The sequence below is a fragment of the Chiloscyllium punctatum genome, chromosome 15 (assembly GCF_047496795.1).
Source record: "Chiloscyllium punctatum isolate Juve2018m chromosome 15, sChiPun1.3, whole genome shotgun sequence".
NCBI classification, from domain to species: Eukaryota; Metazoa; Chordata; class Chondrichthyes; order Orectolobiformes; family Hemiscylliidae; genus Chiloscyllium; species Chiloscyllium punctatum.
In genome coordinates, this window is record NC_092753.1 from 80,485,253 (window position 1) to 80,557,341 (window position 72,089).

The window sequence follows — 72,089 nt, forward strand, 5'->3', positions numbered from 1 at the left end:
CACTACATTAGTTTTGCTCATGTTGGGTATCGGGTCCTTCGTTCTGCTGAGTTGTTGTCTGAGCGTGGCTGTTGGTTTGTGTGCTGTTATGAGTCCTAGTGGTCACAGTAGTCTGGCTGTCAGTTCAGAAATGCTCCTGATGTATGGTAGTGTGGCTAGTCCTTTGGGTTGCGGAATGTCCTCATTCCGTTGTCTCTCCCTTAGGCATCTGTTGATGAAATTGCGAGGGTATCCGTTTTTGGCGAATACTTTGTATAGGTGTTCCTCTTCCTCTTTTTGTAGTTCTGGTGTGCTGCAGTGTGTTGTGGCCCTTTTGAATAGTGTCTTGATGCAACTTCGTTTGTGTGTGTTGGGGTGGTTGCTTTCATAGTTTAGGACTTGGTCTGTGTGTGTGGCTTTCCTGTAAACCTTTGTGGTGAATTCTCCGTTCGGTGTTCTCTGTACCATCACATCTAGGAATGGGAGTTGGTTGTCCTTTTCTTCCTCTCTAGTGAATCGGATTCCTGTGAGTGTGGCATTGATGATCTGGTGTGTGTTCTCTATTTCTGTGTTTTTAATTATTACAAAGGTGTCATCCACGTATCTGACCCAGAGTTTGGGTTGAATTTGTGGTAAGACTGTTTGTTCTAACCTTTGCATTACTGCTTCTGCTATGAGTCCAGAGATCTGTAAGCCCATGGGTGTTCCGTTGATTTGTTCGTATATTTGGTTGTTGAATGCAAAGTGTGTTGTGAGGCACAAGTCCAGTAGTATGTAAGTATGCCGTCTTTGTTGATAGGTTCAACGTCCTGTTGTCTGTTATGTCTGTCCAGCAGGTTGGCTATTGTTTCTTTGGCTAGTGTTTTGTCGATGGAGGTTAACAGTGCCGTTACATCGAATGGGACCATAGTTTCTTCCTTGTCTATGTGTATATTTCTGATGATGTCCAAGAATTCCTGTGTCGATTGTATAGATTGTCTGGATCCGCTGATCAGGTGTTTCAGTTTCTGCTGTAGTTCTTTGGCCAGTTTGTGTGATGGTGTCCCTGGTAGTGATACTATGGGTCTGAGTGGGATGTCTGGTTTGTGCGCTTTGGGTAGTCCATAGATTCTGGGGGTGTTGTTGCTTTCAGGTTTCATTCTTTGTAGGTCAGACCTGGTTATCTGTCCGTTTTTTTGTAGATTCCTCAGTGTGTTGTTTATCCTATTGGTGAGCTGTGGGGTGGGGTCAAACTCCCTCTTTTGGTAGGTGTTGTTATCTGCAAGTAGTTGTTGTGCTTTTTGCATGTACTCTGCTTTGTCCAGGATGACCGTCATTCTGCCTTTGTCTGCTGGTAGTATAATTATGTTCTTATCGTTTCTTAGTGATTTTAGTGCTTCCCTCTCCTTGGTGTTGAGGTTATGTGTTTGTTTTTTTGAGAGGGAAGCACTAAAATCACTAAGAAACGATAAGAACATTATTATACTACCAGCAGACAAAGGCAGAATGACGGTCATCCTGGACAAAGCAGAGTACATGCAAAAAGCACAACAACTACTTGCAGATACCAACACCTACCAAAAGAGGGAGTTTGACCCCACCCCACAGCTCACCAATAGGATAAACAACACACTGAGGAATCTACAAAAAAACGGACAGATAACCAGGTCTGACCTACAAAGAATGAAACCTGAAAGCAACAACACCCCCAGAATCTATGGACTACCCAAAGCGCACAAACCAGACATCCCACTCAGACCCATAGTATCACTACCAGGGACACCTTCACACAAACTGGCCAAAGAACTACAGCAGAAACTGAAACACCTGATCAGCGGATCCAGACAATCTATACAATCGACACAGGAATTCTTGGACATCATCAGAAATATACACATAGACAAGGAAGAAACTATGGTCTCATTCGGTGTAACGGCACTGTTCACCTCCATCGACAAAACACTAGCCAAAGAAACAATAGCCAACCTGCTGGACAGACATAACAGACAACAGGACGTTGAACCTATCAACAAAGACGGCATACTTACATACTACTGGACTTGTGCCTCACAACACACTTCGCATTCAACAACCAAATATACGAACAAATCAACGGAACACCCATGGGCTTACCGATCTCTGGACTCATAGCAGAAGCAGTAATGCAAAGGTTAGAACAAACAGTCTTACCACAAATTCAACCCAAACTCTGGGTCAGATACGTGGATGACACCTTTGTAATAATTAAAAACACAGAAATAGAGAACACACACCAGATCATCAATGCCACACTCACAGGAATCCGATTCACTAGAGAGGAAGAAAAGGACAACCAACTCCTATTCCTAGACGTGATGATACAGAGAACACCGATCGGAGAATTCACCACAAAGGTTTACAGGAAAGCCACACACACAGACCAAATCCTAAACTATGAAAGCAACCACCCCAACACACACACACGAAGTTGCATCAGGACACTATTCAAAAGGGCCACAACACACTGCAGCACACCAGAACTACAAAAAGAGGAAGAGGAACACCTATACAAAGTATTCGCCAAAAACGGATGCCCTCGCAATTTCATCAACAGATGCCTAAGAGAGAGACAACGGAATGAGGACATTCCGCAACCCAAAGGACTAGCCACACTACCATACATCAGGAGCATTTCTGAACTGACAGCCAGACTACTGCGACCACTAGGACTCATTACAGCACACAAACCAACAGCCACGCTCAGACAACAACTCACCAGAACAAAGGACCCGATACCCAACATGAGCAAAACTAATGTAGTGTACAAAATCCCATGCAAGGACTGCACAAAACACTTCATCGGACAAACAGGAAGACAGTTAATGATCCGTATACACGAACACCAACTAGCCACGAAACGACACGACCAGCTATCCTTAGTAGCCACACACACAGACAACAAGCAACATGAATTCGACTGGGACAACACTACAATTATAGGGCAAGCCAAACAAAGAACAGCCAGGGAATTCCTGGAGGTATGGCACTCATCCACAGACTCTATCAACAAACACATCGACCTGGACCCAATATACCGGCCACTACAGCGGACAGCTCGAACTGACAACCGGAAGCGGCAGAGACAGGCCACTATAAATGCTGGAAGAAACAGCACAGAAGTGCTTCACAGGAGGCTCCCAAGCACTGACGATGTCACCTAGACAGGGGGCGAAATGTTTGCAAGACAAATTTCCAGCTCGGCGAACAGAACCACAACAACGAGCACCCGAGCTACAAATCTTCTCCCAAACTTTGAATTCTATGTTTTAAGAGAATAATTTAAGAGTTTCCCAAAGTTCAGTACTTCTGCCTGTCTGGTGAAACTGGAAGTCTTAGATTGTGATCTATTCTCAAAAACTCAAGTCCAAGTCAATTAGAATCAGAGGTGGACAATTGTCATGAAACTATACCTGTCTGCTTCGTCAACGGCAAATTTCAGTGGATGTGAGGAGTTATTACATTTTATCCAGTTCTGATGAATGGTTACAGAACCTGAAATGTTAACTCCATTTTTCTCTCCATAGACACTGCCAGATCTGCTGAGTTTCTCCAGCATTATTCTGGAACACATTTGGCCTTTTCTTTCTAGACTTTGATCATTGGGAGGTTTTTATTCCTCCCCTTTTCATTTATGTTTGTGTTAGGAAAAAAACAGGATCTATATAGAGATTTATCTTTCTGTGTTTGCATGAGTGTCTGTGCGTATGGAATTAAGGGGATATAGTTTGAACTGTGCCTCATAGTTTAGGTATATGTCAGTAGGTGCTCCTCACTTTAAAATAAGTTTTGTTCATAACAAACAGTTTATTCTTGATTTGTTTAAAGAAACCTAGTTGACATTTATTTTATTCTGGGTAATAAACAGTACAAAAAAGGACTGATTTCCTGTTTTGGTAATTGAATCAACATTAATTTGAATGGTGTGACCTTTAGAGTAGTGGGACTTGATTATCATTCCTCCTGGCACAGTGATAACATTGGGTTGGTGCATTTCCTCTCCTCTCATCCTACAAAGAGACCTAATTGACTGCTTGTGATGTCCTGTTTTGGAGATACCGGTGTTGGACTGGGGTGTACAAAGTTAAAAATTACACAACACCAGGTTATAGTCCAACAGGTTTAATTGGAAGCACACTAGCTTTCGGAGCAATGCTTCTTCATCAGGTGATTGTGGAGGGCTCGATCGTAACACAGAATTTATAGCAAAAATTTACAGTGTGATGTAACTGAAATTCTACATTGAAAAATTGATTGTTAAGCCTTTCATCTGTTAGAATACAGTGATAGTTTAACTTCTTTCATGTATAAATCACAAAACCCTTTTTTTAATGTTGCATTCTCGGGTTAGCTGTTAACAATGGTGATAGCTAGACAATATGTTGAAGGTGTTAGCCCCTTGTGTTCTCTGTCTATGATCTGATGTTTAGATTGATTCTAATCTAAAAAGTGAGATAACAGAGTTTTACATGAATTCATGCAGTTTTTGAGCTCAGAGTTCTACATGAATGTATGCAGTTTTTGAGCAAAGTGCAATGTAACCCTGAAAGTACAAATTCACCACACAAAATATATATGTGCGTGTGGGTCTTTGCCTGTCTATGTGTGTGTGTCTGTCTGGGATAGGGGTTGTGAGTGTGAGAAAGTGTGTGTGTGTGTGTAGTGAGTGCAGAGTGTCTTAAGTCTGTGAGGGGGTGCATGTGTGGGAGTGTGTGTGTCTATAAGGGTGTGTGTGGGTGTCTGTGTGCGTGTCTGTATGTACCTGTGTCCGTGTGTATGTGAGAGTGTGTCTGTGTAGGAATATCTGTGTGTGTGTGTGTGTGTAGTGTAATGGTGATCACCTGTAATGTGACATGAACCCAAGGTCCCGGTTGAGCCCCTCCCTATGGGTACCAAACTTAGCTATCAGCCTCTGTTCGACCACTTTCCTCTGCTGCCTGTCCCGAAGTCCACCTTGGAGGATGGTCACCCGATGGTCCGAGGCTGAATGTCGTGGACCACTGAAGTGTTCCCCAACTGGGAGGGAACCCTCCTGTCTGTTGATTGTTGTGCGGTGCCCATTTGTCTGTTGTCGTAACCTTTGCTCGGTTTCCCCAATGTACCATGCCTCCGGGCATCCTTGCCTGCAACGTATAAGATAGACAACGTTGGCTGAGTCACATGAGTACCTGCCATGTACAAGGTGGGAGGTGTTCCCACGCGTAATAGTGGTATCTATGTCCACAATCTGACTCGTCTTGCAGCAGCCACCATGACAGGGTTGTATGAAGCTGTCCTGAGAGCCGGGCAGTTTGTTACGAACAATGATCTGTTTGAGGTTTGGCGGTTGTTTAAAGGCCAGTAGTGGAGGTGTGGGGAAGGTCTTGGTGAGGTGCTCATCCTCATTGATAATGTGTTGCAGGTCACGAAGAACATGGCGTAATTTTTCAGCCCCTGGGAAGTATGTCCTGTGGTCATGAAAGGTACTACAGCAAGTCTCTATGTTTAAAATGTCAATATGCAATGAAGTGTTGATCTCATTCAATAGAATTGCAGTGGGTGGTGCATATGATGACTTATGTGTGATTGTGTTCCCTTGTAATTAAGCGGAGCTGGGCTATATCAAGGTGCAGAAAACAATTAGCAACAGGGGGGGCTCTTGAGTCCAGTGGTAGTGGCCCTAGCTTTGAGGCAGAGAGCCTGGGTTCAAGTCCCACCTATCCAGAGGTGTGTTGTAACAGCTCTGAACAGCTCGATTAGGAAGTATCTATATGGCAACAGAAGTGTGTGTTAGAGGAAAGCAATTTATGTCGACAAGTTAATTTGTTCCATACTGCAATATAAAATATGATATTTGCGATGCTAGAAACGTATGGGTCTTAATCCCAACCTACTCTTGAATCTGAAACAAGAAATGCATTGTGTAAGATCATTACCACGGCTGCATCTAGACTTTGTGTAGAATGTTTCTCTTTTCATCCATCCTTCATTTGTTTTTCCTGACCTAGCACCCAGGAATATTGTCCTTTCATTCAAAACCAAGGATGTACAAAGCAGTGAAAATTACTGGGAGGGTAAAAGATTGGGAATTTTTTAGGAATCAGCAGTGGTTGACTTAAAAGCGAAAAGGTGGAGAAAATTGTTAATAAAGAGAATTAAAAAGAAGTACTATATTGAAACAAATAGCAATACTTCCGATGGATATGTAAGAAGAGAGTGAGTAGGGAAAGTCACAGTCAGACCCTTGGAAGATGCAACTGGAGAATTGATTTTGTGAAGCAGAGAAATGACAGATAACTTAAGTCAATATTTTGCATTTGTCTTCATAGTGGAGGTTACTATAAACATCACAAAAGATAACAGAAGAGCAAGATTAAAGGATAAAAGATCATTTCTATCAGAAGGGACAAAGAATTTGAAAAACAATTGGGACGAAAGACAGATAAGTCATCAGGACGTGATGGCCTGCACCAAAAGATTTAAAAGAAAGTGGAGAAGGTGGTGGAGGCATTGGGCAAAATATTCCACATGTCACTGGGTATCAAGCTGAGTTTTTTTATTTATTGTGAGATGTAGGTCAGCATTCATTGCCCATCCCTAGTTGCCCTTAAGAAGGTGGTGGTGAGCTGCCTTCTTGAACCGCTACAGTCCATGTGCTGTGGGTTGACTCACAATGCCATTGGGGGTGGAGTTTCAGGATTTTTACCCAGCAACAGGTAAGGAATAGTGATATATTTCCAAGGTGGGATGGTGAGTGGCTTGGAGGGGAACTTGAAGATGGTAGTGTCCCCATGTATCTGCTACCCTTATCCTTCTAGATGGAAGTCATTGTGGGTTTGGAAAGTGCTGTCTAAGAATCTTCGGTGAATTTCCACAGTGTATCTTATAGATGATATACGTTGCTGCTACTGAGCGTTGGTGGTGGAGGGAGTGGGTGTTTGCGGACTGGGGTCAATCAGGCTGACCGCATTGCCCTGGATGGTGTCAAGCTTCTTGTGTGTTGTTGAGGCTGCACCCATCCAGGCAAGTGGGGAGTATTCCATCACACTCCTGACTTGTGCCTTGTAGACAGTGGACAGGCTTTGGAGAGTCTGGGAGTGAGTTACTCAGAAATGGGGACGTTTGCCAGGGATTGCACAATGTTCAGCACCATCCTTTAATGACACTTAATTAATATTGTGACGGGAAAGAACTTCTTCTTCTTCCAGAGAGGAGTGAATTCTGGAATTCTCATCTCAGAGAGTTACGGAGGCTCGGTCACTGAAAATATTTAGAGAGGAAATAGGTATTGTTTTGAACTATTAAGGAGATAATGGCTATGAGAAGCCAGAATGAAAGAAAAATTAAAGCTGGGACAGATTAGTCATGATCTTGTTGAAATGATGGGAGTGGGCAGTTTGAGGGGCTGAATGATCGATTTCTACCTCTATTTCTATTGTTCTTACGTTTCTCACAATTTAGAACCTAGTCGTTTCTCACACCAGTTCCTAGAAGGGAAGAAAGTAGGTAATGTAGGGATTGAAGGAGAACAATTAGTGGCAGAGAAAGCAATCCTGGAGGCCCTGGCAGCAACCTGCTTATTGAACCTGACTTTGAATTTCCTCTTCCTCCCAGGCACTGGCCTTCACAGCCTTAGGTAGTTCCCATAAATCACGACAGAGAGTTCAGATTCACCTACAGCGTCATCATTACCATCTTCTTCAATGCCAATTCTCTGCTGTGGTGAACCTATAGGAATGGGGAACTGATGCTGAAACTGGGTGAGCATTACACAAGAGACAGGGTGTAGGTGGTAACTTGGGTGGCTGCCACATTTCTCAAAAGGACGCTGAATTCCAATTGTGTAAGGGTTCACTCAGCAAGCCCATGAGGAAGAGCTGAGGAGAAGGGTTTCAGAGGTACATGATCCAGATCTCTTGGATCCTGGCCTAAAACAAAGCATGTTTATCAGTGAATCTCTGTGATCAATCTCAGAAAGTACAAAGTAATGGTCTCTTGATACTTGAGGTGCCAGATTGAGAAGGCAGTTTTAGGAGGTATTATTCTTCATTGCAGACACCATCAGAATGCATCTCACTGTAAAATGTGAACAGAAAGTATGGAAGCATATACTGTAGCACTAGTGATAATGGAGACAGAATCCAGAAAGACTTCCAAACCTGTCTGGCTCTGTCTTGTACAAAGGTGCGACAGAGAGTAGACTGTTTCCTTACTCTTTTTTTAAGGAGATTATGAGATATTGTGTTTTAGGTTATCTTTATTAACTCATTCAGCAGCTCACTATACAGAGGAATCTAGATTATCCAAATGACACGGGCAGGGAGTATTTTCTCGGATAAACAAATGTTTGGATAATTGAATGCCGGATAACACACTTTAGCTGAGCATCGGGACCTTGCGACCTGGCCAGATAATCCGAAATTTGGATAATCGAATGCCGATTAATCGAGGTTCCTCTGTATTCATTAATACCGGGCTCCTATTGATTCATTCGTAACTCTTTACTAACCTATTATTCATTCACTCATTCATAAAACCGTGGTTCTGTCATATATTTTACTATCTTAAGATAGACAAAATTAAAATACCCCTTTCTAATTAAAACATCCCTTTCAACCATTCCTACTTTTTCACACCTTCAATTCTTATCAGCTTTTGCTACAAGCAGACTTTAAGCCGATTTACCTCTGCATATTCAGAACAATACCATCTCTACCGTCATGTCTCCACAAAAGACTATAATATTAATCAGCCCTTACCAACTGCCTCTCAGAACTGAATAGATTACAGAATGCCAAACATTTTCCCCAATCAGCATATACTTGTTAAAGGCTGTTATCCCTTTAAGAAACTAACTATCAAAACAGTGCTTAAATGATCACAAATGAAATAAACTCACACCAGCAAGTAGTAAACAAGTCTCACAACCCCGATGCGGTAATCAGTTTAATATCCTTTATTCTTTCATTAAGAACAGGCACGATTCCTAACTTATTTAGAGCATACAGGCCTAGTATGTTTACTAACATTTACTAACTTAAAAGACAAAAGGACCAACACCTCTTAATCATGCAAGCAGACCGGACAGACACTCTTAATCCCATCTGCAGTAACAGCCAGCACGTAGCACATGTTTTAACCCATCTCCTGTCTCCAAGGACGGAAGGCCCTCAAACCTTTATGTACTACAGATAAAATAATAGTAATGGAATTTTAATATATGCAAGAACAGTGTACAAAGGGGCTCTTGTAAGAACTGTATTTCGAGATTCAATTGCCTCCTCCAACTTCTGCCACTTGTGGTTGTTGAATAAAAATGCTATTTTTGCCACTTACTGATTTCAGTCGTTATTTGAACACAATCCCACAAAGTATTGGCCTTCAGGTCTCACTTGAAAGAAACCTACTGTAACTATTTCACTTTACAGGATATTGGTCAACATTGTGTTAGTTTGTAGTCTTAAGATGATGATGCTAAAAATTGCACAACAACACCAGGTTTAATTGGAAACACTAGCATTCAGAGGAATGACAAGAAATGGAAATTGATATCATAAGCAACAGACATATCACAGATGTTACCCATAAAAGAGCAATTTTACTGTAATTTTAGCTTTGTTTCCTTTAAAAGTATCCAAATATTTTAAATGCTTTTAGAGAGTGGATGCCTTTGGCTGCTTCACCAAAATATTTGAACGTAATAACTGGGGGCAGTGCAGCATGGGTGTATATATACACATATACACACACAAACAGAGTCAGAGAATGGAGGGAGCAGGCACTATAAATAAGGAAATGCTTGTCTAAAATACACTGTAGCCAGCAGTTGCAATGAGTTAACTGTGATATAAATATGCCTTCAATTTGTTTGAGCTGAACAGCTGAATGAAAACTTCAATCCATTGATAAAAGAATTAAGCAGATCCCGAACAGTCTAGTAAATGAGAAGGGAATTTTTTAAAAAGGTGGGAGTCAATGTTAGCACTGTAGCCCATGTTTTCTGTAGCTCACTTACTGCTAAAGTGCCAGGGCATTTGAGACTAGGAAGCCAACCACACTAACTTTATAAACATGGGGAGAGGGAGTGGAATGGTGTTAGTATACAGGCTTGTGGATTGTCGGTTGAACTGATCCAGCTTTTACTTGAGAAAGAAATCTGCTGAAGGTAGGTGAGCTGCTTTTGATCTTGGAGCTCACACTGAGCACAAGGGTCATTTCACCCTAATAATCAGTGCAGGAAGGATAGATTACGGTGCAGTAACAGGTCAACATAGCAGCCCATCCAATGCAAGGCCTGTTTGAGACAATGTTAAAAATCACACAACACCAGGTTATAATCCAACAGGTTTAATTGGAAGCACTAGCTTTCAGAGCGCTGCTCCTTCATCAGGTAGTTGTAGAGCACACAATTGTAAGACACAGAATTTATAGCAAAAGGTTACACTGTGATGTAACTGAAATTATACATTGAAAAATACCTTGATTGTTAAGTCTCTCATCTGTTAGAATGATCATGTTAGTTTTACTTCTTTCATATGTAAATCACAAAGCCATTTTTTAAAAATTACATTCTCAATTTAACTTTACCAATTGGTGTCAGCCTAAATAATGTGTTGAAGGTGTTAGCCCCCTGTGTGCTGTTGTCTGTGCCATAATATTTAGACTGATTCTAATCTGAAAAATGAGTTAACAGAGTTTTACATGGATTCATGTAAGACTCCAAATCAAAAGAAGATGATGGCCTGTCCTCTGCTCCAAGGATTCCTGGAAAAATTTTCAATGCCACATTGGCCTTGAATGGTGCAGGTACCTCGCATGATGGACTTTAGACTCAACCATCTCATAAGGGGCAGAAGGTCTGAGAAACCGGGTTGGCCTGAGTGAGGTGGAAGCCATGTATATGGCCTTGAAAAGGCACAGGTAGTTCTGGGATAATGTGCGGTTCTCCAGAGGGATTTGACTATAACATTGCTGAAGAAGTAGGGAACGGTATTTTGGAGACCGCTCACCTCCATTAGCAATGGCATGATTCCAGCAGGGATTGGGTTGTGCACTTCATTCTGCGCATGCACCAATGTGCACGCCGAAATCTCTGCGCCAATCAGCATGTGTGCTAATTTTCTTGTTGTTCTGCGCATGCATGATTGCAGCTGCCAACAGAGCAGCTTCCTGTGGGAGGAACTGTACTGAGAGCAGCTTTCTTACATTTTTTAAGTGTGTTGTGTTACTTACTATTGTTTCATTGACAAATATGATTTCAACCTTCATTCAGGCTGTGCTATACTCTGCGCTAGACTTTTGGGTGATTTTTGAGCGATCGTGAGTGATATTTTCTGTTATTTTGCCCCTAGGCCCATTTTTCCCAAAGGCCCCATTATTTCTATGAAGTGATTTTCTATTAATCGAGGTTTCTCTGGAACATAACTACGGTGTTACAGGAGAACTGTCTGTACGTTGTAATTTATTTTTAAAACATAAACATTGAACAGTACAGCACACGAACAGGTCCTTCAGTCCACAATCTTTTGCCAAACATGACACCAAATTAAACTAATTCCTTCTGTATGCCATTGTCCATATCCCTCTATTCCTTGCATATTAATATGCTTATCTAAAAGTCCCTTAAATGCCCCCTAATGTATCTGCCTCTATCACCAGCTCTGGCAGCGTGTTCCACACTCCTACAACTCGCTGTGTAAAAAACTTGCCCTTCACATCTCCTTTGAATGCTCCCCCCTCACCTTAAATACTTGTTCCCTAGTTCTGGACACTTCAATTCTGGGAAAAAAATTCTGACCATCAACCCTACCTCATCATTTTATAGACTTCTATCAGCCTATGCTGCTCTAGAGAAAACAGCCTGAGTTTTTCTAGCCTCTCCTTATAGCTGATACTCTCTAATCCAAGCAGCATCCTGGTAAACCTCTTCTGCATTCTCTTCAAAACTTCTTCCTGCAATGGGGTGACCAGAATTGAACACAATACTCGAAGTGTGGCCTGACCAAGGTCTTATGAAACTCCAACATGACATCCTGACTCTTGTCCTCAATTCCTTGACCAATAAAGGCAAGTATGCCATATGCCTTCTTTACCACCCTATCTACTTGTGTGGCCACTTTCAGGGAGATATGGATTTGAACATGAAGATCCCTCTGCACATCAATACTGTTCAGGGTCCTGCCATTAACTATATACTTTTCCTTAACATTTGATCTCCCAAAGTGCAGCACCTCACACTTACTCGGATTAAACTCCATCTGCCATTTCTCTGCCCATATCTGCAACTGATGTTTATCCCGCTGTATCCTTTTACAACCTTGTACACTCTCCACAGCTCCACTGACCTTTCTGTTGTCTGCAAACTTACTAACCCAGCCATCTACATTTTCATCCATGTCATTGATATATCACAAACAGCAGAAGTCCCAGTGTGGATTCCTGTGGGACAACACTAATCACGGACCTCCAGCCAGAAAAGCATCCTTCCAGCACTACCGTCTCCTGTCTATGGGAAAACCATGTGGCCAAGTTACCTTGGATCCCGTGCAATTTAAATCGATGTTTAGTTTACTTTACAGTGTGGAAACAGGCCCTTCGGCCCAACAAGTCCACACCGCCCCGCCGAAGCGTAACCCACCCTTACCCCTACATCCATATCTACCCCTTACCTAACACTACGGGCAATTTAGCATGGCCAATTCACCTGACCTGCACATCTTTGGAGTGTGGGAGGAAACCGGAGCACCCGGAGGAAACCCACGCAGACACGGGGAGAACGTGCAAACTCCACACAGTCAGTCGCCTGAGGCGGGAATTGAACCCGGATCTCTGGCGCTGTGAGGCAGCAGTGCTAACCACTAGGAGCTGCCCATTGACCTTGCAGAGTTCCTGATTGATGGCTGCCAGCAGTTATGATCGCATTGACCCCTATCTCCTTCAGCAAACATTATCTGAGGACCGCTATGCCTCAGTCATTGAAAAGAGGTTTGAAATTGGGCCTGCAGAACGTCCATTTGTCAGTATCTCAGTTCAACTTGGTGCCAGTGATTTGGAAGTTTAAGGCGCTCTTCATATTTTGCAGACCCAACCCATTTTACCGGTGACACCCCCTCTCAGAAAAGATGCTCACATTTGTACGAACAAAGTGGCCAAAACAATGTGAAACTTCAGAATGAAAATGATTCCTGTTCTCAAATCAGAGGACACTAGGCTGGTTGCTTTTGTATACCGGTTACTGGGTCTGGATCCAAGCTAGACATTTGTTAGCAATGTAAAACAGTGGGTGGGTGTTTTCCTTTTCTTCCTAAAACCCCCCCTATTTTGGAGTTTTCTTACTCTTCCACCTTGTGGGTAGTTGGTGTTACTCATTCGGCATTGGTTTGCTGCATTTGTTCTTCCACCTTGTACAGCTAAGGCATATAAATGTATGAATTAGGAACAAGAATAGACCACTTGGCCCCTCAAGCCTGCTCCATCATTCAATGAGGTCATGGTTGATCTGATTACTCCACATTCTCACCTACCCCAATATAACCTTTCATTCTCTCATGTATTAAGAATTTTGCTGCTTTTAAAATATTCACAGTTTGCTTCTACTGTCTTTGTAGGAAGAGAGTTCCAAAGAGTTATGACCGTTTGTAAGAGCCATCTTCCCATCTTTGTCCTATATGGGGGATCCCTTGATTTTAAACAGAAATCCCCCTCGTTCTAGGTTCTCTCTTAAGAGGAAGTATCCTCTTGATATTGATCCTGTCCAACCTGCTCACAATCTTATATGTTTCAATCATGTTGCCTCTTACTTTTCCAAACTCCAATAGATTCAGGCCTCGCTTGTCCAACCTTTCCCCTGTGCCATTTTGGTCTAAGTACAAAGGTACAAAGGTACAAAGGAACTTGGGGTTACTTATGCACAAAACACAGAGAGCTAGCACACAGCTGCAGCTGGTAAGGAAGGAAGGCAGTTAGCAGGAAGGCTAATGGAATATTGGTGCTTGTGTTAAAATGTAAGATTTGGGAAGTCTTACTGCAACTGTACAAGGTGCTGGCAAGACCACATCTGAAGCAGATTTGATGCCCTTATTTAAGGAAAGGAATCATTTCATTCCAGGAAGTTAAGAGAAGATTCACAAAGATGCTTCCTGGTATGGAAGGATTGTCTATTGAGCAAAGACTGAACCGATTAGGACTCTACTCACTGGAGTTTGGAAAAATGAGAGATGATCTCATTGAAACAAAACGGATACTTAAGGGGGTTGACAGGGTAAATACTGAGAGGATATTTCCCCTCATGGGTGAGTCTAGGGCCAGAGGGCATAGTCTCAGAATAAAGGGGTGCTAATTTAAGACTAAGGTGAGGAGAAATTTCTTCCCTCAGAGAGTTGTCAGTCTTTGGAACTCTTTGTCTCAGAGACCGGAGAGAGCAATGTCCTTGTGTATAGTTAAGACAAAGATAGATAGATTCTAGGTCAGTTGGGAAATCAAGGGTTATGGGGAAGACACAGGAAAGTAGACGTTAGGAATATTGGTAGACAGCAGGACACTGGGAGAACACAGCAAGCCAGTCAACATCAGGAGGTAGAGAAGTCAAAGTTTTGGTTATAACCCTTCTGGAAAAGCAATGATCCTATTGAATGGCAGAGCAAGCTTGAGGACCCTAATGGCCTACTCCTGTCCCTATTTCTTACTGTCTCATGGTCTAAGTCTAGCAAATAGTCTAGAAAGTGATAAGAATCTTTTATACTACTGTCTCTCTGTAGAGGACTGTTGTCACATTGGGATGACTCTGCCATAAGTAAGTATGTCATTTGCTGGACAGTTGGTTTGCAAATCCAACAGCATGGGTTCAATTCCCGCACCATGAAGAAGTCTCCATCTCAGCCTCTCGCCACACCTGAGATTGGTGGCCGTCAGGTTAAGTCACCGCCACTTGTCTCTCTCTCTAATGAGAGAGTAGCCCTATGTTCTGGTAAGAATATGGTGACTTGAACTTGACATTCTTAGTCTTCTTGTTGCTCTGCAAGAGTAAGGATTTTGCTCTTCCCTTCAAAATTGCTGCAATCGCCTAGCCAATTGAAATTCATGAAAACCATTCTGGGCAGGCTCCAGAGATTTCTGCTGCCCAAGCATCTGTGTTGCTGCTGCAATGGGGAGCCACAAAGGCATATCAGGGACGTTAAAAGTGGCTCAAACCCAGGAACAGAGGAGTATGCTTTGGCAGATGCTGAACATAGGTAACAGACAGGTGACTGAATGTTACCAGGCCTTCTCTCTCTCTCTCTCTCTCTCTCTCTTTCTCTCTTCTCTTTTTCTCTCTCTCTCTCTCCCTCCAGTGCAGCACTTCCATTCCTACCAGGATTGGTAAGTGATAGGCCATTTACAATAGAGTTGAGGAGAAACTTCTTCACCCAGAGAGTAGTGGATATATGGAATGCTCTGCCCCAACAGGCAGTGGAGGCTAAGCCTCTGGATACTTTCAAGAAAGAGATGGATAGAGCTCTTAGAGATAGTGGAATCAAGGGTTATGGGGATAAGGCAGGAACAGGATACTGATTGTGGATGATCAGCCAGGATCATAATGAATAGTGGTGCTGGCTCGAAGGGCTGAATGGCTCACTCCTACACCTATTGTCTATTGTCCACTAGGCAATCCCAGAAAATGACAATGGCTGTGATTAATACAACAGACTTTGACTTAGAAGGTTCCTTGTGTCTTATAGTGCATGAGGCAGGCCCGACACCTGCTTATGTCTGTTTCTAAGAATTTCCTGGGACAAATGGCCAATCGGATACCAGAGGTTTTAGCATTGGTTAATTATGGCTGAGGCTTGGACTTGCCCACTTCACTCTTCATCTCCCACCATCGGCGTTTGGAAGAATTTGCAGAATTTGGAAGAATAAGCAACCTGTTTGTCCATGTTACAAATACCTCATTGACCATCAGATCCTTGGTTGAGACTCAAATCTTCTGACTCACTGGCACGAATACTGACCAGGGCACCCCCAGGCCTTGTCCACAGGAGAGACCTGGGGTGGAATTAGGCTCCACAATACTTAGCTGCAAGGCAAGCCTAACTGACAGATGTCCTGACTGGGGCTATACTTTGGGCTGGAAAACACCAGAGCACAGGAGTGGCAGTCAGCCTTTCTATCCCATTTTCCCACAATTTCTGCTATCACATCCCTCCTACCCACAACTCTCAGGAATTAACTGGAGTCTCAAACATGATTTGGAGATGCTGGTGTTGGACTGGGGTGTACTCACACACATTCCTACAGACACACACACACTCCCACACTCACTCATGCACCCTTTCATAGACTTAGACACCCCTTTACACTCACACACACACATATACACACTCTCTCACAGACACTCACAACCCCCCACCCCAGACACACACACAAACTCCTACAGACACACATACACACACACACACATACACACATACACACATGCACAGATATACATACACGTTTGTGGGGTGAATTTGTACTTGCAGAGTTACATTGTACATTGCTGAAAAACTGCATGAATCCATGTAAGATTCTGTTAACTCATTTTTTTTAGATTAGAATCAGTCTAAACATTATGACGCAGACAACAGCACACAGGGGGGCTAACACCTTCAACATACTGTTTGGCTGACATCAATTGTTAAAGTTAACCTGAGAACGTAACTTTTAAAAAATGTTTTGTGATTTACATATGAAAGAAGTGAAACTAACATGGTCATTCTAACAGATGAGAGACTTAGCAAACAATCAAGGTATTTTTCAATGTATAATTTCAGTTACATCACACTGTAAACTTTTGCTATAAATTGTGTCCTATGATCTTATACTCCACAACCACCTGATGAAGGAGCAGCGCTCCGAAAGCTAGTGCTTCCAATTAAACCTGTTGGATTATAACCTGGTGTTGTGTGATTTTTAACATTGTCTCAAACAGGCCTTGCATTGGATGGGCTGCAATGTTGACGTGTTACTGCACCGTAATCTATCCTTCCTGCACTGATTATTAGGGTGAAATGACCCTTGTGCTCAGTGTGAGCTCCAAGATCAAAAGCAGTTCGCCTACCTTCAGCAGATTTCTTTCTCAAGTAAAGCTGGATCAGTTCAATAGACAAGCCAGAAGCTTGTATACTAACACCATTCCACTCCCTCTCCCCATGTTTATGAATTTAGTGCGGTTGGCTTCCTAGTCTCAAATGCCCTGGCACTTTAGCAGTAAGTGGGCTACAGAAAACATGGGCTACAGTGCTAACGTTGACTCCCACTTTTAAAAAAAATCCCCTTCTCATTTACTAGCCTGTTCAGGATCTGCTTAATTCTTTTATCAATGGATTGAAGCTTTCATTCAGCTGTTCAGCTCAAACAAATTGAAGGCATATTTATATCACAGTTAACTCATTGCAACTGCTGGCTACAGTGTATTTTAGACAAGCATTTCCTTATTTATAGTGCCTGCTCCCTCCATTCTCTGACTCTGTTTGTGTGTGTATATGTGTATATATACACCCATGCTGCACTGCCCCCAGTTATTACGTTCAAATATTTTGGTAAAGCAGCCAAAGGTATCCACTCTCTAAAAGCAGTTAAAATATTTGGATGCTTTTAAAGGAAACAAAGCTAAATTTACAGTAAAATTGCTCTTTTATGGGTAACATCTGTGATGTGCCCATTGCTTATGATATCAATTTTCATTTCTTGTCATTCCTTTTAGGCTGTTCCTATGTTTGTAGAATTTCTCTGTTGATGAAGAGGCACCCTGGAGGTTATGTACTGGATGTGAAGAAATGGGCTGTGTTGCAATCATTTGAATTGTAAGGTAATAGACTTCTGACAAAGGGAAATAAATGCCAGCCAGCCAGTGACACCCATGTTCCATGGGTGAATTTAAAAAAGTTGCAATGAACTACATTTTCATTAAAAAAAAATGCAACTTTGATCTTAGAGTAGGATAAAAGGTCAGCACAGCATCAAGGGCTGAAGGGCCTGGTCTGTGCTGTACTGTTCTATCTATGTGCTTTGTGATGGTTTGAGTTTCCTTGTGCCTGGTGAAGGTTCAGTTACACAGATCAATTACAGGAAAAAAAATAGTTGGTCTATTGTTTACCTGTTGTTGCTGTGTAATAGCAAAATGTCTTAACCATTAGCTGAAGTTAAGTCTTTCATTCGCGTACATGGTATGAGTATGATGTAGTTAACAACTTTTTTAACTGACTTCAAAATTTATCAGAATATTCTCTGGAGTTATTTTTCATCTGGAAGCATGGACTCATGCTGGGGTTCCATTCCAGGGTGCTGACAACCCTTAATTACCTCTCATATTGTGACCTTTTCTCAACCTGCAGGTGTGATTTCTCAGCCAAGTCTGATACGGTCCTAACCCAGCATCCACGCTTTCACATTCAAGGCTCACTGAACATTAATAAATACTTGGAACCAGGCTAATGCTCCTCACTCATAAAATGATAGAGTCATTGAGATGTACAGCAAGGAAACCGACCCTTCCATTCAATTCATCGATGTTGGCCATATATCCTAGATAAATTTAGTCCCATTTGCCAATATTTGGCCCATATCCCTCTAAACATAGAGCATAGAACAGGACAGGCCCTTTGGCCCTCGATGTTGTGCTGGTCTTTTATCCTACTCTAAGGTCAAACTAACTCATATACCCTTCATTGTACTACTTTCCATGTGCCTATCCAAGAGTCGCTTAAATGTCCCAAATGCATCCGACTCTGCTACTACTCTCTGTGTAAAGAACCAATCTCTGACATCTCCCGTAAACCTTCCTCCAATTATTTAAAATTATGCTCCCTCATGATAGACATTTCTGTCGTGGGAAAACGTCTGTGGCTATCCACTCTATCTATGCCTCTCTTCATCTTGTACAACTCTATCAATTCATCTCTCATCCTTCTTCGCTCCAATGAGAAAAGCCCAAGCTCCCTCAACCTTTCTTCATAAGACATGCCCTCTAGTCCAGGCAGCATCCGAGTAAAACTCCTTTGCACCCTCCTTGAAGCTTCCACATCTTTCCTATACTGAGGCAACCAGAACTGAGGAAGAGTCATTCCTGAAGAAGGGCTCGTGCCCGAAACGTCGATTCTCCTGCTCCTTGGATGCTGCCTGACCTGCTGTGCTTTTCCAGCAACACATTTTCAGCAATCAGAACTGAACAAATATTCCAAGTGTGGTCAAGCCAGGGCTCTATACAGCTGCAGCATAACCTCACACCTCTTCAACTCAATTCACCTGCTAATGAAAGCCAACACACCATATGCCTTCTTGACAACCCTATCAACTTGGGTGGCAACTTTGAGGGATCTATGGACATAGACCCCAGGATCCCACTGTTCCTCCATGCTGCCAAGAATTTTGCCTTTAACCCTGTATTCTGCATTCAAATTCGACCTTCCAAAGTGAATCACTTCACATTTTTCCAGGTTGAATTCCATCTGCCACTTATCAGCCCAGCTCTGCATCCTGTCAATGTCCCTTTGCAACCTACAACAGCCCTCCACACTATCCACAACTCCACCAACCTTCGTGTCATTGGCAAACGTACTAACCCATCCTTCTACTTCATCATCCAAGTCATTTATAAAAATCACTAAGAGCAAAGGTCCCAGATCTGATTCCTGCAGAATACTATTGGTCACTGAGTTCCAGTCTGAATATTGTTCATCTACCACCACTCTCTGTCTTCTATGGGCCAACCAATTGTGTATCCAGACAGCTAGCTTTCCCTGTATCCCATGCCTCCTTACTTTCTGAATGAGCCTATCATGGGAAACCTTATCAAACACCTTGCTAAAATCCAGGTACACCACATCCACTGTTCTATCTTCATCAACATGTTTTGTCACATCCTCAAAGAGTTCAATAAGGTTTGTGAGGCATGACCTGCCCTTCACACAGCCATGCTGACTATCTCTAATCAAACTATAGTTTTCCAAGTAATCATAAATCCTATCTCTCAGAATCATCTCCAATACTTTGCCCACCACTGATGTAAGACTGACTGGTCTGTAATTCCCAGGATTATTCCTATTGTCTTTCTTGAACAAGGGAATAACATTTGTCACCCTCCAATCATCTGGTACTACTCCAGTGGACAATGAGGATGCAAAGATTATTGCCAAAGATGCAGCAATCTCTCCCCTTGCTTCCTGGAGTAACCTAGGATATATCCTGTCTGGCCCAGGGGATTTATCTAACCTTATGTTTTTCAAAATTTTCAGCACATCCTCTTTCCTAACATCAATCTGTTCTAGCATATCAATCTGTTTCACGCTGTTCTCAGAAACATCAAGGTCCTTCTCAGTTGTGAGTACTAAAGTAAAGTACTCTCCTACTTCCTCCCAATCCAGGCACAGGTTCCCTCCACTATCCTTGATTGACCCCACTCTGGCCATCCACTTTTTCCTCACGTAAATGTAGAACACCTTAGTGTTTTTCTTCACCCTATCCATTAAAGCTTTTTCATTTCCCCTTCTAGCTCTCTTCGGTCCATTCTTCAGTTCTTTTGTGGCTATTCTGTAACCCCCTAAAGCCCTATCTGATCCTTAAGTAAGCTTCCTTCTTCCTCTTGACTAGATTTCCATATCCCGTGTCACCCAAGATTCTTTCCTATTCATATACCCATCCAGATGCCTTTTAAATGTTGCAATTGTACCATTTCCACTGGCAGCTCATTCCATACATGCACCACCCTCTGTGAGAGAACGTTGCCCCTCAGGTCTCTTTTTTTATCTTTCCCCTCTCATCTAAAACCTCTGCCCTCTATTTTTGGACTCCCCTACCCTGGGGAAAAAGACCTTGGCAATTCACCCTATCCATGACCCACATGGTTTTATAACCCTCTGTAGGATCGTCCCTCAGCCTCTAACACTCCAAGGAAAGAAGCCCCGGCCTACTCAGCCTCTCCCTATAGCTCCAACCCTAACACCATCCTTGTAAATCTTTTCTGAATCCTTTCAAATTTAACAACATCTTTCCAGTAGTAGGGAGACCAGAACTGAATGCTGTATTCTAAAAGTGGCCTAACCAATGTCCTATACAGCCACAACATGACATATCTTAGCAGGAACCTCAAAGTACTGGAGAAATGCCACCACAGAATCACACAATCATAGAATTGCTCTCACCCCGTGAATTAATTTTTCAAAAAATTACAGTCACAAAAGGAAGATATTCAGCCTATTGTATTTGTCCCAGCTCCTCACATGAACAACTCAAAGCACTGACTCAATGCACCGACCAATAAAGGCAAGTGTACCAAAGGCCTTCTTCACCAGCATGTAGACCTGCTGTGCTAACCTCCTGGTCCAGGAATCATACATGAATTCTTCAACTAAATATTACTCAGTTCTAGAGAGAGTGACTTGCATTTTTGAATTATGCCTTTCATAACCTCAGGACATACGAAAGCAATGAAGCACTTTTGAATTGGAGTCACTGCATCACAACATGGGAAATGCAGGGGATAAATTTGAGGAAATCCCAAAAGTGTTTTCCTGGTCTTCCTGGGAGCCATTTGCTGCAGCTCAATTCAAACCAAAGCACTTATGTCAAGAGACTGGTCACAAGAATATAAACAACATATCCAACCCAGGAGAACTGGTTTTAAGTAGATACTGTCTGTGCCCTTTTCGCATGAGAGAAAAGAAGTCCAATAGAAAACGTACTTGAGATATTCAAAAATCCTGAGGGGTTTGGACAAGGAGAAGCTGTCCACACTTGCGAAAGCATCAAGAATGAGGAGGCACAGAGTTTAAAGTAACCCACCAAAGAAGCAACAATCAGATGAGGAAAACCATTTTTGATGCAATGTACTGCCTGAGAATGTGGTAGAGGCAGGTTCAATAGGGGCTTTCAAAAGGGAGCTAGACGGGTTATCTGTTAATGAAGCAGGGTTTATGGCAGTGGGTGAGTTGTTCATGTGAAGAGCTGGGACAAACATAATAGGTTGAATATCTTCCTTTTGCGACTCTAAATTTAAAAATAAATTCATTCACGGGGTGAGAGCAATTCTATGATTGCGTGATTCTATGGTGGCATTTCTTCAGTACTTTGAGGTTCCTGCTGTGATATGTTCAATCTCCCAAGCATTTGGGAACATGGGTCTCATTGTTGCCTGGAAAGCTATAACCTCAGTGGCACATTTGAGATCCTGCTCCTCAAAATCCTCATTTCCTCAGTTGACTAAAGGCTGAGCTGGTGCGTAGGAGACAATAATGACATTCAACATCACAGGGAGATGGGCCATATTTTCCAGGATCTCATCATTGATCTGATTTGATGGTGGGTAACATTGCATGAAGTTCTCAAACAACTTTAGTTATCTTAGTGTTTAGTGAAAGGTTGGTTTTCTCAATTACTTTGGGGAAAGAGTTTACCAAGTCACGGAGCCCAGCTTCCAAGTGAGTGCACACAACTATCAGCTGCAGCTTAATAGTGGAGCATGGTGTGATTATAGAATCCCCACAGTGTAAAAACAGGCCATTCAGCCCATACCAACCCTCCAAAGGACATCTCACCCAGAAATGGAAGCATGTTATTTGTACAGAAAAGCCAGTATCAAAGGCTAACCAGTAAACTCAGGTAAGTTTCTCCTTCAAAGAAAATGCCACATGGTTGTCAAGCAAACCTTCAGTGAAAGAAGTTATTATCATTTCCATTAAATGATTCATGCAAAAAGAGCTGGATAAGGGTCTGTTTTGGAATGTGATTGAGGTTTTGGGTAAGTCCAGAGAGGTGAGCAAACTCTGGGAATGCGGGTTTTGGCATGTAGTCTCGAAGTAAGAGAATACCCAATCCCTGCATTTACCATGGTTAACCTACTGTTATGGACAGGCGAGACCCCTTCAAAACATTTCAAGAAAGTGGCTCTGACCCTAACTTTGCAAGTTGTTTTAAGCAGATGCAATGTGAGTATTCCAGGAGGGTTGCAGTTGGTCAAACCACGGAGTTTTAAACAAAACAGAATTTATTGACAAGATTACTGAATGAAACATAAACAGAAGAGAACAGAATACTGAATAACTTAACCTATCCAAAAATCTAACAGATCATCCCATCTTAATGATGCTGTTCCAAATACTTGCAACAATCCCCATAAGCAACCCTTGGCACAAAAAGAAAAAAATCAAACCCAGGGTCTTACGGAGAGAAGTCAGAGAGAGAGTACCAGCTTGGACCTGCTTCTATGGGTCCAGCAGTTTTTCAACATTACTTTTAAAAACCAAACCAAACCAGAGAAAAGCTGAGCTGGGAGAACTGGCCACTCCACTTTCATTGTACATGTGTCTTTTTAAGACTTGAAAGCCTTTTGTCTGAGGCACAATCAGTTAGCTATAATCAAACTGGCCCAAAAATCCTTCAATTTAGATTTTGCGGAGTCTGTGTCTTTTATGACCTCTCTGACAAAAAATCCAAGGACACCATAACCTTGTTAAAGGAACAGCATCATCACACCCACACCTTCCTGGGCAATTAAGCACAGCCGATCCACCTAACACATTCCTGATGAAGGGCTTATGCCCGAAACATCGATTAGCCTACTCCTTGGATGCTATCTGACCTGATGTGCCTTTCCAGCACCAATCTTTTTACTTTTTCCTCAATCCACCTAACCTGCACATCCCTGGACTGTGTGAGGAGAACCAAGCAGATACAGGGAGAGTATACAAACTTCATGCAGTCACCTGATGCTGGAATTGAACCTGGGTCCCTGGCGTTGTGAGGCAGCAGTGCTAACCACTGAGCCACCATACTCCCCGTGGATTATGGATTGAAGTCAGCACAAGCTGACAGTTTTGTGGATCTTCCGTGATTGACCTCTTGGCCTGTGGATAATTCGCTGGTGGTCAGGTGCAGTTTGCGGTGAGGAAGGTGAAAGTGCCAGTCAGCCATCACAATAGCAGCTGTAACCCCAGGTTAAATCCCCAATGCAGTCTTTACTTTCTCAGCAAACCAGAAGTGATATTCTGTGTCTCACACCCTCTGTGTTGCACACCCTCACTTTATTTTCTGAAAGAACCTCATTTCAGTCCATGATTCCATCCAATTAGTACTATCATTACCAAGTGGAAGTGACTGTAGGTAATTGAAACCCATTCATTAGACCAAAGGAAAGATTATGGACTGAAAACCATGAAGTTAGCTGGCTCACTTGCTGCCACACTGCACTTGTTTCTGCCTCTTGCTTTGAGAATACATGCCAAAACCAGCATTCCCAGAGTTTGCTCACCTCTCTGGACTTAACCCAAACCTCCTTCACGTTCCAAAACAGACACTTATCCAGCTGTTTTTACATGAATGATTTAATGGAAACGATAATAACTTCTTTCACTGAAGGTTTGCTTGACAACCATGTGGCATTTTCTTTGAAGGAGAAATTTGCCTGAGTTTGCTGGTTAGCCTTTGACACTGGCTTTTCTGTACAAATATCATGCTTCCATTTCTCATATTTTAATAACATTAAACACAGAATCATCAAATATCAGAACACAGAAAGTCACCATTCAGAGTCTTGTTTCTGAGCTGATCTTTTGAAGAGCTATCCAATTAGTTCCACTTCTCTGTATTTTCTCCTTTCAAATGTACATCCAACTCCCCCTCGAATGGTAATATGAATAAATTGTCTTTTCTCTTTCAGGTAATGCAGTCCAGATCAGAACAATGTGCTCTGCATTCCTTCTCTATCACTGATTTTGATTTGCAAATTATTGTAAGTCTGTGCCCATTGGTCACTGATGCAGCTGTTTGGAACAGTTTCTCTGTGTTTTCTTTCCTTTGGTGAATTTTAGTTTTATTCATGCACAAGAAGTCAGCTTTGCTAGCTAGACCAGGATTCATTACCTATCTCTAGTTGCCTTCTCAAAACACCAGTCCATGTGATGTAGGTAGACCCACAATGCCCTTAGTGTGAGAATTCTAACAATTTGACACAAGGACAGTGAAGGAGCAGTGACATATTTCCAAAACAGGATGGTTACTGGATTTGGAGGGGTGTTGAGGGTGGTGATGTTCCCATGTATCTACTGCCCTTGTTCGTCTAGATGGTAGTGGTCGTGGGTTTGGAAGATACCGTCTAAGGTTCATTGGTGAAATTCTGCAGCGCATCTTATTCATAGTATACATGGCTGCGATTGAGGGTTTTTGATAATGGAATTGCTGAAAGTTTGTGTAAATGATGCCAATCAAGTGGTCTGCTTTTTCTGAATGGTGTTGTGTTGATACAATGGCTTTCAGAGGTGTATTTTGTCCTTTGTTTTATGAAGGAAGGTTGAGACAGAGGTAACAAACAGTCTACTCCAAAGTCAATAAAGTGAAATGCTTGTGAGGCCTTGGGGTTTTTTTAAAGTTGGAACATTAGAAGTAGCCTGACTGGGTGGGGTCAAACTCCCACAGAGCCAGGATTTTTAGTTTAAGCTTTCAGTAGCAGTTGTTGGGGTCTTGAAGCTGGATTGTGGGAGCTCTTATTCCTCTCTCTGGTACAGCTAAAAGATGCAGTTCTCTTCCTGCTGCTAGAATTGCATGTGAGACTATCTATTTTACTGAATTTGCCTTTGTGAAGAATGTGTTTATGGGATATTACAATATTGGAACACTTATTTATAGTAGTTAATATATATTATTTTGTTAAGCATTTCAATAGTGTTACAGTTAAGCCAATTGTTATGGACCCGACCAGACCCCCTCAAAACATTTCAAGAAGGTAGCCCAGACTCTAGCTTTTCTAGTTGTTTTAAGCTGGTGTAAGGTGGATATTCCAGGAGTGTTGCAGCTGGTCAAACCACTCAGTTTTAAACAAAACACAATTCATTTACAGACTACCTAATGAAACACAAGCAAAAGAAAACAGAATTTCGAATAATAACAATTTGAAAAATAGGCGAGGGCTATTTTCCCTGGAGTGTTAGAGGTTGACCATAAGACCATAAGACCATAAGACATAGGAGTGGAAGTAAGGCCATTCGGCCCATTGAGTCCACTCCGCCATTCAATCATGGTTGCTGGGCACTTCAACTCCACTTACCCGCATTCTCCCCGTGGCCCTTAATTCCCCGAGACAACAAGAATCTATCAATCTCTGCCTTGAAGACATTTAGTGTCCCGGCCTCCACTGCACTCTGCGGCAATGAATTCCACAGGCCCACCACTCTCTGGCTGAAGAAATGTCTCCGCATTTCTGTTCTGAATTTACCCCCTCTAATTCTAAGGCTGTGTCCACGGGTCCTAGTCTCCTCACCTAACGGAAACAATTTCCTAGCTTCCACCCTTTCCAAGCCATGTATTATCTTGTACGTCTCTATTAAGTCTCCCCTTAATCTTCTAAACTCTAATGAATACAATCCCAGGATCCTCAGCCGTTCCTCATATGTTAGACCTACCATTCCATGGATCATCCTTGTGAATCTCCGCTGGACATGTTCCAGTGCCAGTATGTCCTTCCTGAGGTGTGGGGACCAAAACTGGACACAGTACTCCAAATGGGGCCTAACCAGAGCTTTATAAAGTCTCAGTAGCACAATGGTGTTTTTATATTCCAACCATCTTGAGATAAGTGACAACATTGCATTCACTATCTTAATCACAGACTCAACCTGCATGTTGACCTTTAGAGAATCCTCGACTAGCACTCTCAGATCCCTTTGTACTTTGGCTTTATGAATTTTCTCACCGTTTAGAAAGTAGTCTATGCTTTTATTCTTTTTGCCAAAGTGCAAGACCTCGCATTTGTTCACGTTGAATTCCATCAGCCATTTCCTGGATCTCTCTCCCAAACTGTCTAGATCCTTCTGCAGCCTCCCCACTTCTTCAGTACTACCTGCCTGTCCACCTAACTTCATATCATCTGCAAACTTCGCTAGAATGCCCCCAGTCCCTTCATCCAGATCATTAATATATAATGCGAACAGCTGTGGCCCCAACACTGAACCCTGCGGGACACCGCTCGTCACCGGCTGCCATTCTGAAAAAGAACCTTTTATCCCAACTCTCTGCCTTCTGTCAGACAGCCAATCCTCAATCCATCCCAGAAGCTCACCTCGAACACCATGGGCCCTCACCTTACTCAGCAGCCTCCCATGTGGCACCTTATAAAAGGCCTTTTGGAAGTCTAGATCGACCACATCCACTGGGTTTCCCTGGTCTAACCTACTTGCCACCTCTTCAAATAATACCAACAGATTTGTCAGGCATGACCTCCCCTTAGTAAATCCATGTTGACTTGTTCTAATCAGACTCTGCTCTTCTAAGAATTTAGAAACCTCATCCTTAATGATGGATTTTAAAATTTTACCAACAACCGAAGTTAGGCTAATTGGCCTATAATTTTCCATCTTTTGTCTTGATCCTTTCTTGAACAATGGGGTTACAGCCGCGATCTTCCAATCATCCGGGACTTTCTGTGATTCCAGTGACTCTTGAAAGATCTCAACCAATGCCTCCGCTATTTCCTCAGCCACCTCTCTCAGAACTCTAGGATGTATCCCATCGGGGCCAGGAGATTTATCAATTTTAAGACTTTTTAGCTTTTCTAGCACTATCTCTTTTGTAATGACAACCATACTCAACTCAGCCTCCTGACTCCCTTTAATTGTTGGGATATTACTCCTGTCTTCCACTGTGAAAACTGATGCAAAGTACTTGTTAATTTCTCCTGCTATTTCCTTATCTCCCATCACTAGGCTTCCAGCATCAGTTTGAAGTGGCCCAATGTCTACTTTTGTCTGTCGTTTGTTTCTTATGTATTGAAAGAAACTTTTACTATCATTTCTAATATTACTGGCTAGCCTACCTTCATATTTGATCCTCTCCTTTCTTATTACTCTCTTTGTTATCCTCTGTTTGTTTTTGTAGCCTTCCCAATCTTCTGATTTCCCACTGCTCTTGGCCACTTTATAGGATCTCTCTTTTTCTTTAATACATTTCCTGACTTCCTTTGTCAGCCATGGCTGTCTAATCCCTCCCCAGATAATCTTTCTCTTCTTGGGGATGAACCTCTGTACAGTGTCCTTAATTATACCCACAAACTCCTGCCATTTTTGCTCTACTGTCTTCCCTGCAAGCCTCTGCTTCCAGTCTATTTTCATCAGTTCCTCTCTCATGCCCTCATAATTGCCTTTATTTAACCGTAACACCATTACATCCTATTTTGCCTTCTCTCTTTCAAACTCCAGACTGAACTCTACCATATTATGATCGCTGGTTCCTAAGGGTTCCCTTACTTTAAGATCTTTTATAAAGTCTGGTTCATTGCAAAGCACTAGGTCCAGAATAGCCTGCTCCCTTGTGGGCTCCACGACAAGCTGTTCCAAAGAACCATCCTGTAGGCATTCCATGAATTCCCTTTCTTTGGATCCACTGGCAACATTATTTACCCAGTCCACCTGCATATTGAAGTCTCCCATGATCACTGTGACCTTGCCTTTCTGACATGCCTTCTCTATTTCCCGGTACATGTTGCATCCCTGGTCCTGACCACTGTTAGGAGGTCTGTACACAACTCCAATTATGGTCTTTTTGCCTTTGTTGAGGAGTGACCTTATTGAGGTTTGTAAAATCATGAGGTGCATGGCCAGGGTAAGTAGACAAGGTCTTTTCCCTGGGGTGGAGGAGTCCAGAACTAGAGGGGCATAGGTTTAGGGTGAGAGGGGAAAAGAGACCTAATGGCAATCTTTTCACACAGAGTATGGTGTGTATGTGGAATGAGCTTCCAGAGAAAGTGGTGGAGGCTGGTACAATTACAACATTTAAAAGGCATTGGGATGGGTATATGAATAAGAAGGGCTTGGAGGGATATGGGCCAGGTGCTGGCAGGTGGGACTACATTGGGTTCGGCTATCTGGTTGGCATGGATGAGTTGGACCGAAGAGTCAGTTTTCATGTTGTACATCTCTGTGACTCCATGATTCTATATCCCCCACAACTTAAGAAAGAGCTGTTCTGATTCCCTGTAACATACACACACACACCCTTTGGCAAAAAAGTAAATTTGAACATGGCTTCTTACAGGAGAGAGAGATTGCAGAGAGGATTAGGCAGGAATCATTTGCTGAAACATGGAATCTCCTTTTCCCCAGCATCTTCTCGGGGTCCCAGCTAAAACTAAACCCAATCAGAAAAACCCCTGAACTGGCAGAACTGGTCACTCCCCTCTCCTCGTACAAGTATTTAAAAAAAAAATCTAAATGTCCTTTTCCCTGATTGTTGCCTCAGGCAGTATTGATTAGCCATAATCAAAGTGGCCTGATGCCAGACAAACCAGAACCTCTGCCTTTTACAACCTCTTTTGAACAAACCAAGTACAACATGATCTTGTTAAAGGAGCAGCATCACCACACCTCTCCCCTTAAAAAAAACCCATCAATATCCAAAGATGGCTTCATTTTAAAACTCATTAATCTTACATTGTTAGTACAATACAATACATATACTTCTCATTGACTATAAACATGCAAACATGCACTACTACATTCGATTTCAGTCCATTTACTCGTGTCACCGGCCACCTCCGTATCTCACCCCAGTCTCGAACAATGCATCGGCAATCATGTTTTCTCGTCCTGCTACATACACAATTTTCAAATTGAATGGTTCTAATAACACGCTCCACTTAAACAGTCTGGAATTTTTGTCCTTAAATTTCTCCAAAGACTTCAATGGGTTATGATTAATATATATGATTGTCTCAGATACATTACTGGTAACATAAATGTTGAAAATTGTAACGCTAATACCAAGCTCAAAGTCTCCTTCTCAACTGCTGAATATTTCTGCTGATGAATGTTTAATTTCCTGGAGAAATACCTGATAGATCTATCTATCTTTTCACTGCCTTCCTACAAGTGCACAGCACTGACAGCCATATCACTCATATCGATAGCCACCTTGAATGCCTTACTTAATTAGTTGTGGCTAATACTGGTGAACTGTTTAACACAGCTTTCAGGTTGTCAAATACTTTCTGACAGTCCGCCGTCCACTGAAACTTCTTGCCTTCCTGAGTAATTCAGTGAGTGGAGCAGCCAACCTGCTAAAATTTGGTATGTAATTCTGATAACACCCACTCAAGCCCAGGAATTGTGTTTTGTCGATGGTGTGGGAAACTCCCCAATAATGTTTGTTTTTATATTCCGTGGGGCCATTTGTCCATTTTCAATAACATGGCCCAGAAAGGTGACTTGGGCTTTGGCAAGTTCACTTTTAGCCAGGTTTATCACCAAGTCTGCATTCCGAAGTTGATTGAACAATTCTGATAAACATTACAAATGTTCCTTCTGTGTGTGACTAAGATCACCAGGTCACGAATATAAATTACACAATTGGGTAATCTAGAAATTATCTTATTGGTTAGTCTTTCAAATGTGGCTGGTGCATTTTTCACATGAAATGGCATGACTTTAAATTGATATATTCCATTCGGTATTACGAAAGCTGAAACTGTCCATGCTCTTTTGGACAAACATACCAGCCAGTACCCTAAGAGCAAGTCCAACTTAGAAATATAAGTTGTTTGTCCCACCTTTTTAACATAGGTTTCTAAACAAAGGATCATAAATGAATCAGATTTTGTAACTGCATCAACTTTGTGATAGTCTATACATAACCGTTGTGTACCATCTGGTTTTGGCCCGTTACTATGGGTGAGCTCCAGTCACTGTAACTCACTTTAATTATGTTGTTTTGGGCGCATGCGTTCAATCTCCTTTTGAACATGGGCCAATATTAGAGGGTTAAGCCTATAAGGATGTTGCTTAATTGCAACAGCATCTCCTATGTCCACACCATGCATAATTCTGTTAGTACTTCCCAGCTTATTTCCACATATCTCCCCATGTGATAGCAATAACTCTTTCAGGTCATTTCAATTTTCCTCTGGAAGGTAACTTAATTATTTATCCCAATTTTTGACAACTTCTTCATTGTCCAAGTTAATTTGAGCTATGCCTAATTCAGAACACTCTGAACTTGGTTCTTCACTCTGTGTTGCAACTAATAACAGAGTCCTCTCTTGCTTTCTTTCCCTATCAGAATACCTTTTGATTATATTCACATGACACTGTCTGTGTGATTTCTTTCAGTCTGGAGTCCTTGTCAAATAGTTCACCTCACTCAACTTCCTTTCGACTTGATGAGGTCCATTAAGCCTTGCTTTTTACGGTTCACTTATCACTGGAAGTAACACTAATACTTTATCTCTGATAGCAAAATCATGTATTTTTGATTTCTTCTCTGTTTCCTGTTTCATTGTATGCTGTGACACTTTTAAATGCTGTTTAGCCAACTCCCCCACTCTATTTAAGTGGTCCCTAAAATTTGACACACAGTCCAAATATGAGGTCTCTGAATTCTGACTCATCAATTTCTCCTTAATCAAGTTTCATGGTCCTCTCACTTCAGGCCCTAAAACTAATTCAAGTGGAAGGAAATTGTTTGATTCATTTGATGCATCTCTCATGGTAAAAAGTACAAAAGGAATTCCTTTATCCCAATCATCTGGAGATTCTTGACTATAAGCTCTTAACATGGTATTTAATGTCTAATGCCATTTTTCTAGCGTGCCCTGTGATTCTGGATGGTACGCAGTGGATTTGAATTATTTCATCCCTAAACAACCCTTAACTTCCTTGAATAATTTTGATGTAAAGTTTGACCCTTGATCTGATCGTATCACTGTGGGCAGTACGTATCTAGTAAATGATTTGAGTAACTCTTTGACAATCTTTTTAGCTGTGATATTGCATAATGGAATGGCTCTGGAAATCTAATGGACACATCCATTATTGTTAACAAATACTGATTCCCACTTTTTGTTTCAGGTAGGGGTCCTATGCGATCAGTTAAGACTCTTGCAAAAGGTTTCTCAAAGGCAAGAATTGGTATTAAAGGTGCAATTATTACTGTTTGCAGGTTTCCAATTACCTGACATGTATGAAATGTCTGGCAAAATTCAACTACATTCTTGTGCAGTTCATAGCATAAGAATGTAAGAACTGGAGCAGGAGTAGGCTGTCCCGCCTTTCAATAGGATTCAATAGGATCATGGCTGATCTTTTCATGGACTCAGATCCTCTTACGCATGCTCTCACTGTATCCATTAGTTCCCTTATTGTTAAAAAAAATCTACTTATCTTTAAAAACATTTTCTGAAGTAACATTAACTATTTCACTGGGCAAGGAATTCCGGAGATTAACAATCCTTTGGGTGAAGAAGTTCCTTCTCAATTCAGTCCTAAATCTGCTCCCTGTAATCTTGAGGCTATGCCCTCTTGTCCTGGTTTCATCTGCCAGTGGAAACATCCTCTCTACTTCTATCTTATCTACTCCCTTCATAATTTTATATGTTTCTATAAGCTTCCACCCTCATTCTTCTGAATTCCAATGAATATAATCCCAGTCTACTCAGTCCCTCCTCATAAACCAACCCCCTCAACTCCAGAATCAACCTAGTGAACCTCCTCTGAACCCACTCTAGTGCTAGTACATCCTTTCTCAAGTAAGGAGATCGAAACTGCACACAGTAAACCTGCACACAGTTTAGGCTAGTAAAAATGTTTTTGTATTTTAGCTTGAGTGTTTATTACCCATAAACCTCCTACTGCATCATGCACAACCTGCAACCCCTCCTTTCTATAATCCACTGGCAATACGACTTGATGAATTCCTGCCCATTTCTCTTCTGCCTGACTATGTGATGGTCTCCACTTCCTCATTAAGACATCAGTTCTGAGATAGTAGCATTCAGGGATACATCTGGATTCTTCTTTTGAGTATGCTTTTTGATACAATTGCTTCAAATTTTCATCTTTCTGCTGTAACCCAGTTAACTTCTCTGAGCTAAAGGTGACTACTTTGTCATCCATCTGCTCCTGGTTTGTCTCAACCATCTGATCAAACAGAGTGCCTGCTAATTCCACTTCAACTTTCTTATCTGTACTCTCTGATCTCTCCTGTTTCAACTGGTGACCTCGTTACCACACGGTCAGGAAAAGGTCCAGGCTTTCTACAATAGCTCAGTTGCCTGAGTTTCCACTGGCTTTTCAACGAGAGTAGACAGCACTCCTACCTGTGACCCAGCTGTATCATTCACAGAAATTGTATTCCTGGAGCTGAGAGTTGTTTTAATACTCCTACCGCCACTTCTCCACTTTTCGTTGGAGACTCTAACCTCACTCTACATAATTGAGCACTTCTTGTCTCACCGTAGATTCCACTTACTAGCACTTTTTCTGGCAATCATCCTTCAGAGGTACATATCTCCTCATCTTTCAACATCACAGATTGAGACGATCCTGGATTTCTTAATATTGCAACATCTTTATCTGCTGCTCCTGGCGTTCGCAACTTTACTATTGCACCAAGCACTGCTTAAACCAACCAAATTCAATACCCTGATCAAACGACACCAACACCTACCACTCACCGTCTTTGAGTCCAACAACCCTAATCTCAAATTTGAACTATAGAATAAATCCAACAAAGAACCCCTCAAAACATTTTAAGAAGATAACCCAGACCCTAGCATTTCTAGTTGTTTTAAGCAGGTATGAAGTGAATATTCCAGGAGGGATGCAGTGGGTCCAACCACTCAGTTTTAAACAAAACAGAATTTATTTACAGACTACTGAATGAAACACAAGCAAAAGAAAACAGAATCTAGAATAATAACTATTTGAAAACTCAGCCGATATGATATCCTCTGCAACTTAACAAAGAGCTGTTTCAATGTCCTGCAACATCCATAAACACACCCCTTGGCAAAAAGGTAAATTCAAACACAGGTTCTTACAGGAGAGAGAGATTGCAGAAAGGATCAGCCAGGGATCATTGATTGAAACATGGTACCTCTTTTTCCCAGCATCTTCTGGGGTTCCTAGCTAAAACTAAACCAAACCAGAAAAAACTGGCAGAACTGACCACTCCCCTTTCCTTGCAGAAGTATATTTTTAAAAAAAACCAAAAACCCTTTTCCCTGATTGTTGCCTTAGGCAATATCTGTTAGCCATAATCAAAGTGGCCTAATGCCAGACAAACCAGAACCTCCCTTCTGAAGAAAACAAGGACAACATAACCTTGCTAAAGGAGCAACACTGCTACAGAATTCTTTTCTTTTCTGTTTATTTTGTCTGTATTTTAACTGTCATATAAAAATAAATTGCATTTTGCTTAACTTGGAGTAGCTTGACTGATTGAATCTGGAATGCAATGCCTTACATTTACCTTTAAAATAAGAAAATGTTAGAGTCTAGACTATCTTCTTAATATATTTTGAGGGGATTGGTATGGTTTAGAACAAAGTCAAGCTTCTTGAGCCTTGTTGGAGGTGTGCCCATACAGGCAAGGGGGGGATATTCCATCACATTTCTGACTAGTGCCTTGTAGATGGTGGACAGGCTTCAGGGAGTCATCAGCATTCCTAGCCTCTGACCTGCTCTTGTAGTCACTGTATTTACATGGCAAATATAAATCAATTTCTGGTGAACAATAACCCCAGAATGTTGATAGTGGGGGATACAGTAATGGCAACACCATTGAATGTCGAAGGGTGCTGGTTAGGTTGTCACTTATGGGAAATGGTCATTGCCTGACAATTATGTGCCACAAATGTTACTTGCCACTTGTCAGCCCAAGGCTGGACATTGTCCAAATCTTGCTGCATTTAATCTTGGACTGATTCAGTGTCTGAGGAGTCACCAATGGTGCTGAACATTATGCATAATCTGGCAGATTCAGGGGGAAGATGTATCACGTAAAATTGAGGACAAAAACCAATAGTGTGCATTTTCTTTATAACCTTTTCAATTCTGTACCAAATACTTAAGTATCACACCTAGGTATCCTGTAGCTAAGATGGCAACATAAACAGTGACTTTTCACTGCTCTCATTCGAGTGCATGTGACAATAAAGCTATTTCTACGTTTAAAAACTGAAAGAACTGCAAATGCTGTAAATCAGAGAAAAAAATCAGAAATTACTGGAAAAGCTCAGCAGGCCTGGCAGCATCTGTGGAGAGAAATCAGAGTTAATGTTTTGGGTAGAGTGATCCTTCCTAAGAACTCAGGTTGTTTGTTTGCATGTTCTTTCTTCATGGCGAAAGTGAATACTGCAGATGCTGGAGATTAGAGTCAAGATTAGAGTGGTACTGGAAAAGTACAGCAGGTCAGGCAGCATCAGAGGATCAGGAAAATTAATGTTTCGAGCAAAAGCCCTTCATCAGGAAATCCTGATGATGAAATCCTGATGAAACCAAATCATCCGCCGACATTTCCGCCACCTCCAAAAAGACCCCACCACCTGGGATATATTTCCCTCCCCACCCCTTTCCGCCTTCCGCAAAGACCGTTCCCTCCATGACTACCTGGTCAGGTCCACACCCCCCTACGACCCACCCTCCCATTCTGGCACTTTCCCCTGCCACCGCAGGAACTGTAAAACCTGTGCCCACACCTCCTCCCTCACCTCTATCCAAGGCCCTAAAGGAGCCTTCCACATCCATCAAAGTTTTACCTGCACATCCACTAATATCATTTATTGTATCCGTTGCTCCCGATGTGGTCTCCTCTACATTGGGGAGACTGGGCACCTCCTAGCAGAGCGCTTTAGGGAACATCTCCGGGACACCCGCACCAATCAACCACACCGCCCCGTGGCTCAACATTTCAACTCCCCATCCCACTCTGCCGAGGACATGGAGATCCTGGGCCTCCTTCACCGCCGCTCCCCCACCACCAGACGCCTGGAGGAAGAACGCCTCATCTTCCGCCTCGAAACACTTCAACCCCAGGGCATCAATGTGGACTTCAACAGTTTCCTCATTTCCCCTTCCCCCACCTCACCCTAGTTCTAAACTTCCAGCTCAGCACTGTCCCCATGACTTGTCTGGACTTGTCCGACCTGCCTATCTCCTTTTCCACCTATCCACTCCACCCTCTCCTCCCTGACCTATCACCTTCATCTCCTCCCCCACTCACCCATTGTATTCTGTGCTACTCTCTCCCCACCCCCACCCTCCTCTAGTTTATCTCTCCACACTTCAGGCTCACTGCCTTTATTCCTGATGAAGGGCTTTTGCCCGAAACGCCGATTTCGCTGCTCGTTGGATGCTGCCTGAACTGCTGTGCTCTTCCAGCACCACTAATCCAGTATTTGGTTTTCAGCATCTGCAGTCATTGTTTTTACCTGATTGCTGAGTTAGCCTTTTGAGTGATTGGAAGTGAGCTCCTCTCAGTCATTAATATCAATACTGCTATACTTCAAGAACAGCTTCAGAGTGTGTTAGTAAGCATTGTCATTGTCCTCCCTGGAACATGGGGTGAAGGGTGTGGGATGGGGGTAACTTGAAAGCAACCTGAAATGGGTACTAGATGGCCCACTTCAATTCCTGTGGTGTTTAACCAACACAGGACCAGCTTCCTGAGCTTGACTGAACCATTCAACTATGACAATTTGGCATTAGATGTAAAAAGTAATTTCACAGTCAATGTTATTGCACTGAAATAAACTGGATCAGGAAAATCCATTTGGAAATGCTGGTTTGTCAACTGTTCAAAGTGCTACCGTGACCGATTGTAGAAATGTTAAGAGCGGTAAAAATGCTGGCAAAATGTATGAAAATACCCTGTAGATACTGATGTGCCTAAGAAGAATCTTAGTCAAGATCCTTCTTTTGACAACATGTACAACATCTGCAAAGTTTTAGTTTTGGAGAATGAGCCTTAAAGTTTTAAAAGATAACCTATTCTGTTTTATGATGCTGGTAAAAATAACAAAGCACCAGCAGTTTAAATTGTACAATTTAAACAGTGATGCCCTTTATGATAATTATCATTCCAAATATTTTCTTCAAGAATCAATGGCATTACCTGTGCAACGAAAAGGAAATTCACTCTGTTGGTTTAACATCCATATCAAATTAGCATTTGGTAGTGCAGAACTTGAGCATTTCTGAGAAAATGACACAGTTTGTCAAAGCTTTTTAGTTTGTACTCATCAGGACTATTCACAAGAAATAAAAATGCTGACAGTTAACTTTCAGTCATTATCTAACTAGTGTATTCGCCCTAGCAATAGCTCTACCTTTTCAGACTCCACTTGACAAACAATTAGCATTTTCTTCTCACACAGTATAAATGTTGTTTGCCTTTACATTTAAGATTGTAAGACCATAAGACATAGGAGTGGAAATAAGACTCGTCGACCTTACTTCTTGCGATTGTCCTGATGGACACTAGATGAAAACCTTTGACAAAATATGTCTATTTTCAACAAACCATGTCACATTATTATAAAAGTATTTAACTAATTGGCCTACATTGAAGAGTTGGCCTTTTAATCACATTACATGGAAAGAGGAGAGATGAAGGCTAATATTCCCTTTCTCTCAACTTTTCTTCAAACACATTAACTCTTTGAGTGTTGTTTAAGAAAAGACATAACCAGGCCTTACACAATGTCTGAAATGTAAATAAAATAAATACCCAGTCCTCATTTTCACCATACGCGCAACACACACACATGCGCACACGCACGCACACACAAACACACACACACTCACAGACACACCACCAACACCCCCCCCACCCCCAAAAAGGTGATTTCTAAAGCTGTAGCATGCACTTCATTACCTTAAAGAGTTTTAAAAAATCATTTCCAATCAGCCCAAATGCTGATAGTTGAAATATTTAAGACTCAAAAGATCTATTTTGATGCACTGAGCAAAAATGAAGGTCAGAGGTTTCCGGTAATGAATTCACACTCTGAAGTCCCCAAACAGCAGCAAGCTTTTGGCTTTCCAGTCAAAGTCAGCTGAATCCCTGATGTGAAGAACTATAATGTATAGCAAATAAAGCCTCTCTTCTCTGCCTAAAGTGATTTTTGAAGGAAGACCCTCCTTTGAACTGGGTTTCCCTCTAGTCTTCACATCCAGACTGACCTGCCCAAACTTGTCCTTGTGAATTAATAAGGTGTTTCCAGGTATTTCTGAGCACAAGCCAGCTTCTAACCTGACAATAGTATCACTGTTTTTCATTGTTTGAACAACAATTTGTTAGTAAGCAATTCAACACAGTGGAGGGTGTTTGATAATCCATCAACATTCCAACACTGGATAGCTTCCGACAATGTCGTTAGTTGTAATTTCATCTTCTTGACTCAGGAAATCTAACAGTCATTGTTACTACAAATTTCTTCATTAGAAGGTGCTGCAAGGTCATTTACATTTTTCTGCCTTTCTGGAAGCATGTCCAGACATGAAGTTAGTTCCTGTCTGTGCAAGACACCTGAATCTATGGAGTCCATTTTGTAAAAATAATTGTCCGTTTTTCAGACAGCCTTTTTGAGTAACACTCATTTTCATAGTGCGTTTTTTTGGGCTTACAATGTTACTGTGTCACACTTTACTCAGGATTTCAAATGGTCACTTTAAACAGTGAATTGATTTTGGGAATCTATCCACAGTATTTATCAGTGTTTTAGAAAGCTTCAAAGCGTCTCCTTAAATTCACACCTCAAGTGTTCAGATTTTACTAAATTTCTCCCTTGCACTGCCTTGAGCTGCCTGTGTTTTTGAATGCTTGTAGCTGTTTTCTTACTTCCATCATAATCTTTGTTTTCCACGCTGGATTACTATTGTCAAAGCAGACTTTTCAAAACCACCTCATACAAGCCAGAGATGTCTGCTTTGCACATACGATCTTAAAGGATTCCTTGGGCAGTGACAGGAACTAGCACCAAAACAATAGGCCGCAAAAGCCTCAGATTAAATACCTTTAACAACAGGTAGGTGGCAGCATTTTGTCTGGTACAGTCCTAAAGTCCTAACTGGTTTACATTTGATTTGATTTATTTATTGCTATGTGTATCTTGTTACAAAATAAAGTGAAAGGTGTTGTGCAGTGTCGCCACTCTCTGGCGCCATTTTAAAACAGACAAAAATAAATCAAAACACAGAATATAAAGGCAGACAAAAGAAAACAAGTGCCCAACGTTACAGTGCTGCTTGTTAACTGCTCCATCATGGCCCATGGGTCTGGAGGTCAGGCATGAATCCTATTCACTGTGCTGCCACTGGAACTTGACTCCACCGATGTCTTCACCATTATGAGTCCTTGCTGGACCTCACTAATGCAGATCCCATCGATGTTGCCGGGTACTGAATCGGCCCAAACTCAACTCATTGCTGCCATATGAGTTTGCTTTGGTTAGTGTAAAAAAAAACTGCAAATGCTGGAATCCCAGAGTTCTCCAATTTCAAATAAACTTCCCACCCATCCCCGGACTTCCTTTCCAGCCCCATGTCCTCCCCTCCATCCCTCCAACCGGCCCTTCCTCCCAGCAACCAACCAGATTCATTCTTCACTTCAACCAATCAAGTCGTACCCACCACCTGCATTCACCTATCACCACGTCACCACTCTGCCCCTCTTTGCACCCACAACTCTTCACCCCGCTTTGATCTGCAGCTCCCCCTACTGCCACCTCCATTCCCAAAGAAGGGTTATGTCCAAAACATTGACTTCTCCACTTCCTCATGCTGCCTGGCCTGCTGTGTTCTTCCAGCCTTCTGCTTCTCTACTTTGAGTCTGCTTTGGATCCACCTTGCTGATGCAGCCATTTCTGATGCCACTGTGTCCCCTACTGGAGCCAAACTCTGCTGCCACTTCCATGAATCAGTGCTTGAGATAGACACCACTGGGAACCCAAACTCACTTCTGTAGCAGCATCTATGAGTTGGCGCTAGGACTGCCTCTTGAATGCAGAAGCCTTTGAGAACTCAAACTAACCTTCAATGTTGCTGCCGCCATAAGTCCTTGGTTTTGGGCCCACTCAAGTCCACGCTGGGCACACTCAAGTCCACACTGGGCCTGGGCCCCTTGAGTCCACACTGGGCCCACTCGAGTCCATGCTGGGCCCACCTGAGTCCATGCTGGGCCTACTCGAGTCCATGCTGGACCCACTCAAGTAAACACTGGGCCCACTCAAGTCCACGCTGGGCACACTCAAGTCCATGCTGGGCCCATTCAAGTCCACACTGGGCCTGGGCCCCTTGAGTCCACACTGGACCCACTCAAGTCCACGCTGGGCCCATTCGAGTCCACACTGAGCCTACACGGTCCACACTGGGCCTACTTGAGTCCACACTGGGCCCACTCGAGTCCATGCTGGACCCACTCAAGTCCACGCTGGGCCCATTCGAGTCCACACTGAGCCTACACGGTCCACACTGGGCCTACTTGAGTCCACACTGGGCCGACTCGAGTCCATGCTGGGCCTACCCGGGTCCATGCTGGGCCTCTTGATTCCATGCTGGGCCCACTCGAGTTCACACTGGGCCCACTTGAGTCCATGCTGGGCCTACTTGGGTCCACGTTGGGCCCACTTGAGTCCACACTGGGCCCACTCGAGTCCATGCTGGGCCCACCTGAGTCCATGCTGGGCCCACTCGAGTTCACACTGGGCCCACTCAAGTCCACACTGGGCCCACTCGAGTCCATGCTGGACCCACTCAAGTCCACGCTGGGCCCATTCGAGTCCACACTGAGCCTACACAGTCCACACTGGGCCTACTTGAGTCCACACTGGGCCGACTCGAGTCCATGCTGGGCCTACCCGGGTCCATGCTGGGCCCACTTGAGTCCATGCTGGGCCTACCCGGGTCCATGCTGGGCCTACTTGGGTCCACGTTGGGCCCACTTGAGTCCACACTGGGCCGACTCAAGTCCATGCTGGGCCTACCCAGGTCCATGCTGGGCCTCTTGATTCCATGCTGGGCCCACTCGAGTTCACACTGGGCCCACTTGAGTCCACGCTGGGCCCACTCGAGTTCATGCTGGGCCTACCCAGGTCCATGCTGGGCCTCTTGATTCCATGCTGGGCCCACTCGAGTTCACACTGGGCCCACTTGAGTCCACGCTGGGCCCACTCGAGTCCATGCTGGGCCCACTCGAGTCCACACTGGGCCCACTTGAGTCCATGCTCGGCCTACTTGAGTCCACACTGGGCCGACTCAAGTCCACACTGGGCCCACTCGAGTCCATGTTGGGCCCACTCGAGTCTACACTGAGCCTACATGGGTCCACACTGGGCCTACTCGGGTCCACACTGGGCCTAATCGAGTCCATGCTGGGCCCACTCGAGTCCACACTGAGCCTACATGGGTCAACACTGGGCCTACTCGGGTCCACACTGGGCCTGCTCGAGTCCATGCTGGGCCCACTCAAGTCCACACTGGGCCCAATCGAGTCCATGCTGGGCCTACTCGCGTCCATGTTGGACCTACTTGATTCCATGCTGGGCCCACTCGAGTCCACACTGGGCCCACTTGAGTCCACATTAGACCTATTTGAGTCCATACTGGGCCCACTCAAGTCCATGCTGGGCCTACTGGTGTCCATGTTGGGCCTACTTAATTCCATGTTGGGCCTACTCGAGTCCACGCTGGGCCCACTCGAGTCCACATAGGGCCCACTTAATTCCATGTTGGGCCTACTCAAGTCCACGCTGGGTCTACTAGAGTTCACACTGGGCCCATTCGAGTCCACGCTGGGCCTACCCGAGTCCACACTGGGCCCACTCGAGTCCACACTGGGCCAACTTGGGTCCATGCTGGGCCTACTTGATTCCTGGGCCCCTTGAGCCTACACTGGGCCCAATCGAGTCCTCGCTGGGCCTACTCACTGCTGCCAATGCCATCGCCTTGACTGAGCTTTTCATCAAGAGGTAAATAAAACAAAATAGAAGAGTAAAGAAAACGAGAGAAGAAAAAAAAAGAAAGGAAATGAGAAGGAAAGCGGATGAGCCCCAGGCTCAGAAGGCCTACGCCACTGCCATCTTACTGCAAGGTTTATTATCTTAAAGGGGTTCAAACAAAAATATTTATTTCATTTTATCTTTCTTCATGGCAAACCTCAAAGATATGAGCCTGTGTTTTCTTTTTGTGCCTCTTGAGTATGAGAAATGTATGTATACAGATGAATATGAATGTAAGCATGCAGCTGCAGCAGGTGATGAAGAAATCTAATGGAATGTTGGGCTTCATAGTGAGAGGACTCAAGTACAGGAGCAAGGGTGTCTTGCTGCAATTATATAGGACCTTGGTGAGATCACACTTGGAGTATTATGTGCAATTTTGATCTCCATAAGGGGGATACACTTGGCAAGTACTTTACACAGAGGGTGGTGGATGTTTGGAACATATTGCCAGCAGAGTTGGTAGAGGGAGGCACGGTAGATTCAATTAAGATGCATCTAGACAGATGTATGAGTAGGTGCGGAGCAGGGGGATACAGATGATTAGGAATTGGGCGACAGGTTTAGATAGATTTGGATCGGCTCAGGCTTGGAGGGCTGAAGAACCTGTTCCTGGGCTGTAAAGTTTCTTTGTTCTTTGTTCTTATCTGAGCAAGGATGTTCTGGCTATGGAGGGAGTGTAATAAAGGCTTGCCAGACACTTTTCTGGGATGGCAGGGACTGATGTATGAAGAGAGGTTAGATTGGTTTAGACTATGTTCACTGATGTTTAGAAGAATGACAGGTGGTCTCATAGGAACCTATAAAATTCTAACAGGACTAGACAAGGTAAACACAGAAGGAATGTTCTCATTGACTGGGGAATCCAGATTGCCAGAACTAAAACAAGGCACCACAAAACACATGTTTCACACCAGTTTTATCCAACAAAGTTAAAAATCATGCAACACCAGGCTATAGTCCAACAGGTTTATTTGGAAGTACAAGTTTTTGGAATGCTGTTCCTTCGTCAGTTAGATGGTGGAGCAGGATCATAGGACATAGAAGTTATGGTCAAAGATCAAAGTGTCATGCAACTGATGCGATGTATTCAACAAACCTAGATTGCTGTTAAGAATTGTAGGTTTCGATCATTAATGTGAAAATCTAGAACTTCTTTCATGTCACCTTCCCAGGATAACTTAAGGTTTTATAAAAAAAGGTGACATTTCAGCTTAGGCAATGCATTGAAGGTGTGAGGTTAGAGTCTGCCTCTATCCAAATCTTGAGTCAGACTGGTTCTATTTCTAAAGTGGGAATTATTAAAATGTCACCTGGACTGACTGCCGACAGATTGTGTGCATTTTGAATAAAATAGAATGTATCTGCAAATACAAATCTGCAAATGCAAATTCATTCCATAGACTTAGACGTGTGTGTGTGTGTGTGTGTGTGTACATATGAGCGAGAGAGAGAGAGAGAGAGAGAGAGACAGTGTGTGAGTGTGTGAGAGACAGGGAGAGAGAGAGAGTGTGTGTGTATGTGTGTGAGATGCAGTATATGCCATTGTGAGAGTGTGCATGTGAGTGTGAGTGTGGGTGTGAGTATGAGTGTCTGAGAGAGTGTCTGCATGAGTGTGACAGAATATGAGTGTGTGTGTGTGCATGTATGTGTGCGTGTGCGTGTGTGTGTGTATAGTGCAGTGGTGTCACCTGTAGTGTGATATGAACCCAAGATCCAGGTTGAGCCATCCCCATGGCTCCTGAACCTGGCTATCAGCCTCTACCTGGCGACTCTACATTGTTGCGTATCCCAAAATCTGTCTTGGAGGATGGTCATCCAAAGATTCGAGGCCGAATGTCCCTCACCACTGTAGTGTTCCCAGACTTGGAGGGATCACTTCTGCCTGGTGATTGTTGAGCGATGTCTATTCATCTGTTGTCATAGCCTCTGCTTGGTCTCACCAATGTACCATGCCTCGGGGCATCCTTGCCTGCAGCGTATGAGATAGAGCACATTGGCCGAGTCACATGAGTTCCTGCAATATACATGTTGGGTGGCGTTCCCACATGTAATGGTAATATCCATGTTCACACGTCTTGCAGTGGTTGCCATGACAGGGTTGTACGGTGTTGTGGTCAATGTTGACCTGAGGCTGGGCAGTTTGCTCGAACAATGTTCTGTTTAAGGTTTGGCGGCTGTTTAAAGGCGAGAAGTGGAGGTGTGGGCAAGGTCTTGATGAGGGGCTTATCCTCATCGATAATGTGTTGCAGACTGCGAAGAGCATAGCGTAGCTTATTGGCTCCCAGGAAGTACAACACAATGAAGGGGACCCTATCAGTTGCAATCCGTGCCTGTCTCCTGATGAGGTCATTAAGATTTCTCGCTGTGGCATGTTGGAACTGGTGATCGATGAGTTGAGCATCATACTCTGTTCTTATGAGGGCATCCTTCAGCACCTTCAGGTGTCTGTCACGTTCCTCCTCATCTGAACAGATCCTGCATATACGTAGGCATTATCCGTAGGGGATGGCTGTTTTAATATGTTTCATGTGGAAGCTGGAGAAGTGTAGCATTGTGAGGCTATCCATGGGTTTGCGGTAGAGTGAGGTGCTGAGGTCTGTCCTTGATGGAGGTGCCCATGTCCAAAATGAGACAGATACTAAACAGGAGTCGATAGTAAGTCTGATGGTGGGATGAAATTGTTGATATCACTGTGTAGTTGCTTCAGTGATTCCTCGCCATGCGTGCAGAGGAAGAAAATGTTGTCAATATATCTGGTGTATAGTATTGGTTGGAGGTCCTGTTCAGCAAAGAAGTCTTGTTCAAACCTGTGCATGAAAATGTTGGCATTTTGGGGTGCAAATTTGGTCCACATGGCTGTTCCGTGTGTCTGGATGAAGAACTGGTTGTCAAAGGTCGAACATCCAATATTCCATATGGATCTGAATTGATCTGTTGAGTGCTTCCTTACAGCCTGTATTGTTGTTGTCTTTACTTGCCCTACTGCCCCTACTCAGTGGCTGTTGAAGGCTTCAGGGCAACTAGGGATGGACGTCAGCCAGCAACCCCCAAAACCCACAAATGAATTAAAAACAACAGCTGCCAATAGCCTTGTGGGTTGCAGACCACTTCCAGGTCTAGAAGGTCAGGCTTTGGACTATGCTGCCATGACATGGGCAGCAGCATTCTGGGGAGGCTGAGTGGGCAGCAGGAGGGGCACTGGAGGAGTGGCAAGGTGCAGCAAGATGGCCGTCATTCTGACAGAATTCTGTGAACCACTGAGTCACTGTTACTGCCGAGTGGCAGTGCCACAACAGTCTGAGGAACCTGCTGGCGCTTGAATTCCTGAGAAGCTCCTTGCCATGCTTTAAGCAGCAATAATTGTGACAATCTGAGTTGCAATGGTAACAATCATGCTGAGATTTCATGCCCACAGTCTGACGTTCTGCAGTGGCTCTCATGTGTTGGGTAGCTGCTGCTACTTGCACTGTACTGGAGCTCAAAGGTTGCTGGATGGTTCGGCCCACAATTCTTCTCATGCTCCTTCGCACTGGAAAGGATGGGCTACGAAACCACATGCCAACTTGGAGCTGGGCTCCTCTAGGTCCTTTGATGGTGATGATAGCCCCTTACTTGACTTGTCAATGCAATGGCCATTTCATATGCATGCACATCAGCTTTTGTCTTCACTTCACGCTATCACAGGTCTCACAGAGTTCTCTGCAACTACTGTCCGTTCCTCTCATGACTACTATCTAGTCTTCCCTGGTAATTTATCACAATGGGTCCCCCACTCTAAGCTACACTCTGAAGGACCAGTGTCAATACTGGAATTGTTGGCTCTAAGTGTGGGTTTGAATGCCTGTGTTTCTTCTCTATTGGTCCCTTGATCCTTTCGCACTCTGGCAGCACGAGGTGACCTTATGCCAGTTCTTATCTATCGGACGTGTGAAGGAGATTGGAGTGAGTGAAGGAGGAAAAACAAGAGGTGCATCTTCTAACGCAATCTGCAATTTATAACTCACAGAGATTGTAGGAGATGAGGGGTAAGTGGATGTGAGAAATTGGATTGGAGATTGGAGCATTTCTTAATGAAATCATGGAAAATGGACATCATTGGCAAAATAGCAATAACTAGCTAGTCATAACTGACCTTGACAGGTGAGTCACTTGTTTGAACTGGTGCAGGCCATCAGCTGTTGTAGTCCCACTGTACTGTTAAGGAGAGAGTTCTAGGATTTTGATCCAGTGACAATGATGTGACAATGATGCTCAAAACGTCAACTCTCTTGCTCCTTGGATGCTGCCCAACCAGCTGTGCTTTTCCAGCACCACACTTTTTGACTAGATATTGGTCCAATTCAAGTGATAGCCAAGAATATTTTGAATGCTGTGTAAAGTCAATATAATTTACCTCTGTATTCAGAACTGCAAGGACCAATTGGTTATTTTCATTTTTATGATTATTCATTTGGCTCTTTGAGTTTCAACACGACAGCAGGCAGTGTCACATGTTTCTCCTAACACACTCATGGAGAGTGAACTTTCAAAGAAGAAGAGGTTTTTTTCATGTGAATTGACTGTAATCTAGTTTGAAGTCTACATAAAATAGCTAAAGGAGAGAAGCACAGCACAATAGAGCATTGTGAATCAGATTTATATTTGCAAAATAATCTAAATTAAATAATCTAAATTAAAAGAACTAAATTAAAAGAGCTGTGTTATGGTGGCAGTAGCAGCACAAAGACCAATCAACTCAACCCAGGGTGTCACTTCAGTGTAGTGATCAGAGCTCAACCATCTTTAGCAGGGACAGCACCATTTCAAGAAGGTAGCTCACCACTACCTTCTCAAGGGTAATTAGGGATGAGAATAAATGCTGGCCCAGCCTGGATGCCCACATCCCACACATGAACTTTTAAAAAGTCGCTTTGGCAATGACCTTCCTTTCAACTTAAGGTCAGGAGAGGGGATATTTGTGATGACTACTCAATGTTCAGTACCATTTGCAACGTCTTAGAGAATGAAGCAGTCCGTGCTCACACGCAGCAAGACACTGGCAACATTCAGATTTGAACTGATAAGTGGCAGGTCAGCTAAGTATGAGGCAATGCCCATCTCCAACCAAGAGAGAATCAAACCATTGCTCCTTAATATCCAATAGCATTGACATTATGGAATTTCCTATCAACAATGTGGGGGTTACCATTGACCAGAAACTGAACTGAACAAACTTGACAAATACTATCTCGACAAGAGTGGGCCAGGGTCTGGGGAATCTTTGGTGAATAACTCATTTCACAAACATTCCAGGAGAGTATTAGAATAATAATCTCAATTTCCTGGATGAGTGCTGGTCTGACAACACTCAAGAAGCTCATCACCATCCTGGCCTTACATACTGTTTGTTCTGTATCCTATTCCAAACATGAAATATTTACACCATCCACCACCGATGCACAGTGGCAGTAATTTGTCCATCTACTGTGTGCACAGCAGCAGCTCCTTCAACAGCACATTTTAAACCTGAGAGCTCTTCAGGCTATACGTACAAGTGCTGTAAACACATAGGAACCTACACATTCATCTTCCTACCACTCACCATCCTGACTTGTTCACTGTTACCTCACTATCAATGGGTAAATATCCTACGCTTCCCTCTCTAAACATCATGGGCATGCTTAGATAGACTGCAATGGTTTGTTATGGACAAGAACAAACCCTCTTCAAACATAGCAAGGAGATACTCTAGACCCTAAACCTTTCTTTTTAAAGACAAGTATAAGGTGCTGTGATCCAGATGTAATTCACTTGGTTGTACCACTCTGCTTTAAATAAGAGGCACTTTATTCTTACTGGGAGAAAGTGAGGACTGCAAATGCTGGAGATCAGAGCTGAAAAATGTGTTGCTGGAAAAGCACAGCCGGTCAGGCAGCATCAAAGGAACAGGAGAATTGATGTTTCGGGCATAAGCCCTTCTTCAGGAATGAGGAAAGTGTGCCAAGCAGGCTAAGATAAAAGGTTGGGAGGAGGGACTTGGGGGAGGGGCGTTGGGAATGCGATAGGTGGAAGGAGGTTACGGTGAGGGTGATAGGCTGGAGGGGCGTGGCGGGGGGGGAGAGGTCGGAAGAAGATTGCAGGGCAAGAAGGCGGTGCTGAGTCTGAGGGTTGGGACTGAGATAAGGTGGGGGAAGGGGAAATGAGGAAGCTGGAGAAATCTGCATTCATCCCTTGTGGTTGGAGGGTTCCTCGGCGGAAGATGAGGTGCTCTTCCTCCAGGTGTCGTGTTGCCATGGTCTGGCGATGGAGAAGGCCAAGGACCTGCATGTCCTTGGCGTAGTAGGAGGGGGAGTTAAAGTGTTCAGCCACGGGGCGGTTGGGTTGGTTGGTCCGGGTGTCCCAGAGGTGTTCTTTGAAACGTTCTGCAAGTAGGCGGCCTGTCTCCCCAATGTAGAGGAGGCCACATTGGGTGCAGCAGATGCAGTAAATGATGTGTGTGGAGGTGCAAGTGAATTTGTGATGGATATGGAAGGATCCCTTGGGGCCTTGGAGGGAAGTAAGGGGGGGGGGATGTGTGGGCACAAGTTTTGCATTTCTTGTGGTTGCAGGGGAAGGTGCTGGGAGTGGAGGTTGGGTTGGTGGGGGGTGTGGACCTGACGAGGGAATGGTCTTTCTGGCACGCTGATAGGGGAGGGGAGGGAAATATATCCTTGATGGTGGGGGCCCTACCAGGTTGCCATGTACTCTTGTAGAGGGAGCATTGGATGCAACGTATTGACAGGACCCTGTGTATTACTTATGATGTAGATTCAGCCAAAGTTCAAATATGTGATAGATATTAAATCACTGTGGCGTAGCAATGTTTAATAGATTGTCGAATCTTGTGTCAACAGAGAATAGTTTGAAAATATCATAATAAAACTATAGATGACCTTGAGTATTTTATTTAGTGAACCAGACCAAACATGTTGAGAAGCATTCAGTGTTTGTGACTCTTTTAATGCCAACATGAGTTGAATAAGTCTATGACCAAAGACTGGGGAGACTGATGCTCGTCAATCTTAACTTGACAGAGAAAAGACAGTGTAGAATTATAGAAGATATGAACTGATGCAGATAAACTCACCTTGAAATACTACTTTAGATTATGTCAAGTTATTGTAGCAAAGGATAAAGACTATCGAAAGAAATGATGCCAGGAACCATTTTAGTTATGGTAGGTTAATGGGGACTTAAAACCTAGGACAGGAGGGAACACTATGATGTAGATGCCGCTGTGTTTTTGTGTTGTCCTTTAGATGCAAATCTGGATGCAAACGGTACCAATCGGAGACAGGAATAGTCTATGCTTCATCTGCACAAACATGAGTTTCATTGCTCTTTTTACATCCTGCTTTCCCTGGCTTTGAAGAGAAACACCAGCATTAAGCTCTTTGCCAACGTCAGTTGTGAAATTAAGAATGGTAGTAATTGTGGTGAATGGGGCAGGCCCATTTAGTTGCATAATCAACATCCACCATTGTCGTTCCCTAAGTCCTGCCCTGTTTTCGGCCTTGCCTGAGCTACATTGTCAGTCACAGTACTCCACCTCCATCCCCCATCACGAAGGCCTCAAAGCCCTCCGCTTCTTCCTTTCCTGCCGACCCAACCAGTACCCTTCCACCTACACCCTCCTTCGACTGACTGACTGGTCCTCACTCTGAACAACTTCTCTTTCCAATCCTCCCACTTCTTCCAAACCAAAGGAGTAGCCAGGGGCACCTGCATGGGCCCCAGCTATGCCTGCCTCTTCGGCGGATATGTGGAACAGTCCATCTTCCGCAGCTACACTGGCCCCACCCCCCATCTTTTCCTCTGCTACATCGATGACTGTATCGGTGCTACCTCGTGCTCCCAGAAGGAGGTTGAACAGTTCATCCACTTTACTAACACCTTCCACCCCGATCTCAAATTTACCTGGACCTTCTCAGACTCCTCCCTCCCCTTCCTAGACCTCTCCATTTCTATCTCGGACGACCGACTCAACACGGACATTTCCTACAAACCGACCGACTCCCACAGCTACCTAGATTATACCTCCTCTCACCCTGTCCCCTGTAAAAACGCCATACCATATTCCCAATTCCTTCGCCTCCACTGCATCTGCTCCCAGGACGACCAATTCCAATACTGAACAACCCAGATGGCCTCCTTCTTCAAAGACTGCAATTTCCCCTCAGACGTGGTTGATGATGCTCTCCACCGCATCTCCTCCACTTCCCGCTCCTCCGCCCTTGAACCCCGCCCCTCCAATCGCCACCAGGACAGAACTCCACTGGTCCTCACCTACCACCCACCAACCTCCAGATACATCGTATCATCCTTCGTCATTTCCGCCACCTCCAAACAGACCCCACCACCAAGGATATATTTCCTTCCCTTCCCCTATCAGTGTTCCGGAAAGACCACTCTCTCCACGACTCCGTCGTCAGGTCCACACCCCACACCAACCCAACCTCCATTCCCGGCACCTTCCCCTGCAACCGCAAGAAATGCAAAACTTGCACCCACACCTCCCCCCTCACTTCCCTCCAAGGCCCCAAGGGATCCTTCCATATCCGCCACAAATTCACCTGCACCTCCACACACACCATCCATTGCATCCGCTGCACCTGATGTGGCCTCCTCTACATTGGGGAGACAGGCCGCCTACTTGCGGAACGTTTCAGAGAACACCTCTGGGACACCCGGACCAACCAACCCAACCACTCGGTGGCTGAACATTTTAACTCCCCCTCCTACTACGCCAAGGACATGCAGGTCCTTGGCCTCCTCCATCGCCAGACCATGGCAACACGACGCCTGGAGGAAGAGCACCTCATCTTCCGCCGAGGAACCCTCCAACCACAAGGGATGAATGCAGATTTCTCCAGCTTCCTCATTTCCCCTTCCCCCACCTTATCTCAGTCCCAACCCTCAGACTTAGCACCACCTTCTTGACCTGCAATCTTCTTCCCGGCCTGTCTGTCCCCTACCCCCTCTCCAGCCTATCACCCTCACCGTAACCTCCTTCCACCTATCGCATTCCCAACGCCCCTCCCCCAAGTCCCTCCTCCCGACCTTTTATCTTAGCCTGCTTGGCACACCTTCCTCATTCCTGAAGAAGGGATCATGCCCGAAACGTCAATTCTCCTGCTCCTTGGATGCTGCCTGACCTGCTGTGCTTTTCCAGCAACACATTTTTCAACTTTATTCTTACCCCCAGTTAAAATACAAACAAAAGAAAGAAGAATTGGTCTAATTCAATTCAAAAACATGACAGAATAATAGATTATTTAACTACTAACAACAACTGTTCCAATATAGTATGCTGTACCTTTGGCAAAGGCAAATTCAGTAAAGTAGATTGTCTCATAGGCAACATTTCTCCAATCCAGGAGGAAAGAACATTAAGAGAAAAGTCTGGTGGAGAGAACTCAAGCTTTTTGTTGTGGCAGGAAGAGATGTATGGCAGCTTCAAAGCTACTGAAAGCTAAACTATATATCATGGTTCTGTGGGAGCCTGACTCCACCCATTCAGGCTGCTTCTATTATTCCAACTTAAAAAAACCCTTAGGCCTCAAAAACTCTTTACTTTACTGGCTTGGAACAGACTGTTTGGCATCTCTGTCAACAATCTCTCTTCATTAAAAAAAAACGCACAGAATTATAAACCATACTTTTAAAACCATAGTATCACCACAGGTTCAGGAAGGCAGCTAATCACCATGTTCTCCAGGGCTTTTAGAGATGGCATACAAATACTGGCCTATGCAGCAACACTCACTTTCCGATTGAATGAAGAAGGAAAAGTGTAACGTGAATTACTATTGATCTTAAACATGCTTTGTTGAATAAAATCAATTTTAAACCCGAATAAATATTATGTTGCAACAATTTTACTTTTACAGAGAATGCAAGGGAAGAGCTGTAATTAAGGCATGCAGGAATCTGTCAGTCAAAACATTAAGTGACAATGATTCTTGGTGATTGACTGATACCTCTTTTGAAAATTTTGGCAATAATCAAAATAGGATCCGAGAAATAGATTTGACACTAATCAGAGATTAACGCAGCATGGAAGTAGGCCATTGAGCCTGTTCTGTTGTTTGAAAGACTCTTCTCCTTCCCATAGTCCAAGGAAACTTGCCTTTTGCATATATTTATTCAGTTCACTTTTGAAAGTCATTATTGATTTTACTTCCACCAGCCTTTTAGGAAATGGATTCCAGATCACAATAGTTTGCACTGTAAATAAACGTTTCTGCATGCATGCTCCAATTCTTTTGCTTGCTATCTCAAATCTGTATGCTTTGGTTATCAATCTTCAGCTACTGGAAACAGTTCCTCATTATTTACTCTATCAAAGCCCTTCAAGGTATTAAACACTTCAATCAAATCTGCCTTTAACTTTCTCTTCTTTAAAGAGAACAACTGCATCTCCTCTAGTATCTTATTGCACCAGAAAGGCCAGGTTTTCATAGGGTAGGTGGGACATTAAGGATGGGAACCTCCTGACCCTGTTTTCTTTAAACGTCTTCCGTCCACTGTATTTTCAATAGAAGCAGGTGGTCTTGGGGGAGGGGAGCATTGGCGGGATGAGAGGGTGTTGAACTGGGCCTCCTCTCTGAGAGGCAGCCCTAGGACTGCAGTGAGGGGTAGGCTAATGGTGAGCCTATTGGGGATGATGCCTGTCTCTGTATACAGGGGCATCACTCCAGTTTATGCCCTGAAGCTGACAACCTCTTGTGCTCATTTCACAAGGCCCTGTGCCACGTTTATGCCCCAAATATATCCTCTATAACCATTCGCCTATTATCCAGTGAGCAGACAGGAGCTAAGCTTTTGGAACGTACATTGAAAATTCCTTCTAACAATCTGAGGCTATTATTGAAACACATGTCAACCTGCAAAAAAAACCTCGCATTCAGAAGAATTAAATCTCCTCAGGTGGCCAATCTGTTAGAAAAAATACAAATATTTATATACTTAACCATATCAAAGACATATCATCATTTAATAAACCCTTTAAATTGTCAGTCAAAATGTGAACACAGCCTCCTATTCAGATAAATGGTTCAAGAGGCTCTGAAACTCAGTCACAATCTGCTCAGTTGTCATAACAATCAATAGCAGCTCCCAAGCAATGAAGTTTATTGAAATTGATAAATAGATAGCTATGGAATTGTCAAGGCTACACCAGATGGCCTGTCATTTGATGCACTCCACGCTAAATGAATGACACAGACTGCTATTTTTTTCAATTTTAAATGACTGGGAATTTGATTTCCTTCAAATCATGCTACTTGCAGTCCCCTAACAATGATTTCTTTTGTTTTGAATTCATAATAACACTTTCACCAATGAGAAGTGCACTTTAATGCATCCCAGCATTTACACAATAGTGAATGTTCAACATACCATCGCAGATATTAATCCTTTAATGAATTGCTGCAATGAAAATATTTCTACCTTCCAAACCTGACAATGAAATAATTCCAGGAGCTGGTTATCTATTTTGGATCCAGTCACAACTGCCAAATTATAATGTTATATATTGTTGTATTGACAACTAACCTGCCTTTAAAATTGTCAGGTAGTCTTGCAAAATGGCTACCAAAAACCACATGACTTTTCTTGTGGAATCACTTCAGTTGAAAGAATAAGAAGTTAATCTTAAATGATTATTAAATAATTTAAGGGAGTCTATGACTGTCCATTGAAACCTTAATTGGTGTGAGGACTCAATGCTTCTGTATTGTTGCTCAGGAGACTGGAAAAACATCACAAAGAATTCCAACATAATTGATCTTGTTTTGTGGAACAAGGATGCATCAAAGTTAACATCTGTAGCCCATTTGTTTGTCTAATATGGGACTTTCAAAGAGCAATTGTGTGTGCAGTGATTTCAGGCGACTGTAGGAAGACAGCATCAGCCCACCAGGTCCATCTGAACTGGGTATGAACCATATTGGAGAGTTAGATTTCTCTGTGACAAAGGGGAGTTGCATAGAAAGCCCATACAGCCTCCCTTCTCTGCTGAAAATAATTTCAGATAAATTTTAATGCCATTCTAGTGGAACCAGAGAGAAAAAAAAGGACTTTTACTCACTCTCTGAAGTTACTTTACCTAGTGAGTCCACTCACAAAGGCACATTTTGATTATTTGATTACAGAGCCATCATAATGGGTGGCACTGTGGCACAGTGGTTAGCACTGCTGCCTGACAGCGCCAGAGACCTGGGTTCAATTCCTGCCTCAGGCGACTGCCTGTGTGGAGTTTGCACATTCTCTCCGTGTCTGCGTGGGTTTCCTCCGGGTGCTCCGGTTTCCTCCCACAGTCCAAAGATGTGCAGGTCAGGTGAATTGGCCATGCTAAATTGTCCATAGTGTTCGGTTAGGGGTATGGGTGGGTTGCGCTTCGGCGGGTTGGTGTGGACTTGTTGGGTCGAAGGGCCTGTTTCCACACTGTAAGTAATCTAATCTAATCTAAAAATTAATGAATTTAACTTCAAGTTTCAACCCTCCAGTTCAGATAAAGAATCATAAAGCAAGCCAGGCCTGCAACAAGAATAGAGAGTAATCTCATTTCCCACCTTACACATGCCTTTTATCTTTACTTACTTTAAGTTTTTATAGCGGTACTTTAGTGAATCACCTTATTGCTATTTTCATGAATTTACTTGCAGTAATAGTTCTGCAAGTAGGATTTTTTTCTTGTTTAACTATAAACCTGGTTATTTCTAAAATGAATTGCTGGAGGCGAACTGTACAAATTTGTATTTTACAGACCATTCTGAGACCACGACTGGTGTAACCACGACTGTTCCTCAATTGGAACTGGGTTCACCCACAGTTTGCAATTTCTCTGAGTTCCTATCAAGTATGTATGCCTATGGAAAGGACCCACCGCCACAAAAATTTCAGGAGTGTTTAAACTGGCCACCTCTTGCAGTGAAGCCAATGAACAGAGATGAAGAAGGGTCACTGGACGTGAAACATTAACTCTTTGTTCTCTCAACAGATCAGGCCAGACCTGCTGAGTTTCTCCAGCAATTTCTGTTTTTAGTGAAGGAGAGATATGCCTGAACCCTTCTCCATTCCAGCGTAGTTGCTGCAAACAAAAACAGGATGGAGGTGGGTCTTGCCCTTCATTTTTAAAAGGCCTGACTATATTGGCCTGACTGGTTAAAATTCCAGGCCCACGTTTTTAACTATTATGATACACAGAATTAGCCACAATATCCCCGTCAAAGCAAACCAATACTTTTTCAAAGCTTAGCATAGCTTTCTTTCTTTAGTATCATATGTGTGTATTTATAAAGGCAAGAACCCCATATGCCTTTTTACCAGCGCCCCCATTATGTTCTGCCACTTCCAAAAAATTCCCTCTGTCTGCCTTACAGGTACTCCTTTGCTCCTGTATTATTTGTATGGAGCATTACCCATTATCCTTCCTACTGAGATGACTCACTTTACAGCATTAAATTTCATCTGCTGTGGAGCTTCCCATTCCACCAGTCTGCTGTGCTGTCCTGAAATATGTTTATAATCATTCTCATCGTGTACTGCATATCTGATGTTTACACTGTCCACAAATGTTGAAAGGATGTGTTGTCCTTCAATCGCTTTCAGATGGAACTTAAATGCAATTGTAAATATTATTAGCAATTTATATTTGCAAGGTCAAGATAGAAAGGTGGACATGGAATCCAAATCTTTGCAATGAATAAAATAAAAGAAACTGTGTCAAGGGAACTTAGGGACATCCATTGTAATGTCTGCATCTATCCAGTGAAGTGTAGAAAAGAGTTTTATTTGGTCAACATTCATTATTTTACCAGATATTTTATGGATAATGAGGATGGGTATGCAATGACACATTGCTTTGCTTTGTATTCTTGGTGGGAATGTCAATACTGGAACTTTCCAAAGTCGTAGAATGAGAATCAATGCAAACCTGAGCTCTTCCCCACTCTTCCCGTGCACTTTGTGAAGAAAGCTGTCAAGAATATGTTCACCAAAGGGGGCTGGATAGATCACAGTCCAGAGATGTGCAGTGTACTTTTGGCAACAGATTATCTTGAGGATTGATACACATAAAGGTACAGTAAGAAACCTGACACTCCTGCTCTTGGCTGCTGCTTTCATGCCTGAAGGACAGAGAAAAATCATTTTGAAATGGTCCTTTTGAATGTAGCATTAACAATTGAGTAGTGCGATTTAATAAATGCTGTAGATGTGCTTGGTTTGCATTCGACTAATTTTGAGCACGATCACTTGTACGCATAAATTTACCTATATAATTAAAGGTCCTTCATGAAACACCCTTTAAAATTTAATCACAGGTTATATCAAATGTGTTACACTTTGGATCTTCATTTGTAACCTTAAGACCATTTGTTCTGCTTCAATGATTGGGTTAAATGATAAAGGCTTCCTCTCAGTTCAGCACTCTGCTATTATCAAGTATCATTGCTGCTGTTGACTCAGAGAGGTCAACGGCACAGAAAAAAAAAGGCCTTTCAGCCAACTGACTCTGCACCAATCACTGAACATTTCTAATCCCAGTTTCCAGCTCTGGACCAATATCCATGAATGCCTTGGCATTGCAAGTGTACGTCTAAATACTTTTCAATGTTATGAGGGTTTCTGCCTCTTACCACCCTTACAGGCAGCTAGTTCCAGATTCCCACCACCCACTGGGTAAAAACATTTTCTTTCCATTCCCTTGAAACGTCCTGCCCCTTCCCTTAAATCCATGTCCCTGTTCATTGATCCCTCCATCAAGGGGGACGTTCCTTCCTAAAAGGATTCCAGAATTGCACACAATACTGTGGCTGTGGCCTAACCAATGTTTTATACAGTTCCAGCACCACCTCCCTGCTCTTAAATTCGATGAATCAGGGTATCCCTACAGTGTGGACACAGTCCATTCCAACCATCAAGTCCACACTGACCCTCTAAGAGCACCCCCCACAGACCCATCATTCCATCCCTATAATCCTGCATTTCCCATGGCTAATCCATCTCACTTGCATATCCCTGGACTCTATGGAGAATTTCACATGGTCAAACCACCTGACCTATACATCTTTGGACTGTGGGAGGAAACCAGAGCACCCGGAGAAAACCCACGCTGACATGCTGAATGTGCGAACTCCACAGACTGTAACCCAAGGCTGGAATTGAACCTGGGACCCTGGCACTGTGAGGTAGCAATGCTAACCACTGAGCCACCATGCCTCAGCTAATGAAGACAAGTTTCCCATATGCCTTCTTAACCACTTTATCTACCTTAAGACATTTTAAGGATATACAGATCAATGTTCCTTTGATCCTTAGAGTCCGACTGTTCATCATGTATTCTCTTGTCTTGTTTGTTCTTCCCACAAGCATCTCCTCACATTTATCTGAATTGAATACCATTTACCACTGATCAGCCCATCTGACCAGCGCATCTATATCTCCCTGTAATCTAAGACTATCTGCTATCTGCCATTTACCACCAATTTCTGTATCGACCATAAACTTAGTGATCAATCTTCCTACATTCAAGTCAAGATTGTATTTATATAAACCACAAAAAGCAAGTGTCTCACCAGTCAGGTGTGCAGAATCACACTGGATACAGGTTTCCAGGCACAAAACCACCCCTTGACTATCGCCTTCTGCTTCCTGCTGCTCTGCCAATTCTGGATCCAATTAGCCAACTTTCCTTGAATCCCCAGACTCTTGCCTTCACTATCAGTGTCCCATGTGGGACTCGATCAAAGCCTTGCTGAAATCTGAGGAGGTTACATCTAAAGCACTGCCCTCATCTACACACCTGATGACTTGGAAAAATTCAATTAAGTTGGTCAGACATGACCTTCCCTGACCATGCTGACTGCTCTTGCTTGTGGTCCACCAGGAATGAGAAGCCATTTTCGAAACCTCTAAAGCAATCAAATCTTTATTAATTTGGTGTGCCCTCGCCTGTGGCAGATTGGGTGGTAGGACTATTTGATCAGGCAGGAAGGTTGCAATTATGCTGTGAAGGGAATGCCTGAGCATCACCTTCTTTCCATCACAACCAACTGAGGCTCAGAGATGGGCCATTAATGTATTACAGGCCTCAGCCTGCCAATGCTGGGATTTACTCAGGGGACTCACAATCTGTGTGATTCAGAAAGACTTTCATGCATTCCCTTTTGTTGAGTGGCATGGCATCCAGAAAGGAGGACCTGCTGAGACCCACAATCACCCTGCCCTTGCCCCAACATCTCTCTCCCACAGCCCTCAATGAACAAACCCACTCCCTTCAAACACTCACCTCTATCTAGATCCATGGCGGTTCTTGGCTTCAGGGGAGCACAGTAGCGGCAGAAGTCACGCCTTACCTGGTGGCTCTGCTGACTGTCAAAGAACTGCTAGCCTCTGATTGAACAACAGATGGCTCACCACAGCCCAATACGTGCATGATCTGCTGCTCTAAGGTCCATTTTACACCCCCCGATCTCCAAGAGGATCCAAGATTTGACTGTGCAGCCAAATGTCATTCCCTCCTCTTGTGCTTGTCTCTGAGCTCCTCAGATATGATGTAGAATACCTACCCAGTATCAAGGCAGTGAGTTATGGGCTCATTCCACTGAGACTATTGCTCGTTTCTTAAAGGGAAAAGCGACATATTCTGGAAGGTGGGTTACTGCAGTGCTCATTCCTGTGGAATTCACGGCATGGGCTGGTTGATTGGAAGAACGTTTGCTTGAAAGGTCAAAGAATGATATAACTCTGTGATTCAACAGCAAGCACTGAACAATCGGAAGTGTGATACGTATTATACAAACATTCAAATTAAAAGGATCAGTGAGCTTTCAATGGGGTCACAAACACACCAGCACAAGAACACCAGACTCACGCACCTACACTGGAACACCATAAGATCGTAAGACTGTAAGACCATAAGATTAGGGCAGAATTAGGTCATATGGCCCAATTTTTCTGCTCCACCATTTGATCATGGCTGACATTGTTCTCAAACCATTCTTCTCTTGCCATCTCCCTGTAACCCTTGATCCCCTTTGTTAATCAAGAACTTATCTACGAGTGCCTTAAGTACACTCAATGGCTTGGCTTCCACAACCTTCTGCAGTAATGAGTTCCACTGCTTCACCATCCTCTGGCTGAGGAAATTCCTCCTTGTTTCAGTTCGAAATGATCACTCTTTCGCTATAAGTATGGGCCCTCGGGTCTGAATCTCACATCCAATCTATCCAGGTGTCTCAGTATTCTGTAATTTTCAGTGCGATCCTTCTTATCCTTCTAAACTCCATTGAATACAGAACCAGAGTCCTCAATCACTAGTCATTCCCCGATCATTCTTGTAAACCTCATCAGCACTCCCTCCAAAGTCAGCACAGTCATCCTTAGATACGTGGTCCAAACTACTCAGTATTCTAGATAAGTCTGACCAAAGCATTATACAGGAGGAGAAAGTGAGGACTGCAGATGCTGGAGATCAGAGCTGAAAATGTGTTGCTAGAAAAGCGCAGCAGGTCAGGCAGCATCCAAGGAGCAGGAGAGTCGACGTTTCGGGCATAAGCCCTTCTTCAGGAAGCATTATACAGCCTTAGCAATACATCTTTGCTCTTGCATTTCACCATCTTGAGATGAACACGAACACTGCATTTGCTTTCCTAACTTCCAACTGAACCTGAAAGATAACTTTAAGAGAATCTGAAATAATTCTACAGAGGCAGGTATCCAGTCACCAAATCACCCTTTATTCACACGTGGAGAGTTATTGACACTTACCCAGCTCCCTCAGAGTCAGCTTGGTTAGAGAGCAAAAAACCGCAGATGCTGGAATCCAAAGTAGACAAGCAGGAGGCTAGAAGAACACAGCAATCCAGGCCACATCAGGATGCGGAGAAGTTGATATTTTGAGTGTAACCCTTCTTCAGGACTAGGGGTGGGTGTATGGGGAGCTGCTGCAGATGAAAGGGGTGGCAGGAGCAGGGGTAGGTAAAGACAGGTAGAGGGTATGAGCTGGTTGGTCAATGAGAGGAATGCATCCGGTTGGTAGCAGGGAGGAGTGGAAGGATGGGGGAGGGGATGGGAAGGGAGGTTATTTGAAATTGGAGAACTCAATGTTGAATCCTCCAGCCTGTAGGCTGCCCAGGTGGAGGATGAGATGTTGGCAGCTCCCCCGAAACCCACCCCCTGTCCTTAAGAGGGGTTATACCTGAAACATCGACTTCTCCACACCCTGATGCTGCCTGGCTTGCAGCCTCCTGCCTGTCTACTGCCTCAGAACCAACTGTCAGAGGGAACAGCATGTTTGACACGCCTGTTTGTATCTGTCAGCCAGGACTCCCTGATTGAACCAGATTAACAGCCCCAATCAGGGAACTCATATTCTGTGAGGTCCACCTGGCTGACCTTGCTACAATCACTACATCCCTCCCCCCTCTAATTCTGAGGACACTGACTAGTTCTTTCCTTTGTAGCTGCTCCTGGGGAGTTTTAGCACCGAGGTCAGATTGCGTGTAACCCATGGGAGCTCGCCTGTTGTGCCTGGAGCATCTCGAAAGAAATCCATTCACTTCTTAAGGCATCAAAGGAATTGAGTCTGCAACATCCACTGTGTCCATCTCAGATTCTGAGGTCCCTTCAATGATTGATGGAGAGGAAGAGCCCATGCGTTCCGGCACAGTCGAAAAGGCTGTTTAGGAATTTAGGACTGTAAACATTTGAGAGTTTACAGTCTTCATATGTTCATGTGGCTGTTCAGAACTGTTGCACCTACCCAAACCTCATATGTCACTGGACCTGACCTTGCGTCGACCCTGCCTCTTACCCCTGCAGGGGGCCATTCCTGTAGCTCCTACACCGAACTTTGCCCTGGTAAAGTTCCGCTATTGCTTAGTGGAATTTTGTGTCCGTTGCTGGTATTCCAGATGCCATTTTACTTTACCTCCGATATCTGATTTAACCTGTTGCAGAGTTTTCTCCCCATTAGCAACCTTGCTGGAGCTATCCCTGTAGTAGCATGATGGGTGGTCCTATAATCAAACAGGAACCGGGACAATTTGGCATTGAGTGAAGTTTTAAGCTTTTTCTTTAAGCCTGCTTTCAAAGTTTGGATTGGCCTTATGTGTTGAATAGCATTCAACTTTAGGAAATACGCAAATACCCTGTTGGTGAACGATGGCCTCAATGGTTCCGGGCACCCATGTATTGTGTCCAGAACTAGAGGGCATAGGTTTAGGGTAGGAGGGGAAAGATATAAAAGGGACCTACGGGGCAATTTTTTCACACAGAGAGTGGTACATGTATGGAATGAGCTGCCAGAAGAAGTAGTGGAGACTGGTACAATTGCAACATTTAAGAGGCATTTGATTGGGTATATGAATAGGAAGGGTTTGGAGGGATATGGGCCGGGTGCTGGCAGGTGGGGCTAGATTGGGTTGGGGTATCTGGTCGGCATGGACGGGTTGGTCTGAAGGGTCTGTTTCCATGCTGTACATCTCTATGACTCTACGACTCTCATTGTCCCTATGTTTGACGAATGAACTCTATGCACGGCCAGTATAGAATATAGGTGTCTACAATGACTAAGAATATTGACTCGCACAGTTGATGTGTAACTGAATCCAGGGTTTACCTGGCCATTCCCATGAGTGTGGGAGAGCTGCTGACAGTAATTTCTGTCCTTGTTGGCACTCTGGGCACTGCCCCACTGACGTGGCATTGTCTGCATCCAAGCCTGGCCAGCAGACATAACTTATCGCCAATATTTTCATTGTGGAATCTTCTGAATGGCCCTGTGGAGTTCAGACAGCATCTGGCAGTGACTTTTGCTCAGGACAAGTGCTCTTGCTCTCCATAGTAATGTGCCATCCTCTACTGTGATTTGACCTCTCTACATCCAAAAAGGTTTCAGTTCTGGTTGTGATGGCCTTTGGTTTCCCCCATCACCACCAGCTGTTTCAGTTTTGCCAGGACCAGATCTTTCAGTGTCCGGAGTCCGATATTGTCAGCTGTAACTGGAAGGGTGTCCAGTGGCAGCACCCCCCGGTGGAGTATCTGCCAGTGGGAGGTGGCTCAATGCATCTGGATTTGCTACTTGGCCTCCTGGATGATGCTCCAACTTGTAATTATACACACTTAGAATTAGAGCCCATCACTGACCTCAGCCTGAATCTAGGGGCAGTACTGACTTGTCCTCTATAAGTAGACCTAGCAGGGGTCTGTGGTCCATTATTATTACAAATTTATATCCATAAAGGTATTAGTGGAACTTCATGACTCCAAATATGACTGCCAAACCTGCTTTCTCTATTTGGGTGTATTTACGTCCTGCATTAACCAAACTCCTGGATGCTTATGCTATTGGGCATCCCTCTCTATTGGGCCACCTATGAGCTAATACTACCCCGCTGCCATATGGGAAGGCATCGGATGTCAATACCAGATCTTGCTTGGGATCATAGTGTGCCACCCCCCCAGAGGATGATAGCTGTTTCTTCACTTCCCTGAGAGCATGGTATTGGCTACATGATCATTTCCAAGGCTGATCCTTTTTTAATAGCTGATGCAAAGGAGCCAGGGTGGATGCTAGCTTATGTATGAACTTTCTGTAATAATTCACCAGCCCAAGGAAAGACTTAAGGCTTGGTACAGCCTGGGCACTTTTGATAGCCTTCACTTTATCTTCCAACTGGTAGCATCCATTCTTGTCAACTCTGTAGCTCAAGTAGGCAAGGACCAGAGGTAGATCTTTTAAGATGTTCACTGAAAAATTATATACCATAATATGGCAGTCTCATCTATTGGTCCAAATCCTTATGGATATTATTTGTAACATACTTCTGAGAATCCTCATCGAACCGCAATTGCAGGTAGCATGACTCATGTCCAACTTTGTGAAGGACAACACCCCTGCCAACCTTGTGTATAAATCCTCCATGTGAGAAATTGGGGATTTATCCAGCTACAAAACATGGCTTACGTTTGTTGGAAATTCCCACAAAGGCAAACTGATCCCTTCAGACTTCACAAATCGTATGACCGGTGCTGCCCATTCCATAAACTGTATGGGTTTGATGATTCCTTCGCTTTCCAACCTCCTGACGTCTGCCTCTACTTTTGCCCATAAGGCAAATGGCACTGGGCAGGCCTTGCAAAATTGTGGAATTGCTTCCTGGTCAACGTGCAAGGTGGCTTTGGCTCCTTTGAGGTCCCTAGACCTTCCTGAAAAACGTCTGGGCATTTAATTAGGACTTCACTCAGGCAGCCATTTGTGAATCAAAAACTGTTGAGCTAATCTCGGCGAATCTTTCTCAACCAATTTCACCCCATCAAAGATTGGACCTGAACCTTTCACAACAATGAGTGATAACTGAACCAGCTGCTTTCATAAAAGAGACCAGAACCGTAGTTGTACCCTTAATCTGTAAATGCTCCCTGGTATAGGTTCTCAGTCTACCCAAAGTCTTGCGCAAACCTAACGTTTGGAGTCCAGAGTGAATTTTGTTAAAGACTGGTTCTTCAATTACTGAAATGGCTGCACAGTATCAACCTCCATTAGAACTGGGTGACCATTTAACCAGATGTTTATTTTGATTGGTTCTCATTTGAATGTTGCTGAGCAATTTAACTGTTCCAAACCAGGTGTCGGTGTACTTTCCAGGGTATGTACTCTTCTGGATACTGGCCTGTGAGTTCTCTTCCTCAATTCAAGCCTAGTGGGACTCAAGTTGGCAGACTACCAGCAACTACAATGAACTGCTGATCCGGATCCTGAAGAAAACTTGAACTATTTGGCTGAGGTTTGACTTTGCTGTAGGCTGGCCTAGAATCCCTCTGTTCAGGATATGTCCTAAGTGAGGCTCTCAAGTGGTGTTCCCCAAGCTCAGTCAGATTGTCGAGGGTGTCCACTTCCATTGGAATACCCTGCAACTCACATGCTCCACTTGCTGCATTTTCCAATGATAAAGCCATTTGTGGTGCCTATTTGAAGTCCAGTTGGATTTCAGCTAATAGGTGCTTTTGCATAAGACAATAGACAATAGACAATAGGTGCAGGAGTAGGCCATTCTGCCCTTCGAGCCTGCACCACCATTCAATATGATCATGGCGGATCATCCTTAATCAGTATTCTGTTCCTGCCTTATCTCCATAACCCTTGATTCCAGAATCCTTGAGAACTCTATCCACCTCTTTCTTAAATGAATCCAGAGACTGGGCCTCCACTGTACTCTGGGGCAGAGCATTCCACACAGCCACCACTCTCTGGGTGAAGAAGTTTCTCCTCATCTCTGTCCTAAATGGTCTACCCCGTATTTTTAAGCTGTGTCCTCTGGTTCGGCACTCACCCATCAGCGGAAACATGTTTCCTGCCTCCAGAGTGTCCAATCCTTTAATAATCTTACATGTCTCAATCAGATCCCCTCTCAGTCTTCTAAACTCGAGGGTATACAAGCCCAGTCGCTCCAGTCTTTCAGTGTAAGGTAATCCCACCATTCCAGGAATTGACCTCGTGAACCTACGCTGCACTCCCTCAATAGCCAGAATGTCTTTCCTCAAATTTGGAGACCAGAACTGCACACAGTACTCCAGGTGTGGTCTCACCAGGGCCCTGTACAACTGCAGAAGAACCTCTTTGCTTCTATACTCAATTCCTCTTGTTATGAAGGCCAGCATGCTATTAGCCTTCTTCACTACCTGCTGTACCTGCATGCTTACCTTCATTAACTGGTGTACAAGAACAACCAGATCTCTCTGTACTGCCCCTTTACCTAAATTGATTCCATTGAGGTAGTAATCTGCCTTCCTGTTCTTTCCACCAAAGTGGATAACCATACCTTTATCCACATTAAACTGCATCTGCCATGCATCTAACCACTCACCTAACTTGTCCAGGGCACCCTGTAATCTCCTAGCATCCTCATCACATTTCACCCTGCCACCCAGCTTAGTATCATCAGCAAATTTGCTAATGTTATTACTATTACCATCTTCTATATCATTAACATATATTGTAAAAAGCTGCGGCCCCAGTACTGATCCCTGCGGTACCCCACTGGTCACTGCCTGCCATTCCGAAATGGAGACGTTTATCACTACTCTTTGTTTCCTATCAGCCAACCAACTTTCAATCCAAGTTAGTACTTTGCCCCCAATACCATGCGCCCTAATTTTGCTCACTAACCTCCTATGTGGGACTTTATCAAAAGCTTTCTGAAAGTCCAGGTACACTACATCTACTGGATCTCCCTCGTCCATCTTCAGAGTTACATCGTCAAAAAGTTCCAGAAGATTAGTCAAGCATGATTTCCCCTTCATAAATCCATGCTGACTCTGACCTATCCTGTTACTACTATCCAGATGTGTCGTAATTTCATCCTTTATAATAGACTCCAGCATCTTTCCCACCACTGAGGTCAGACTAACTGGTCTATAATTTCTTGCTTTCTCTCTCCCACCTTTCTTAAAAAGTGGTACAACATTAGCCACCCTCCAATCCGCAGGTACTGATCCCGAATCTATCGAACTCTGGAAAATAATCACCAATGCATCCACGATTTCTCAAGCCACCTCCTTCAGTACCCTGGGATGTAGACCATCAGGCCCCGGGGACTTATCAACCTTCAGACCTAACAGTCTCTCCAACACCAATTCCTGGCAAATATAAATTCCCTTAAGTTCAGGTCCTTCAGCCACTGTTACCTCAAGGAGATTGCTTGTGTCTTCCCCAGTGAACACAGATCTGAAGTACCAATTCAATTCTTCTGCCATTTCTTTGTTCCCTTTATTCAACAGAAATATTGTCGCTTCTGATTGTACCCTCTCCCTCTCAAATTGCAGATTGAAGCTTATTGTATTATGGTCACTACTTCTCAATGGCTCCTTCACTTCGAGGTCTCTGACCAATTCTGGTTCGTTGCACAATACCAGATCCAGAATTGCCTTCTCCCTGGTCGGCTCCAGCACCAGCTGTTCTAAGAATCCATCTCTGAGGCACTCCACAAGGTCTCCTTCTTGAGGTCCAATACCATCCTGATTCTTCCAGCCTACCTGCATGTTGAAATCCCCCATAACAACTATAGTAACATCTTTGTGACAGGCCAATTTTAGCTCCTGATTTAACTTACATCTGACATCCAGACTACTGTTTGGGGGCCTGTAGATAACTCCCAAGAGGGTCTTTTTACCCTTAGTATTTCTCAGCTCTATCCACACTGACTCTACACCCCCTGATTCTAGGTCCCCCCGTGCAAGGGACTGAATATCATCCCTTACCAACATGGCCACCCCACCCCCTCTGCCTGTCAGTCTGTCCTTATGATAGCATGTGTAACCTTGAATATTCATTTCCCAGGCCCTGTCCACTTGAAGCCGCGTCTCAGTTATCCCCACAATACTGTATCTGCCAATTTCCAAAAGAGCCTCAAACTCACCCATCTTATTTCTAATGCTTCGTGCATTCATGTATAGTATTTTTAATTAGTTACTGCCCTCACCCTTCCCATCAACTCCTATTTCACTCAACATTATAGCATGATCCCTTTCTGAGTTTTCTGCCTCATTAATACAGTTGTCTTTCTTGACTTCCCTTGTTCTAACTTTCCCTCCAATTTCCTTCTTAAACATCCAGTTTGTCCCCTCCCTCCTGCTACTTAGTTTAAACTTAGCTGTGTTGCAGTAGCAAACCTGCCTGCCAGAATGCTGCTCCCTAACCTATTAATTACATCATTAAACCCACACACCAAATGGTCTCTCAGCATCTTTTGTAGGGTTAAACCAAAGTCACATGTCTCTGCCAGTTGTAATCTCGTCGAAAATCCTGATATGGATTCTCAAAGTATTGAGTAAAAATGATAGCATCTCAGAATTAGAGAAGGTTTTGGGTCTTAATGTTCCTTAAGTAAATCTGTTAGCTCTTGAAAGGTTTTAGTATCTAGTGCAAGTTAGACTCCTAATAACCGTAAAACCTGTGGGTCACAAGCTGTCAGGAGAATTTCTTGTTGCTTTCCGTCTGTCCCAAAGTAATTTGCCGGGAAAACAAATAACGCATCCTTTCCACATACTGGGCTCAGTCTTGGTCAGCAAGATTGAAAGAGTCAAGCTTCCTAAATAACTACATGATGCCAGAAAAGCTTACCCCAACTCAAAGACGACAGTAATGAGCGAATTTCTTTAGGAGTGTGCTTTTCTCTTGTCACCACTGAAAGAACCCTACAGAGGCCAGTATCCCATCATTGAGTCAACCTTTATTGACACATGGAGAGTCCTTGAGACTGATCCAGCTCCCTCAGAGCCAGCTCTCAGAGTGAACAGGATGTCTGATGTTCCTGTTTATATTTTGTTTTGTAATTTATATGAATGATTTGGATGTGAACATAGGAGGTACAGTTAGTAAGTTTGCAGATGACACCAACATTGGAGGTGCAGTGGACAGCAAAGAAGGTTATCTCAGATTTCAATAGAATCTTGATCAGATGGGCCAATGGGCTGAGGAGTGGCAGATGGAGTTTCATTCAGATAAAGGTGAGGTGCTGCATTTTGGAAATGCAAATCAGAGCAGGACTTATACATTTAATGGTAAGGTCCTAGGGAGTGTTGCTGAACAAAGAGACCTTGGAGTGCAGGTTCATAGCTCCTTCAAAGTAGCGTCACAGGTAGATAGAATAGTGAAGAAGGTGTTTGGTATGCTTTCCTTATTGGTCAGAGTATTGAGTACAGAAGTTGGGAAATCATGTTGCGACTGTACAGGATATTTGTTAGGCCACTTTTGGAATGTTGCATGCAATTCTAGTCTCCTTCCTATTGGGAGGATGTTGTGAAACCTGAAAGGGTTCAGAAAAGATTTACAACGATATTGCCAGCATTGGAGGATTTGAGCTATAGGGAGAGATTGAATAGGCTGGGGCTGTTTTCCCTAGAAGGTTGAGGGGTGACTTTATAGAGTTTATAAAATCATGAGGGGCATGGTTAGGGTAAATAGGCAAGGTCTTTTCTCTGGGGTGGTGGAGTCAAGACCTAGAGGGCATGGGTTTAGGATGAGAGGGGAAAGATACAAAAGGGATTTATGGAGCAACTTTTTCCAGACAGAGGGTGGTGCATGTATGGAATTGAGCTGTCAGAGGAAGTGGTGGAGGCTGGTACAATTACAACATTTAAAAGGCATCTGAATGGGTATATGAATAGGAAGGATTTAGAGCAGGGGTCGGCAATTAATTCTTCCGAGGGGCCACATGAGAAGCCTGAGTTGTGTTGGAGGGCCAAACCAACAATAAGTTGAACATAATTCTGCTCAGTATTAATTTTCTCCTTTTGTGAAAAGTACTAAATTATATAGTTTTGCACTGAAACTTATAATCCAAAGCATAAGGACATTCTGTTACAATAAAGATATGAAATTGTGGAGTATAGAATATAGAATATAGAAGAAATAAACAGTAAAAACAATAATTTCAGCATTTCATTTTGTTTTTAACATGTTAATCTCACAAACCAATAATGAAAAGTTTTTTCATTATTGTTCAGTATTACAAACAACGAACAACTATATACAAAAAGCAATAAGTGCTTTTGATGTTTTTCAGTTCATTTTACTTGTTGAGTGAGAAAAATCCAGTCTGTTTTGGGCTTGAACAAGTGCACTGAAATCTGGGTGAATGTCTGAGGTGGATATGCCAAGGACAGCTGAGTGGTGATCATCAGTGATAGAAGTTCTGTATTTGGATTTGTTGAACTTCATCACTGAGAATGTCTGTTCGCATATATAGGTAGATCCAAAGAGGACTAGAATCTTCTGAGCATGCCTCCTCATGTGTTGAAAGTTCTCTTCTTTGAGGGAAGAGTAAAAATCAAGCAGTGAGACTGACCTAAAGTACTCTGCCAGAAGTGTGTCAGACTGCAGGTCAATGAGTTCAAGCTGAACATCGCTAGGTGCATTCTCCACGTTGCATGTAAATGGGGATAAAATCATGTGCATTTCATTCTCAACCATTTTGAAGTCTTGAAATAGCCTTGAATATTCACCGTGCAGTGCTTCTAACATAGATGAGTAGCTGTGGAGGTGATCAGCTGAAGGTGCGGCTTCCTTCAGTGTTGGCAAGTGGGTGAGAATGTTGTCCTCCATTTGGCTTGAGAGAAGCTGCAACTTTCTCATAAAAGCCTTCACCAAGTTGTACATTTCATGCACAAAAAGGCCCTTGCACTGAAGTTTCACATTTAGTTCATTCATAAGTGCAGTCACATCAACAGCAAAACCAAGGTCTGCAATCCAGTCTGCATCTGAAAGCTGTGGAATGCCATTCCCTTTCTTCACACAGAAATCTTGAATCTCTTCTCTCAGGTCCCATACACTTTTCAGCATTTTGCCCAGGCTGAGCCACCTGACTACTGTGTGGTAGCCTATGTCATGATGTTCTGTCTCATTTTCCTCCAAAAGTGCAACAAGCTGCCTGTGATTCAAAACTCTTGTCCCGATGAAATTAACTATTTTAGTTACAACATCAACCAGTGTTAATTTTTAACACTGACTTACACAACACTTCCTGATGTATAATACAATGCAAAAATACCAATTTCTGTTCAGGGTCAATTTCTGTCACTTTATCCTGCATTCTCTTTAAGAGTCCAACATTTTTTCCCGTTAGATTTGGACAACCATCTATTGTCACACCCGCCAGCTTGTCCCATTTTAGTCCCAACGTGCCCAAACACACATTTACCTCCATGAACAAATCATTACCAGTTGTTGTTCCTTTCATTGACTGCATGGCTGCCAGTTCCTCCGTGATTTTAAAGTCCATAGTTATCCTATGTACGAAGATGTGTAGCTGGGCTGTGTCACGTACGTCGCAGCTCTCATCCAAAGCCAAGGAAAAAAAGTCAAAGTTGACCGTTCTGTGCTTCAGGTGAAGCTCCAGATTTCTCATGATGTCCCCAATCCTTCTCGTTACAGTGCGTCGGGAGAGGGGCACATTCTCAAATGCCTCCTTTTTCTCCGGCCATATTAGTTCTGCAGAGTCCAACAAGCACTCCTTAATAAACTCTCCATCAGAAAACAGTTTACTGTTTCTGGTGATTTTGTGGGATATGACATAACTTGTGTTGGCGTGAGCTGACATTTTGAGGGCTAGCCAGCGAGCATCACTTTTAGCTGTTCACGCACGCACATGTGCATCCATACGTAATTAAAAAAAAACATCCTTTTCAAAACAAAAGCAACACATTTGTATTGCGTGCATGGCGTACGTACTTTCTCATTTATGTTCTAATTTAAGATTGACCTCATGTGGGCAGGACAGAAATGACCGGATGTGGCCCGCAGACCGTAAAATGCCCAGGTCTGATTTAGAGGGATATGAGCTGGGTGCTGGCAAATGGGATTGCTTAGGTTAGGGTATCTGGACAGCATAGACGAGTTGGACTGAAGGGTGTGTTTCCCTGCTGTACATCTCTATGATTCTATGACTCTATGGCTGGAGAGAAGTTTTTTTTAAATCTGGAGATTGTAAGGTGACAGTTGGAGGGCTTGAGGAAGAGATGTTTTTTGATTGTTTCAGTTAAGTGCTTGATTTTTTAGAAAAGTTTGTTTCTTTTTTTAAATCTCTTGGATGATTAAGAGTAAAATTCGTGGGTGAGAAGGACAGTTTATTTTTATATATAAGGTGCTATTGAGAACTTCTTATTTTTAGGTTTAATGTCACTGAGGGCTTTTGAGAGGCACTGAGTGTGATGACCAGTAGGTTTATAGAAGTGATCTCACAGCAGGATCAGTCGGGTATATGGGTGACTGTCAGGAATGATCAGAAGGTAGGTCAAAAGTCTCTCTCATATATTCCGTTTTGGCTACTTTTGAAGTGGGGTAGTCTCTCAGAGGAAAATAGAATTGATCTTGCACACTAAGAATGAATCTGATGTTAAATGGGGTTTGTGAAGGTTCAAAAGAATAATTGTTATAGGGGACTGACCTGTTGGGGCACAGACAGGAGATTCTGCAGCAGTGAGTGCGAATCTAGGTTGCCTTCCTGGATTAAGGACATCTTGAAGCATATTGTAAAAGGGGAGGGTGAGAAGCTAGAAGTTGTTGTACACATTGGTAGGAACGATATAGTTAGGAGAAGTGTTGAAGTTTTGGACAGTGAATACAAGAGGTTGGGTAGAAGGTTAAAAAACAGAACCTCAAAGTAGTCACCTCTGATTTAGCCTGGTGTCAAGTTCTAAGGGAGGGAGGGGATAAAAGGATAGAGCAGATAAATCAATGGCTGAAGAGATGGTGGAATTTTCAGGGATTCAGATTCTTGGATCATTGGGATCTCTTCTGGGGCAGAAAAGATCTCTTCATAAGGGATGAGTTTCCTGTGCACTGCAACGGGACCAATATCCTTGTGGGAAGATTGCTAGTTCCATTTCGGGAATGAGTAAACTACTAGGGGTGAGGGGTTCCTAAGTAGCAGTGAAAATAGAACAACAGGTGGGAATGGTTCTGAATCAGAAAAGTGCAAGTTAATTAAAAAGTATAGACAAGAGCAAGTCAAAGAACAAAGTAAATCTGAAGAACTAAACTGCATTTAATTCAATACAAAGGGTCTTACAAGTAAGGCTGATGAACTCAGAGCATGTATCAGAACATGGGACTGGGACATCACAGCTATGACAAAAACTTGGCTGAGGAAAGGCAGCTCAATGTCCTGGGTTTTAGATGCTATAGGAAGGATGGAAAGGGAGGCAAGAGAAGAGGGGCGTGGCATTTTTGATTAAGGAAAACTTTATGCCTGCAATTAGAGAGGATGCTTCTGAGGAATTGTCCAGTGAAAATATATAGGTTGAAATTAAAAATAAGAAAGTGATGATCACCTTGATGGGATAGTACCATAGGCCCAAAAATTGTCAGAGAGGTAAATTGAGGAGCAAATATGTAGAGAGAGATTTCAGATCTGTGTAAGAATAATAGGATTCTTGTAGTAGGGGATTTTAATTATCCAAACATTGACTGGGACTGCCATTATATTAAAGGTTTGGATGGTGAAGAATTTGTTGAATGTGTTCAAGAATATTTTCTTTATCAATATGTAAATGTTCCTCCTAGAGAAGGTGCAAACTTGACCTTCTCTTGAGAAATAAGTCAGGACAAGTGACTGAAGTGTTAGTAGGGGAACACTTTGGGACAAGTGATCATAATTCTATTAGTTTTAAAATAGCTATGGAAAATAATCTGGATTAGTGGTGCTGGAAGAGCACAGCAGTTCAGGCAGCATCCAAGTAGCTTCTTTACCTCTATGGAAAACAATAAGCCTTCCCTAAGAGTTGAAGTTCTTAATTGGAGTGAGGCAGATTTCAATGG

The 72,089-nt window shown here is 43.3% G+C and overlaps 1 long non-coding RNA gene and 1 pseudogene across 1 annotated transcript; both read right to left on the reverse strand.

The window, feature by feature from the left end:
* Positions 1-4,100: 4,100 nt before the first annotated feature.
* LOC140486448 (uncharacterized) lies at positions 4,101-37,867 on the reverse strand. Its single transcript, XR_011962582.1, has 2 exons — positions 37,621-37,867; positions 4,101-5,117 (listed from the first exon to the last, which is right to left on the reverse strand). It is a non-coding gene; the product is annotated as an uncharacterized lncRNA (long non-coding RNA).
* Positions 37,868-68,333: 30,466 nt separating this feature from the next.
* On the reverse strand, positions 68,334-69,870 carry LOC140485866 (general transcription factor II-I repeat domain-containing protein 2A-like; annotated as a pseudogene).
* Positions 69,871-72,089: the final 2,219 nt, after the last annotated feature.